Raw genomic sequence first — 72,089 nt, forward strand, 5'->3', positions numbered from 1 at the left:
ATTATCAACTCTTCACTTTCACTGACAAGCACAACATCAGCAATGCCAATATAATTTATTGCTTCCTCCTATCTAAATTCTACCATTGGGACTATCAAGAAGAACTGCCATGCCAAAATTATTTTTTGTCAGGGAGAAGAAAATATTCAAAGGCAGGAATAGTTTGGAGGATGAAGTGTATCAAATGAAAGAATTTTCCTAAAATTTCCTTATTCTTGTAATTGGCAGGTGCCAAATATTATTTTTTTAGGAATTGTTTAATGAACATGTGTTTAAACCTGAGACTGGCTGGAACCAAATCGCCAGACCCAAATTTCCACTCAGTAAAGTTCAGGATCTGAAGCCCAAGACAACCCAAATGTTCCATTTGGCTTCCTGTTTTAAAATGTGTTGAACCAAATAGCAGAGTCTCATCACCTCCATAGCACTAGAGATTAGAAATTCTGCCATTCTCGCCCATCTCTTTATTTTTCTGTTTAGCTTTAATGGAAATTGAAATTAAATGTTTTGTGGGTTTCAATCCATAGAGAAAATGAGATAATTCAACCTTGCTTTACCTCTCTCTTGGCTTAAGATCCATTTTTTTATAATTTTTGCTGTTCTGTTTGCTACAAGACTTTCTTATCATATTAGGTATGTTCCAGAAGCTGACAATTTGTACAAGAGGGCCCCGTTCCCTTGAGAGGGGTGAAAAGTGTCCATGCAAATTTCTGAAAATTATCTTCTGCAGAGCCCAGAGAAAACTCCTATGGTGGCTTGTTGCTGTCTTGTTTTTTGTACAATGATTTTCAGACCATAGGACATATATTACTTTCTGTTATGCTATGTTTAGCTTCCTTAGTAATTCTTTCATTGTTATTCATTCTTGACTGAAGGGATTTTGTTTTCTAATGAGGTGTCAGTTTGTAAGAGTTGCATTCAAATGCAGAACTACATTTCCACAAGACACTTGGAACGGCTTCTGAAACTTTAGCTTCCTTTCCTTTTCTTTTCGGCAAAATAAAAAATAACTTCTGTAGTTTTTTCAGGAGTTGTTATATAGCTTGTGCAATTAGCACTGCCACGGTAAAGACCTGCTGTTATCCTACCCTGTGACTAAGTAAATGGCTCAGATGATTCATTAGGAATAGGTCCATGTTCATTAACGTAAGTAAAGTACTTGAAATTTAAACAGAATCTTTATCCATAACATCCTGCTGCAGCAGGTACTGAACTAGCTTCTGACACAGAGTGATGAGTGTTGCACGATATGAGTGCAAGATAAGAAGCTGTAACAATAATATAAAAGGATCTTCAGAACAGCAATCCCTTAGCACCATGACAGCACTTAAGAGCCTTGACATTCCTGACTGGGAGATAAAGGGCCAAAACAAAACAAAAAAACACCATGCTTGGTAGATATTTCTTAGCAAACATTTTTCTTTTATTTTACCACAGACTGATTAGATTGTTGTGGTCTCTTCCAGTATTCTTTTCTCTTTTGGAAAAGAGATTACTATTTTAAGCTATGGACAGGACAAATCAAAAAAAGGAGCCACATAACTGTTACAGGACAATGCTTTTCAGCCTGTAGCAAGTATACCAAGCTTCACTTGCAGTCATCCTCCTTTCCTGTCACTTTATTTCCTAGGTGACATTCTCTACCTTAGACATTAGCATATCTCAGCATGGTCTACTGAGCAGAAAAAAACCTTTTGGTTTCTGTTTTCTAAAACACTGGATAATGTGAGGGTGGTTGTTTCTGGCTATCTTTTCTCCTGCCCCCCCCCCCCCACACACACACACACAAAGTATTGTCTATCATTAAAATTGGCTAGACTAGTGGATTTCATGGCATTCTGAAAAAACAGCCCTGCTGCAGGTTTTACTGGAGAAACGTAGGACACGACCCAGGGGTGCTGGTACGAGGAGTGCAGGGGATGTGACAGTGCTTTCTATCATATTCAGGGTTTACAGTTTTGTTGAATGGCTTTTCAGTACCCCCATTATACAAATTGTTCCAATGCCACTGACACGGCCTGTGGTTTGAACAACACAGTACTTGAATTAGGAGTGAAGCTTAGTCCCACACAATGTATTCCCCATGCAGTCCATGTGACAGTATGGAGTCGTTTTTGAATATTGAAACTTTTTCCTCACATTGACATTACCTGAAGAGGTCTTAATGTAGGTTAATGAAACCTAATAGTTATGTGTTCCTCAGCAATATGTTGGCTAGCATGAGACAAGAGGGGCTCATTACTTTTGATGACCAAGATCTATATTGCATCCCAAGAGCTTCTGAATAGCCTTCTATTTTATATGCTGGGATTCAGGACAACCAGCTAGAGATGATTCATACAGCCTTTTTGATAGATCTCTCTCACACACCCTCCCCCGCCCTCCGGAAGCTAGCCAGAAACATTGATGCAGGTAAATAAACTGAAATATATGGATATGTATGATTTTTAAAGTTATTTTGAAATTAGGTTTTCTCCACCGGATTCAGAATACCAGCTCAAGTGTTAATGACAATTATTGGAGTAAGAACTCTTATTTTCCATTGCTCAGTGCCCCTCCACTTTTATTATTCAAAAGCAGTTTAAGAACTGTTCAAAATCAAGGCTCCGGTCCTGCAATTCACTATTCACAGGTGTACTGCTGCCCCCAGCATTTCTCTACTGACATACGTTGAACTGAAGGATGAAGGCCCAGGGATATAGGATGGGTATACAGTAATTACCAGATATCTTTAATAAATGTCATCTCTTGTCCCAACCCTTACTCCAGTACTTTTAGCTTGGAGAGCTACACAGATTTCATTCTTTCTTATACAGAATTGTCAGATAAATGATTTTTTTATGGTGCCTTTCGGTGAGCAAGGAGGTTTTTCTTTTTAAAAGTCTATTTCTATAGCAAGTATTTATTTTGAAAATCTTCATTTTATATGTTTGTGGTCTGGTGAACTGTAAGTATTTTTTTATTTTATTTATTTTAGCAAGGCTGTTCCTATGCAAGGTATTTCTTTAAGCAGGTACTGTGCAAATATATGTGCATATTATCAGTCTAGACTAAAATTGCTCTTTGACTTATTCTTGAAACAGAACATCAAATTTTAACTCCTTTCTATTTTGTAACTTGGCAGTTTGGATACTAATAACTGGATATTTACTTCCCCCTACAGTTTTAGTTCTGGGTCAGATCTGAAAAATGGAACTATGTTTTGGTTTAAGGTAGCTGAAGTCTCGTGAGGAGAGCTCTTCTTGTGTGTGATGGGCTACCTATCCGTACAGGTATAGAAAGGGTTAACCATGCCCTACCCCAAAAGGAGCAATGGAGACGAGTCCTCTGAGCAGCCTAGAGAGGCTGCATGAAGCTTAGCCAATCAGGAAGGAGTTGCAGGGAGCAACCAATCCAAGCCGGGCAGGCTCAGATAAAAGAGAACTGCAGGGCAGAGTAGGGTCAGTCATTGCTGGGAGCTCAGGGAGTAAGGACTATATCACTGGAAGGCTGAGAGAACTGTAAGCACCTTAGATAAAGCAGCTGCTGGCAGGGTCTGGGGGATCAAGACAGAGCTACTGGCTGGCTGCTGTGTCTGAGCAGCTGAGGGCCCTGAGATGAGAGCAAAGAAAGTGCTGGGGCCATGAGGAAGCAGCTCAGGGAAATATAGCACTATTGAGAGAAATTAGAGACAACATGAAGCTGCTTTTACAGGGTCACTGGGTTGGGACTGGTAGTGCTGGGCAGGCCTGGGTCCATACCACTGGGGAAGAGGCTGGACAATAGGACTGTGATATGCACCTCTGCAAGGGGGAAACACAGATGGTGGCCTACCCAGAGGGCTGAATTGCAAAGAGAACACTGTGGTTATGGAAGTTGAGGAACCATAGGTGGAAGCTTCCAATCCCAATGACTCTTTTTTCCTTTATTCCCTGCCTCCTTAGTCTTCACTCTTGTCTTTATACTTCTCCCCACTTGTCTGTGCTTTCCATTCCTGATTCTCCTCTGTGCCCTTCTCTTCCTTGTTCCTTATGGTGTGCCTTCCAGCCTCCATTCTAACTGTGTCACTTTCCAGTCTTATTGTCCTCTTCTCTCCCATGCTCCCATGTTACATTTGTTCAAATGCAGAGAGCAAACCCCTACTTCCAGTCTTACTTATGTTAGATTTTTTTTGTTAGATTAAAAAAATAGCAAAACAAGGAAGAGCAAATTTCTGCATGTGTCTGCCCTCTAACACACTCAGTCAGCCTCATGAGTTGGCAGCAGATTGTAAACTCCTCAGACCAGGGCCAAAGTCCACTGTGTATTCATATAGAAATGAGGCCCCAATTCTGATCTGGCCCTCTGGAGACTTCCATCATGAAAATATTTAATTCCCATTCAAACAGCAGCCTCCTAAACCTTTAAAGTTGCAGCAGTACAGAGAAAACAAGATCATAAGTCTGCATAAACCATATTACCCTTTTTCTATCTACCCCATCAAGCTCCTTGCTGATGGCACTTTGAAAACAGCAACTTCTTTTTGCCCTGCTCCCATCTAGTGCCGTCTCCACTGCATGATGCCACAGACTATTGGGACTCCGATGTAGCTCTGCAGCAGAGAGCAGGAGTTCTATTCCCTACTGATCTGTGGCAAGATTTTAAATCCACAATCAACAACATTCAAATGAGATTTCATAATAGATTCCATTTTCCCCTTCCCCCTCATATTTCTAACCATTGGTAACATAGGGAGGGAAATTCACTTTTTAAAATATGATTCTTAATTAGACTGGTTCTTTAAATTCTGAAGATGTGCAGAATATTTTGGAATGTGAGATACAGTAGGGTACCAAAAGTATGATCTGATGTTGCTAAGCAACTCCCCCCTCCCCTTGTTTTAAACAAATCACACAGAGCTGGCAACAGCTGCCAGAACTCTTGGCTCTTAACAATAACTCAGAGCTGAAAAGAACCTAGAACAAAGGTCTTCCAAAACGAGCTGCATTAAATAATGGACGCTCAGAGTGCCAGTAAATGGAGTGCCTATTTGTTAAAATAATTGATTAAAATAATAAATGTAGCTGTCTGTTAGAATTCTGTCTCTAAAAATATTTTCAGTGACAATTATTCAATATTCTTTCAAATTAAAGATATAAAAACCTGTTTAATAAATTGCTGTTTTGAATTAATGCCATTTTTCCTTTTCTGCATGACAACAAATCTGTGAGAATGAACAAGGTCCATACCAGATGTCTGGAAAAATGCTTTAGTTTATCCAAAAAAGATCTTTATTTTTTTTCTTTTCAAGGGTGTGTGTTCTATAAACAACCTTTGCCCTGCTATTGATTGTGTCATCTTTTGGCATCTTACAATGAGAGAGGTGTTCTTCTTTTTCAGTGTCAGATTCAATAAAAGTAGGTCTGGCTCTAGCATATTAAAAACCTTCAGAGGTTAGCATATGCTCTAAATTACCAAGTTGACTGCATTTTTCACAACCTATTTCAAGTCTCTAGCTATAAGCCAGATAGAGATTTTTCTTTATTCTGGCCCTTTATTGGTCATAGCTTTTGTAAGCAATAGTTGTAGAATTATAATTCAGCAAAACCTGAGTGTTTCAGTGACATTTGCTGCCCTCTCGTAAGGGCCAAAGAGTTCTAGGTAATTCACTTATGTAACTTCAGTGTATCCACTTAGGGCAGCTTCTCACATATTGTTTATTTCTTGCTGTTTCAGAATTAGTTGTAAAGTGGTTAAGGTGCATGCCTGCTTGCGTGTCCCTGAGAGATGATGGAGTGGATCAAAGATATAAAAGGATCACAGAAAGGTGTTCTGTTTAGCGGAGAAACTACTATCACTGTTAAGACCCTCTCGGATTAGAGACTGAGGGTAAGAAAGTTCATTTATAAAAAAAACCACCATACATTTGTGTCAACTGTTTCACAGTTACTTGCTCAATTTCTATACTGCAGCATGAGTATAAATTACTTTTTAACACAGTGGTGTCAAACAAGATATACAAGGTGGCATTTTGGTCATTTTATAGAATATATATATATATAAAATAATTAGCCAGTCTCTATTTTCTATTTTATTCATTTGCCCCCATACACATAAAAAAGCAAATAGGTGATAATCCTATAAATGTGTAAAACATGGCTTTATTGCCTTGAGTGCACACACTAGTATACACGGTCACATTTAAAGTTCAAGGATGAATGATCATATCTTGCATTCCAAAAGATAAAATTCTGAACTCATATGCTCTACTAATAGGATGAATGATCAACTAGTGACCATACTTCATTACGTTCCACTGGAGAATTTCTAGATAGTTTTCCACAAAACTTTGAACACAGTATAACATTATATGGGGATTATTTACCCATCTAAATACCATTAAATCTATTGGTAACTGTGTGAGTAAATTAGCCTGCATCTCACTGAAAATGCAGGGGCTGTTAGATGTTAATGTATGGAATATTGAGATTTATGAGAAACTAGACAAAATATCTGGAGCATGTATCAATTCTTGTACATGAATAATATTGTTGGGCCTGGCCTTGCTGCCGTAATAGTGGGAAGAATCTTGTGGTGTTTACTGGGATGTATACTACTTAGACATGATAGGAGGACTTAGTTGTAAATTGATAAATCCTGTTCATAGCCATATAATAAATGGCCAAGGACAAAACTGGGACACAGCTCCTCTCTCAACATGACATGTGAAGCCAGATGCTGTCCTAGAAGCTGCTCTATAAACATTAATAATGCCCAGAACCAGCTGGATGTGATACACAGAGCAGTATATTACCACCATAACTGGATCATTTTTTTCCCTTCCTAATACTGTTATCCCTGAAGAACTTATTCCCTCAGAATGGTAGCTAATGCTGCAAAAGGAAATGCAAGAAATCATGAACTGAACTGTTCCGCTCTGCAGAAACGTGTATACAAAGGATAGCAGAGGCCAGGAAACACTGAAAGAGCAACCTTGTAGATTTTCCTTCAAATAGTCCCTCCTAAGGGCTACAGCAGAGAGATGAGGAAAGTTTCCTAACCCTGCAGCTTGTAGGAATCAGCAGAGAAGAGACCTTACTCTTCAAACCTCTGATAGCTCATTTGTTGACCTCCTTGGCAGCTCTTTCTTGGCTGTGGAAAATCCTCCTTCTAGTATTAATTTAGGGACTGACAGCAGCTGAAATACATTCTGCCATGAACAGGGAGTATGCTGCAAAGAGGGGGAGCTCCTCTTTGGACTCTTGGCCCTACCCATTAAACCCTCATGGCAATCCAGTGAGTGTTTTCTTTGGGTGTGTCCAGGGTGGGAGAATGATCTCCCCCCACAATCGCAAACAGGGCCCCACCTCTACTCAAGGAAATGAAAGCAATGACAGTGACCAGGGTGGAGGGAGGGAGTGCTAGATGGCCCTGATGACCGTCCTGTAGTGTGTCTATTGAAGAAATCATTAACTGTAGCTGATGCAAGTGCAGACTAGTAACACAGATAGCTCACCCAATTGTATATTCAAAGTCCTAGGTCTCTGACACTCTGAACACAAACTACTACTGCATTACTGAGGTCACCTTCAGAACAGAGAGATGGACTTAGGACCAACTATTAAAGGTATTTAGGTGCCTAAAGTTACAGTTAGGTGCCCACTGCAATTTTCAAAAGCACCTAGGTACCTAACTCCCCTGAATTCCCATTGCCTGGGTGATTCATTTGCAAAAAATTGAATGCTTAAGAATCATCTTGTATGCACATATACTAACTAGACCAACAAGGAATTCACTTGACACCATACAGCAGTCCTGAGTAATTAAAAAGTTCTTCATTTTAACTAGCTTGGGAGAAAGCCTCTGAAGTCACATGCAGGGCAGACCAAGAACAGCAGCAGGACAAAAACTTCTGCAGCTGTAAAAGTCTTTGCTCCTGGCACTGAGCTCACATATATTGATTTTATACCAGAATATAATTGGTTGACAAGCAGAGTTGCTCCTGATTTATACAGGTGTAACTGAGAGCAAACTCAAGCCCTTTATTTCTAGAGTCTTAACTCAAGCAGATTGTCATTGCCTGTTGCTGTGGTCTCCCAGCTTCTCCTAACTATCCCTCCTCTGTTTGTTTTCTGTCAGTTCAGGGAAACTCACCTTAACTTGAGTCTATCAGCCCTTCAATTCTAGGATTCACAGTCTCCTTCTGGTTCCTTTCTCAGAGGCAACCTGCTGTGAAGCTATCACCATTTGCTATCTCATACCTTTCTCTCCCTTTTATGTCAGATCTTGTTTTCTCTACTGGTCACAGCTGTGGGTGTCTATCTCCATGATAGGCAGGTCTGGCAGCTGTGTGGGGTTGTGAGGGAGCTGCTTGCCTGTAAGTAGGAAAGACTCTTTCCTTCTGTCTTTGCACAGTATGGAGTTTGTAAAGTCCATTACTCAGCCAAGTAGACATACACATCTTTTGTCTGTTCACAGGAAATGCTGCTTCTGGGCAATAGGGAGGGAGTGCAACTGAAGTATAGCCTCTTCACTTAGCAGAGGACAGAGCTGTACTCCTCAGAGCTTCAGCTCAGTGCTGGTATGTTTCATCATGGTGGACTGCCAATAAGTTCTCAGTTGAGGGCTGGAATAATTCTGGGGCCAGATATCAGTCTGGCTTTGAAGTGCCAGAATTTCACAAGGAAAATGAATTGATATGAATCATGCTCATCCAGATCTTAGCCTTTCTAAAAATCAGCCTCCTAAAAGCAAACTGTTAATGTCTCTGGAATATATCTTTCTTGGAATGAGGCATTATAAACATCTAGGAGGATATTAGTTACCCTTTCTGCCATATGTTTGTACAATTTTGGTCCTTATCTGTCCCAGAAGTTTTTCAGAGTAACTTTACTCATGATTTGAATGATTTTAGACGCTTAGAGGAATCTTGTATTCTAACTTATTCTAGAATGCAAGATAATTAATCTTATATTTTAAAAAATGTGTAATATGTCTTAAATAGTTTTTGTGTTAACCTTTAAAGCATTATTTTCCTGCTTTGTCTGTTTCCTTTTGTATTCCTGATATGGTTAATCCAAATGGTTCAGTTTGTTTACAAGATTCAGCATCTGAGATACTTACAGTGGTCACACATTTTGCATTAATGGCAGTTTGAGGGTGACATTACATGTAAAACCTGAATGATTTGCAATTCATAATATCTTATAACCCTTTCTATAAAGGTGATTTTGTTCCTACAAAATTCTGGCTTTCATTTCCTCTTCAAATGAGTTTGCTATAATTTGTACTTTGGCCAATGAGTAATTTATTTATTTTTTAATTTAGAAGTTGAAAAGAGAGGCTGAAAGGCCTCCTAAAAGGGCTTTATCAGTCTTCCAAAAGAGCAGCCTTCCTTGCTTCATATTAATAGAAAGAAATAGGTCACACTGAGTATTAAATATTTAGCAGATATTATATTGAAAAGATAAATATTAAGATGACAAATTGTATTTGATCATTTCCTTTCCAGTTGTCCAGTGGGTAAAAAGTAGTTATGAGACCAGCTAATTTGAATTATGATATCACATAGTTTTAATGTATTAATAAGCTAGATCATCTTCTGTGTTTAATTTAAATAGAGAGTCAAGACACACAATTTGTACCCAGATCGAGATGTTAATCCCTTCTCCCCTGAAATGTCAGGGCCATTCAGATCAAGAACTGTGCGAGTTTCAAAAATCAGATCTCAGTCCTAGTTTGAATTCTGACTGAATCCCACAGAAAAAAAAATCTTTCAGGGGTTGGAGGAGGGAATGGAGTTGGAGTTTCAGTTGGGCCTCACTCCCACCACAAATATTCAGTATTGCCAGCCCCGAGCAATCAAAAAAAGTCTAAGTCCCCACAAAATCATGAAATTGTCTTAAAAATGTTTTTTAAAATGGGGTCTTTATTTGTCTTGTGGGTTTTGAGTCTTTTAGGAAGATGGTTTTTAACCTTTTCTTTGCAACCATGAGTACTAGAAACATGATGTCTGGTTTTTTTTTTTTGTTTTTGTTTTTAATGAAAGCTGAGATTCTCATGTTATCGCAGGATTCCAGCAATGGGGGGTTTAAGCAAAACACCAAATAACCTGAAATGTGATAAAATTAGGAGAGTTGGCAATATGGTTTATATAAAATTGTTGTGTGAAAATGCACACAACCTACCTTGAAATGTCTAGGGAATACTAAGTGTCTGAGGAAAAGTCTAGGTACATATAGTATGTTTTAAATTTAACAATAAAACTGCTTGTAATTTTACTGTGTAAGTAGAGTTTCAAAGTCATTCTGCTGAAGGGCATGGAAAACAGCAGACTTGATTAAAGTACAGGTGCAGCACTGGCTTGGTGGTTATTATGCTTTCAAGACCTAGTGTATTTGTTCCATTAACTGAAAGCTTAATGTGTTCCTAATCTTTATTCACACATGTGGTAAAAGAATTTTCTCTGTTGCTAAAGAATGGAGTAGCCTCAGCTAAAACAGAAAGCTTCTTGGGTCATAAAAATAAGCTAAAAATGAAAACACCAGACTTTATTATAAACTGTATTGTCATATTCATTAATCACAAGCAACTGGGCTGTAAACCTACTGTACACTAGAAAACTGGCTCAGAAGAAAGGCTCTCTTTTTGGGGCCTTTTCAGAAAAGGAACATTCCTGACTAACACATCTGTAACTGATTCTGATTAATTCTCTAGACAGCTTTTGTCAGAGAACCTTCTGCCTCACCGTTTTTGCTCCATTATATTTATAACATTATCTGAAATATGTAATTCTGCACTTATTTCCTGAGATGAACCTATCAATTTCAAAAAGTATTACGAGTGATTACTCGACATAGACAGAAATTGCTAAGACTATTCAAATTTTAAAGTGAATTTAGTTCCTCATACTGACAGTTTTGGAGCACTAAATCCTCCATTTGTCTACATGCCAGTGACAGCATGGACTGTAGAAATGCTGATATTTATCCCACTAACATGCCACAAAATATGACTTAGGGTGACTATAATAGCAATCTTTTAGTTTCTCCAAGCATAAAGGCTGCTCAAGTCTAGTACTATGAATCACAGAATATCAGGGTTGGAAGGGACCTCAGGAGGTCATCTAGTCCAACCCCAGGTCACCTAGCCAATGCTAGAATTCACAGTAGGCCCATAGCCCCATCCTTACTTCCGAGCCAACAAGAAGAACTAATTCAGGTCATGAGAGTGACATTCAAGGTGGTGAATAGGCCAGGCCTACTCTATGCTCCTTGAGGCTTTTTACAGTACAATAAGTTCAGAAGCAGTCCATGGGGATGGTTTGTCTCTGAACCTACACCTAGCATGGCATTCATTGTACAGAGAGACTTCACCTAGATAGAAGTGATTGGTCTGGCTGTTGAACTCCATGCAGTTTGGGGATATTTGTGTCTGGATTTTAGTTCAACTGAAGACTAGCCACCAAATTCAGATCAATATTTAGTTTCTGGACACTTCCCTCATCCACCCATCATGTGATGTAGTATGCGGTGTTCTTATGGGAAGGGGAGGTTTAAAATCTGAAATTATAAATAGAGGAGAGCTTGGTAGACATTTGTTCACAGCTCAAAACCCCGGGGAGTATTCTACATATGGTGTTTCTGGTCAGGAGTGAAGGGCATTCTTAGAGCTATATAGGAACACTTGTATAGTTTGCCTCCACTCCTCAAGAGGCAGCATTGTCTACTGGATTGGGTATAGAGCTGGGAATCAGATGATCTGGGATCTATGCCTGTCATAGTAATGACTCACTGTGTTTTTTCTGATTATTTACTTTCTCTGTACCTCAGTTTCTCTTTCTGTATTAATTTTATTCCTGGCTCAAGATAGTCTCTTACTTTTGTGAGCACTAATACTTCTAGAAATTTAAACTTAAAGCCAGTCTTATAAACTTATATATCATTTTCAAATCAGCAAAAGCACACTTCTGATAAGTGATGCATATTGCTGAAAAATATTTCCTTACTGAACTTAGACTGCTGACCTAAGAGAGAATACCCATTCTTCTCTGATTTCAACTGTTCAAGTGCTCTTTTGATCTACAATCTCACATTTTGATACTTATACATTGAGGACTGCTGACTACAGAGAAAAATGTAACTTTTCTCAGGCCATCTAAAATTAATAAAAATTATATTAATTTCATAACAAGGTCTGTGTAAAGGGAATGTTCAGACTGTAAAATGAGGCACTCAGAAATCAGAAAAGAAAAATAAGGTTGCCAATTCAACCTTGTATAGCTATAACAGAATCGCCTTGTGTGTATGATAGCTTTTTAATTACATGATTACATACTCAGTATTGCCAACTTTGAGTTAAAAAATCATGAAATTTTGCATAATCATCATGAGTTTCTAAAATATAAAAAGTAGTTAATTTTGGTCTAATGCCTGACTTTAATGTTTAGGGAGAAGTACCCTCCCCAAATCTGTATGTGACTGTTAATAGCGAATAGACAAAGTTCACTCTTCAGTGCATACACAGATACAAGCTTCTTCCTCAGCTGCTTGGAGTGGGACTCGCTTCATGTCCTCTCTCAACTTCGGAGGTAAGGAAGCTGCTATTCCATCCCATTCCCCATTCCTCTCCTGCCATGTTCTCTATTCACCTAGCTCGTCCCTCTAAGTCTCCTGTCAGCTTCTCTCCTTTCCTGCCCTGCACGTTTTCCCTTCCTTCTTCTCAAGTCTTTTCCATACTGTCAAACTGCCAGTTGCTGAGAATGGGTGCAGCCAAACTGGTGCACACTGCAACTTCTCTGTAAGCACAGAAAAGGACAAACTGTACCCAAAAATAAGGTTAAAAACTTCCTATGTAAACAAGAATTATTTTCCTGCACTACACAATCTCCCTGCTTGGCCCACAATATTCCTCTGTCCCCTTTTTGCCCTCCAGTCTCTCTGTCTCATCACATTCTTTTCCCCATTCTCCCCACATTCAGTTTCCCTGCCTCACCCAATGTTCCTCTGTCCATATTTTCTCTCTCTCTGCTGCATCTAGGATTTCCTTGCCCCCCCTGCATTTTTTTGTCTCCATAGTCTCATCTCCTGGCCCTTCTATAATCACATAAGGTGACCAAAGGGCCACACTCTTTCCTGAGGGCAGACTGCTTCAGATCTATTGGAAACAGTGAGAGATGGCCACTGCAAGTGTTAGACAGCACAGTCTGAATTGGGTCAGCTTATTTTTTGTCAGCAGTGCTTTATCTGTTTATAATTTGCTGTGTGCCTATTTCCATGACAACTAAGGGAAGAAATAAAATCCTAACCAAAATTCAGTGGAAGCAAATGTCAGAACATACAAGACAAAACAACCTGTTTCACTTCATGCTGTGCTGATAAATGTGAGTTTGGAAAAGAGCTCGGGATCACAGAATTTTTTTCCAGCACTTCTAGGACTCCCTTTCATACAGTTAATTCTCTTATGAATATCCTCTTATCTCATGAGAGACAAAGTGGGTGAGGTAATATCTTTTTTTATTGGACCAACTTCTGTTGGTGAGAGAGAACATTCAAGTTACCCAGAGCGCTTCTTCAGGTCATAGTAACCGTAACCAGTAAACAAATGTTTTACAGAGTATTCATTTTCCACATAAATCTCAATTACCCTTATTTAAATTATTTACATTATTTTTATTTGGGGTACAATTAGCCTTCTAATTCCCTCCCCATGTTTATTTCCAAAAGGCTTTGTGTCTCAGCTGTAAGGATGAGAAATATAGTACAATCTTCTGTATACAGATATATATTACATAAAGAAAATGATAAAGCATTATGCACGTTTGCCTAGGACATGGGTAGTCAATTATTTTTTGTCAAAGTCCAAATTTCTTGGTCAAGTATAATCAAGGTCCACACTCCAGAGAAAATAATAATAAAAAAATAATAATGACAATAAGTAAAGATTTCAGAGTCCGTACAAAAGCATCTGGTGGTCTGGATTTGGCCTGCAGTCTGCCTATTGACTATCCTTGGACCAATAGAATCCTACACAGCTCAAAAAATATTAGACTGGCCATAAAGGATGGAGGTAAGATGACCAATATATTTATTAACTCATTCTTTGGAGAAAGAACTGAATGTCACATCTCCTGTTACCATAAATAAACTAAGGTGAGAGATCCCACAACTCTATTTCTAGGCCCAATGGATACTTTCTGTTTTCCTGAATCACAAGCTATCAATGCAAACTTGTCCTTGTAACATTTCATTTTGTATAGGTGCAGATAGAACATGGAAAATGAGAAATGCACTGGCACTAATCTTCCTTTACAATGTGCACAGGACTTGAGTCACAAACACTGCCTATTCCCACTTCTGGCTCAAAGCCACAAGAAAATTGCCAACTATTCTGTGCAACAGGATAGGAAATTATTCTGGTAGGAACTAGACAGGCTCTGATATATAGTACATCCACACAACACTTTTAGTTCTTGTTATGTCTACAACAGCAAATTTTCTTAACAGCCCATTGAAAGGGAAGAAGGGAGTGCCTGCCCCGGTACTATTCAGTCCTGTCATTTGCGTTCTCTGCATTCAACTTTGGCAGCATGCCATGTTTCAGATTTTTTTAATGAAATGTTTTCCAGTTATAAAGAGAGAAATAGCAGCTAAGGAAGTAACAGCAACATCCTACATCTCACATTAAATTTTGGTTAATCAATACCTAGTGTTATTCTCTTTGGTGATTTTTTTTTCTTTTTTTAATCATCATGTTTTAATTTGGGATTTATTTTGGTTCCTGATGCTTCCAATTAGTAACCTGAAAGAATGCGATGCAGACAGTGTACTCAGAGAGACACAATTACAGGGTGAAGCTTTTATTACCATTTGTTGCTGTAGTGAAATTATATTCTTGCCCTGAAATGTTCAGAAAATAAACATAGTGTGGGGATATGTTTGTGTATGTATTTTGCTTGAGAGTCAACAAATTGTAACCTAAGTAGAGGCCAATTTGTAGCTCATGTTTACATGGGATTAAAGGCCACATTAGCCAGAAGCACAAAACTGGCGGTGGGGGGGAAGGTTTGTGGAATGCTCCAGATGAATCGAACAATAGCAATCCAGGTGTTAGAGAAATCCAGACAAGATCAGAAGGCTATAAGGTTCTGATGATGATGTTGATGATGGAATGTCAGACTCATTCAATTAGAAAGAAAGAAGATAAATGGATGAAGATTGTAAGTCTCATACATATTTTTCTCTTGGTTTCCAGTCTCCTCAGATTACAAGGCCAAACCTCCAGTCTGCCATTATGTGAAACTGACACAAGATATAGATTCACTATTTCCTCTTTATGTGCAAAATACTTAGTTATTCCTTGGCCACAGGAATGTATTGAATTCTAGGGGGGAGGAGGGAGAGGTAACAGTATTATTTAAAACCGATTTGTTGTTATGGCAACTAAAAATATAGTTGCTATGGCAACTGGAATTTGAAAGCTCAGTAAAGATCTTTTTTAATCCTCTGGAAAAATTGATCAAAACAAATATTTTCATTTTCCTGTAGCTAATCATCTGTAATAGTCATGGTTATTGCTTTATGTAATGATTTTTAACTGTTCACTTATAAATTACTTAATCAAGAAGACACATGAGGACATGCTTTAGTGGACCATTAATTCATACCTCAGATATATTGCCAGGTTACAAGGTTAAAGGCTGAGGGACTACAACAATCTGATAAGGATTTAATGGCTACATAAACCATGGGTTTTTTAATGGATTTTGCTATTGTGTGTTTAGAAATCACACATTTTATAAGCATAAATACATGTTAAGTATTTCAACATTTTACCTTTTCATTCAGCATCTGTTCCGCCAACTTCCACATTTGGCCTTATTTTTTGTCGGCTCTCCAGATTACATCAAGCCTCTTTTCTGGCATCCTTAGTCCATTAAGCTCTGTTCTTCCACTTTAGGTCTGGTCTTCCTTAAATCTGTTTTATTCTAGTTCTTTAATTTCTCTCCTATGGCAACATTTAATTGGCCTCTCTAGGCCATTTCTTTATTTTCCTTTGTCCTGAGCCATGTATATAAAGTCAAAGCAATGTAAGTTGAAGAAACTCTCTCTCAGTGCCAAAATGATGATGATAAATGGCTCCACACCTTAGTTTCCACAGTGTCTTTGTTTCCATTTCTTAAATAACAAAAGCTAATTAAAATAGTTCAATTTTTACTTTTTGTTCAGTATTTTGCTTCAACCTTAAGCTGGGGCACACTTGGTGGGGCCACATAGATTCGATTGTATTGTCATCAATAACCAGTGACAAAACACCTTTTCAGATCTTGGCTGGGGCACTTGGCCTCTAGAAGGCCAGGGGCTAGTCAAGAAGATAATTCTGGTGGGTTCAAAAGGCATAGTAAGGCCAAATGAAGTCCTCTTCCACTCTGCTCCTTTGACTAACTGGATTACTCTGGAGGACTCCGTCTTTTTGGCATAAGGACTGGAAAGTGTTCTAAGTACATTTATATGTAACAAGATGCCAGGCTTTGGGATCTGAGATTAATATGGTCAGATGACTAGAGATCTGAGATCATAAGCTCAGCAGGATCCGGATGGCTGTTTTGTATTTTTTTTATGACCAGGCTGGTAGCAACATGATTGGAAGAATTATCTGTCCTAGGCAGTTAGATAAATTACAGTTTTGATTTATTATGTTGAACAAGTCTTCAGCGTTTGGTAGGATTATTATTATTCTTTATGCCCTGAAAGCTATACATAAGACTGTGAATTTGGAGACTCATCTTCTTTTCCCAGCTCTTCACCAGATTGCCTGTATAATTTTGGGTAAACCATCTTCTCCTTGATTTACTTTCATCATCTCTAAATTGGGAATAATACATGTAGTGCCTCAGAGGGAGTTAAGGCTAAATCCCTTCATATTCATAAAGCACTCGAGTAAAAATCCTCTGCTAGGGACCACAAATGAAGTGCAAACATTTGTTCTCTAATTTCAGTTTATTGGATACACTAGGATGGGATTTGCAAAACTGCTCAACGTTGGCCTAATGCTACTCCTATTGAAGTAAGTTTTTTTTTTTTACTATTGACATCACTGGAAACAGATCTAGTCAAATGTTGAACTCTTGAGAAATTCCCACCCTGCCCAGATAAGTGCTCTTAATGAAGACTATTTCATTGCTAGAATGTTGTTCCATGATAAATTTGAGCATGATAAAAATGACCAATAGATACCAAAATACTGTAATACTTGTGATACTGTATCCACACACAATAAGTGGTGGTCTAGCGCTGCAGCAAAATGGAAAATACAAATGAAACTCTTTAATTAGCTTTTATTACTTTTCTAGAAATGAAAATGTTATAGGAATTTAAGCTATGTTGGAGCACTTAATATTTTGTCATTGCGTGGGAGTTTCTTCAGCTTGTACTGGCTTGACTTAATGTGCATTAAAGTGGTTGTACACATAATTATCTTTGACCATTATACGTATACTGTAGATTGCTTGCTTGGTGACTAAGCAATTGCATACTTGCTGCCTTCCACAAGAGTTCTCAGTATACTCTTTATCTTTCTTTACCTGCAGAATGGATTATATTGGATTAGAATTAGAGAGGTGATACAATGATTACAACTAGAACACTTGCTGAAAGATCAGGTGGTAATACTTTATATTTAAGCTAACATCCATAATTACAATGCACCAAATCCTGATGACCTTGTTAAAAGCCGAGAAAGGATTTCAGGATTTGGCCTTTTGTTAATAAGTAGTAATTAATGCATGAAAATTGCTGTATATGACACATTTTTAATTGCATGTATTCCAAACTTTTAAGTGCTTTCTAACAGGTTGTTCTGATACCTGGTAAGTAAAATTAAAAAAGTGGGTACATGTTTATTATATATGTTATAGCTAGATCAGTGTGGAAGGACACTGAAGCTAAATTCCTTCAGATTTTGTGGAAGGGGCTCAGAATTGAATCATGTCCATAATCCATTCCTATGGTTTCATTTTGAGTTGGCTCCAAAAACAGAAGAGGCCTGCTTTTCAGTTCCAGTTTAGAAATGGCCAAAGTCTCACACAAACAGTTATTTCTGAAAGATTTTGAATAGATGGATACAAACTTGGAAAGTATAAAAGGGTTGAAATCCCAGTCCTGTTGAAGTCAATGATCGTTATGTCACTAAATTAAATGGGGCCAGAATATCATCCAAGGCTACTTGCAAGCTTGAACTGTAAAAACATTCACAGCATTTTATTAGAAGTGCAAAGTATTATTGGTATTGGCATTAACATACATCTGATCCTTCAACTGGATCTTCTATAACAGAGCCTTATACTGTCATGGAATCCCACGGAAAACAACAGATCCCATGGGTTTTAGGATCGTACTATTATTGGTATTAGTAGTATTTTATTAGTCATATTAGTGGTATTTTTATTAGTCATATATTAACTTTATTCTCTGTTTTGCTAAAGTTTTAAATGAGTTGCAGACTTTCCATTTTCCTATTAGTAAATATGGAGATAAGCACCATTTTGGGGGTATACATAATAAATAAAGTCCCTGATGACAAAGCACATTGAAATGTGTTTAACATTGTCTTTTTGAAACAAATCTTACAAGCTTATTTCAATCAGAAGATTCAAGTCTCAAATACTACAGTATGCTTTTTAAAAATACACTTAAATACATTTTCTGTGCCACAATTTGCATAATAGGTTAGCATTTCTTATTGCATTAAACAGTACACTTTATCTAAGGGTTTAATGTTCCATGTTCCGATTGTTGCACACAAAATAAAATGTTGATTATCTGAAAAGAAGATTAAATGGCTTTGTCTATTTTGGGCACTGCTGTGGATGCCATGGTAACAGAATACGGTAAAGGAATCTATGACTATGCACAACTTAACCTTCTCCTATCTCTGCATTTTCCAGTTTTTTATTTATATAGTACATTTTTAAAAGAATACCACACTGAAAATTTCCTGTATGGATCAGTGATCCAATCTGGTAAGTAGCATCTTCTGGGGACTTCAAAGTAGTTGCCCCTCCAATGTAAGGGACCAGGGCTTTGTAACTCCTCTGCTACTGTTGCATTTATGGCCAGATTGTATAAATAATATATGTCCTTGTGTTAGGGGCAGTGCAGAGCTGCAGAAGGAATTATCCCTTCCAGATCCCCATATGCAGAGATAATGCTTAAATACCCCTTGTCTTTTGGTGTAACTTTTGCCCTTGAGGTTCATGGCGAGAGTAGTTCTTGTGTTTTCCCATGTGTAGGGTCTGGCTCTTTTGTTGGAGTGTTAGAGAAGATGACTTTTTTTATGCTCATCTACCTAGAACCCAGAAAGAGGTATCTCTTGGATTTAGAGGGCCAGACCCTCAACTATTGTAAATCTGTAACTCAACTGGAATCCAGGGAGTTTTACAAATTTCCTCCACCTGCAGATCTTGTCCCAAAGATCTCTAAACATTATATTCACGAAAAACCCCAGGGTATATGAGAATCTCCATTTTTCCATTCCCACAAGATATATGACTTTATCATTGGGAGGGAAAACAGTTGCCTGTGAAGGGACATAATCAGGGCCTGATTGAGGTTCTCAGTGGTAAATCCAAATATCTGGTTGTTTTCTTTATCAAAACTAATATTCCAAAACTTCTGAGATTTCCTCTTAGGAAGCAGTTTGTAAACCTGAGTCTGAAAAGGTTGCACTAATTGTTAACACAACATATTGGTTACAGCTGTAAAAATTGTATGATCTTTTTGTTCTACCTAGACACAGCTGGCTTATTTTTTGACTACAGCTGATCAAAATAGGTCAAGATTTTTTATGAAAAACTTCACACATTTCTAACTCATTTTTATTCCACGTGTTTTGAAAAGGAGTGATTTTTTTCATTTATTTGAATTTTTTGGTTTTTTTATTGAAAATGTAAACTGTGGAAAAATTGAGGGTTTGAGTATTTTCCTCTTCTTTCTTCCCTTTTCTCTCCCTTTTTTCTGTATTTGTCTTTCCCCCTTTCCTTTTTTTCCCCCCAGTGGCAAACAAAGGCAGGAGAAAGAGAAAAAATATTGAAAACTTTGAAAACATGGATGATTTAAAGGTAACTTTTAAAATAGTGTGTGGGTGGGAGGGGGCAATTTTCAGAACACTTTTTTATTACTAGCACCAATACTGATTTGGAGAACCTTAACATAGGTCTTGGGGATAATCAAAAATTCTGGCCCCCACTGAAATTAATCACAAAACTCCCATTGACTACAATGGGGGTGGGATTTAACTTAAGGTTGATATTTAGGGCCTAATTCTCTTTTCATGTGCACTATTGCAAACCCATTGACTTCAAGATTTCCAGCTAGTGTAGTGGAATTTGCTCCTTAAACTTATTGTAGATGTAACCTATAGAAGTAAAACAAATTTTGAACTCCTAGTCTAAGCCTATCTACGTAAGGCTAGCATATTAATTCATTGTGTTGCAATAAACCTAGCCCACCAATTATTTTCTTTTAAAAAAAGCCAAAGAATTATTTAGTTCCATAGCTATAGATTTTTAACATCTTAGAAATTTATTTTTCCTATGCCCTTCCTAAAAGACCCTGACCCCAAACTGCATATACTAAGCAATATAGTAACATTTGAATGTAAATGCATCCGGATTTTTATTACTTTAGGCAGATTATAATGGAGAATGTGTTCTTTGTATTCTGTGTCTAGCAGTGGCGAAGAGCAGTACATATAATACTGACCTGGGGAAGAATGTGAGCATCATGATTAGTGCTAAAATGAAAATCCCAAGTGGTTTTAATGTTGGTAATAGTATGAAAAACTTTCCAATAGATGCTGGTGCTTGGAATAAATGACTTTATAAACAAATGTACAAATCATCTCTGGAAAAGGGTTGCTGGGACACTTCTTGGAAATAATTTCTGTGGAGCTTTTTTTTTTTAATAACTTAAATATTCCTAAGAACATTTTTTGTGTATGGGGGAATCTTGGAAATTTGTGGGAAAGTAGGTCAGGTACCACCACCCGTATAACGAGAAACTAGTAGGTTCCTCGGTTGCAGGAGAAAGGTATGATGTTATTGATACTTACTTTTAGAACCCAGACTGAGACTAAGGTTATGATTAGTTCCAAATGAATCAAATAATTACCATAATAGGAGAAAGTAATGATGGCACGTAAAACGGTGTGCAGCTATTTCCTATGAAACAAAAACAAAGACTAAAAATAAGTTTATCCTATATTAAATTTCTGACTGTATCTTTCATTACACTCCATTGTTTAGATGTTGGTGGTGCAACACGTAGGCATGTTGAGTAGTATTTTCCTCAGTGTGCAGTTTATGCTAACGCTATCCTGTCCATTTAGTTAACTTTCCTTTTCGTGCTTTTGCAATTCTCTTTCCAAGTTTAACCTGCACTTCCCTTTTTTTAAATTCCATGCACTTTTTGTTTTATTTAGTTACTTGTTCCCTCTTTTTAAATCCTGTTTTTAATTCTCTCATCCTCTGTCTGTTTATATATGGTTTCTTTTATTTCATTCCCTTACTTCTAGCTTTCATTTTTTCATTTAATTTTGTTTTTGTCTCCTATTCCCTACCTTCCCCTGCTTCACTGAGAGAAAAGCGGATACGGGATAACCACTTATTTTTTACTGGAGAAGCAGACACAGATCACTGTTCAGGTATGTGTATGACATAGCATGTTGGGTAGTGTGCTCAGTGATTGACAATAAAAAGCCATCATTTATTAGATTCAGAAAATACTTCAGTTTTACTAAGATATGTTCTTGTATTGTAGTTTCACTAGACTTTGTTGTTCATTTATATTTGTTCTTGTATAAGAATTTCTGGAAGCAAAATTCAAGTCCTATTCAGTGCTAATGTTTTTCCTCTCCTACTTCCATTCAAATTATTGGTGCTGTCAACTTGAATGTCCTCATGTATGGAATTGGCACCTCCTGAAGGAGGTATTCTTAGAGACCACCTGATGTAGGATATCAAATTAATATCAGTATCAATAGTAATATTTTAATTATTATTGAATAGTGCCCAAATATAAGCTAGCCTCCACTCAGAAGAGAGCAAAGACACAGTCCTTGCCCAACAAAGCTTAAACTCAAAATATTAGATATGGTCACTTCTCTGTATAGAGGCTATTAGCAGCCATAAACTATCATCAGCAGTGAGGCAAAAAGGGGACATCTTGTTCAACAACTTATTATTGCTGAAAAATAACCATAAACTTATGTTTTCATTATCTCTTAGCAATACCTCCTGTCAAGCTATGTCACTTGCGTTTGTCCCAATGTTACCTACATTCCTACACATTTGGTGTTCCTTTACTTATTATTTAAAATTATTTAGATCAGAAATAAAGAACCATGCCAGTGTAATAGAGTTATTTGCGTTAGAGGAATGATTCCCATGATTGAGTTTCCTGGATGACTAATTTTTTTGTTTCCTTGACTCTGGATTTTTGTCACATTGGGTTTTACATTGGAAGGTAGACACTGGGACATGATGGGGTGTATAGACCCCACATGGCAGAAAAGAGTTAGTGAAGAAAGCAATCACTCTCCAAATTGGAGCTAAATGGCAGGTTAACGACTACTGGGATAAAAAGCTACAACCCAGACAGAGCAGGGCAGCTGCTGGAGGGGCTGAGAGTCACTGTGGAAAAACTCCCCACCATCAGATGGAGGAAAGCCACCCAAACAGACCAACGCTCTAGGAGAAGGATCATGAGAAGAAGATGCCTGCAAAGGCCATAAGTGGGAAACAGTCTGGGGAAGTAGCAGGTGACCGAAGCAAACAGTCCTTGACTGCCTAACCGAGCATCCCTGGGCAGGGATTTAGAGGAGAGGGTGGGCTTGGATCCCTCTACAATCCTCCACAAGGAAAGGGGTGGAGTTGGGGCAGGGTCTGGGGCGGAGTGGGGGTCCAGAACCTTTGGGGAAATCACAAAATCGGTACCTCTGGTCAGTATCTGAAGATACGATAGAGTGCTCACCATTAAAAGTCAGCATTTGCCAAAGTTACCACACAGAAGTTTTACTTCTATTTTTGGAATGGGAAATTCAGTGGGAACTGTGAGACAAACAGCAGACCCTCGCCCAGTATCCGAGGATCCCTGGGCAGGGATTTAGAGGAGAGGGTGGGATTGGATCCCCCTACAATCCTCCACAAGGAAGGGTGGCAGAAACTGCTGAGACTTCAGACTTGTGGCAGTCCCCACACAACTTTTTGGACTTTATTTTTGTCCCTCATTCAACCTTCCTTGTTCCTTTCACACAAAGAAGAGAGAGGGAGATATCAGGGGCTAGTGACTGAAGGTCCATCACAGATCACTTAGGCCCCTGGGGACTAAGACTCCTACTACTCCAAGAGGGGACGGACTCAACTGACCCTGCCAGAGGGTTGAAGTTGTAACAGTGGCTGAACACTGCAGGCTCTATTTCTAAACTGATACAAAGGGGAGCTGAGGCAAGGCTGCTGTCACTAACTCTGACCACAAGGGGGGGTATTAAAAGGTGAGAAGCCCAACAGCAGGAAGAATGAGCTGTTTCATAGCTGGGCAAAAATGAAGACACCCCCCCCCCCCCCAAATCTCAAAATTGTAGTGATTCTAAGTCAGTTTTTGCAAGCAGTGAGCTTTACATTTAGAGGTGAATTCTCATAAAACTCATTTCCATATTTTATACATTTTATACTCCTAATTCTTCTGCATCTTGCCCAAAAATGTCAGGGTTTTGAGTTATTCTCCATTAAGCACTGTTAGTTATTTATTGTATATATCTTAGAATAGCTTTTTCCCCCATTAGTTAAGGTAGCCAGGAAAGTTGCATCCCTTGGCCTGGATGAATATTTTCCTAAACCAGTCCTTTACTGTTCAAGTGGTGGGGCTGGGGAAAGGAAATCAGATATTGAAAAAGGTGATCAGAATCTCTTTGCAGGGCTTTCTTTGTTCCTGTATGTTTGTGTTGTGTGCCCATCTGTCCTTTTTAACTGACAGCCAAGAAATTTGTTTAAAGTATCAGAGATGTGACATGTTATGTCAAGCAGTGCCAGGACACTATATATGCATGATATATGAACTGGTGATATATATTGTTTCACTGACTCAATCCAAGTAATGTTCCAGTGTGATATGTCATCCAGCACATTTCACAAAAAGAAATGTTAACGTTACAGTTTAGATAAAATAGCTTGGGAAGAATGTAGAAAAACCTTATGCCCAATTACGTGTTCGTTGGTCACTTCCATAGGAATTATTTGGCATATTCATCAAAAACAATTAATAGTTTTATTTGTAATAATACATAGGGATAAGGAGTTACTCAAAGTCTTGCCAGATTTTTAATTCAGAGTTTTTAATGAAGGTGCCAACCACTCTCTGTCATTTATTTAGGGGAATTACCAGCTCAAGCAAACAAAGGATGTACAATATATAGAGCATGTGACAAAAATAATAATAATGGGGAACTGACTTGTTTGTCCATAGTGGAGAATGGGGATGTCCTCAAAGCAGACTGCTTTTTAAAAAAAAAAAACACTGCCCCTCCTTTCCCCACCAAAAAAAGCCCTTCAGTGTTTGTGGTACAATTAGCTGTGGGTACAAATACTAGCATTAGGTATTTAATTATTGATTGCACTCTCAAATTAAGTAGTTAGATGTCAAACTACTAGTATTTTCACCTTTAATAGTAGATGCAAAATTGCAGGTCAAATTGAGGTCCCTTAAAAACAAATAAACAAAAACCTAGGCATTAATGTGTAGGCTACAATAATTGTGCTTAGCTATTGAGCATTATGGGAGATCAGTGTTAATACAAAAAGGAATAAGACTTATACATTTATCATTATAATACAAACATTACATGCCTCACAAGATTTCTGACCACTTGTAAACCAATTACAAGCACAGTTCTTGAGATTTTAGGATGCAGAAAATGAAGCTGGGATGATGTGAGCCTTATTTCGTGGGATACAGAATGAGATTTACAAACACCCCCCCACCCCCAAAACAAACCAGTGAAACAAGACATACTACCTCCAGAGCAGAGCAAAATTTTCCATAAAGTCCACTAAATATCTCATTTTTGCCAGTCTAATTACTAGGAGGCATCCAGATATAGGTAATCAATCAACCTCCACAGAAGAGCGTTCCCAATCCAACTGAAACTAAAAGTGAGAAGGAAGAAGAATCAGAGAGACATGAATCAAGGCTCAGAAAGGGGAAAAGGAAGAGAGTTTCCAAGTCACAACCCTACTATCCTGTTCAATGAGGGCCCTACAATAAAATATGACCATTTCTTTATGGTGTTAAAATGGCTTGAAGCTTCCCACCACACTGGAAAAGCAAGATACTGTTTCCTCTGAGAGGGTGTTTGTTGTTGTTATTATTTATTTTCCCCATTAACTACTGGATATAAAGTCAATTGAATTTAACAGAAAGACATCTGTTGGTTTCAAGGGGCTTGGAATCAGGCCCCAAGGGAGCAACTGCTATTGGACTTTCATTCTGACATTGGAGGACAATCCAGCTACTTCCAGTGTTCCAGTACAAAATTTGGTACAGGTAAGAGCTGTGTATATATCATGGAGATATCCTCATCAAGGGTGAGGAGGCAGAATTTCTCAGAAGGGATAATACTTCTGAGATGTAGGAGCAGATGCTTGTCCCCATATGGACAATCATGTGATTGGATCAAAGAAGGCATGTAAATGGCTGTATCTCCAACAGGTTACAATATACTGACATCTAATACAATCTCTTCATAATTTTATTTTGGATTAGATTTGGTTTAGAAATGGATCTGATACAATGCATCTTTATCTTCACGCAAGTGGTGCTCTGGGAGATTTCAAGTTGTTCATTACAATTTTTTGTGGATTGAAAAAAGAGGATGAACAACAGATGACATTTAGTCATTGTAACATTGGTCAACAAAGTATGGAAGTCTATCTGCTTTTTCTTCTACTCCTTGGGAATAGTTTGACTTTCTTAAACAATATGGCCAAATCAAATGTTCCTATCCATCCTCATTGTCCCTGGTACTTACGAGTGTGCACTGTGCATGAAAAAAGGAAGGGGAAGTGGAACTCCCTTTCCTTTGCTAAATGAAAAGGTAACATTGCCACTTTGTTCCCTCTTACTGGGGCTGGCTGGAAAGCCACTCCACTCTGCAGGCAGTCCCAGAAAATGGGTGGGCTGGGAGCAGATACTGCAGTGATGTGGCACCTACTCTTCAGGCGGCATCTCTCTCTCTCATTGGTCCCTGATGAATCTGAGCCACCATGGAGAATCAACCAGGAGGCAGACCAGGGCAGTGGTACAGTATAGAAGGTGGGAAGAGAGTCTGCTCTGAGTGCCTCCCAGCTCTATCACTCCCACAATGCAGCCCATCTCCCAGTGACCTCAGCAGTCCCTATGCGCCCACACAAACAACTTCAGCATTCCCTGAGTTGCTCAGCACCTTCCTGCCTCAAATACCCATTTACCTCACCATCCCGGGCACATGCCATAAACACTCCATCTACCTTCCCTGGAGTTAAGGTACCCTAGGTGTGTGTGGAGATGTAGGGGAATCCCAGGATGAAGTAGTAGAAGCAGGTCCATGGTGGGGGGGACGGGGAAACACAGGTGAACCACCAAAAGGAGTCTTAGTCCAAGTAGCAACCATGGGTGAGTGCAATCATAGAATCATAGAATATCAGGGTTGGAAGGGACCTCAGGAGGTCATCTAGTCCAACCCCCTGCTCAAAGCAGGACCAATCCCCAATTAAATCATCCCAGCCAGGGCTTTGTTAAGCCTGACCTTAAAAACTTCTAAGGAAGGAGATTCTACCACCTCCCTAGGTAACGCATTCCAGTGCTTCACCACCCTCCTAGTGAAAAAGTTTTTCCTAATATCCAACCTAAACCTCCCCCACTGCAACTTGAGACCATTACTCCTTGTCCTGTCCTCTTCTACCACTGAGAATAGTCTAGAACCATCCTCTCTGGAACCACCTCTCAGGTAGTTGAAAGCAGCTATCAAATCCCCCCTTATTCTTCTCTTCTGCAGACCAAGAAGTATCACCAAGAAGTATGTCACTGAAAGGGAAGTCTGTACTAGAAAGATACACTAATTGTTTGTTTCCTAATACATATTGTTTTTTTAACAAAAATGTAAAAGTGATTTATGGACTGTTTCAAAATCTTGGTTCATTTGTTTGCTTGCATTAAATCTCAAATTGTAGTTTACTAAGCAATGATGTGGCATTCTTTCTTTGAAGGTGTGTGAGAGCTACTTATGAACCTTAACTCCAGGGCCTAATACAATGACCCTGAGCTTGACTCTGTGAGATGCTTTCTGAAAAATCCTGGAGAGATAGAACTCTGGCCTGTACTTCAGGAATGGAAGGAAAAGGAGTATGCCTAATTTACTCTGCTATCCCGGTTACATAAGCACCTAGAGAAAATAAACAGTAAGTAATAAAGAGCATAGGTCTGAAAAATCAAATCATGCCAGACAAATGTGATCACTCTCTTAAAGCTAATTATAAAATTATTGGAGGAAGAGAATATGTTTTGCAGTAGATATGGACATCTTAGAAATGCCTGAGAAATTATTACTTGGAAAATTTATTCAGGTTCCTTTAGATATAAGCACTGTCACATAGACTGAAACCTGATCACAGATAAAAGATGATAATGACTTATGATTTATTGAGCTTGGGAGAGGTGTCTTGTGGGGTGGCATTGGGCCAAACAGCAATCTTATTTCACCTCTTTATTAATGATCTGAGGGTAAAAATAAATAAAAATCCCAGTTCAGTAAAGTGAGAGAGACTACTACCATGCTTAAAGTTAGGCATTGGCTTATATCTTGTTGAAACAGGACCTTAATTCTGAAATGCTAACTAAATTAGGAAGTGAAATCACAGTCAAATAATAAAACAGGAAGTGGATTAGTTAGAAGTGTGGGCAGAGCATTAAAAAGATATATAAATTAGTAAGACTCTGCAAATTGTTATCCACGTGTGGAGTTCCCCTGGCTTCAATAGGAATCACTTTGTGAGTAACTGTTTAGGGAAGAATGACCAGAAATCCTGATATTCAGTAGAGGGAGAAATTTGAAACTAACTATTCAAACACTTAAATAAAGTGAAAATCAGTAATAATGAAAAAGACTTAAGAGATATAGAGGACAGCAAATTATATATGAGTTTGCCATGTGATATGATGGGGAGGGAGGAAATGCAATTTTGGGCTCTATACACATGTACCATTGGAATAAAATTCCCCTGCTATATGGAATTGGTGAAACTAACTAGAAATGCACCTATAACTCTGTATCTCTCTACCACAAGGAGGTGGATAAATTGCATGAAATCAGGGAAAAGCAACCACATTGACTAACACTGCAGGGATAGAGCATGAAGGAAAGATTAAGAGATTAATATATTAGCTTGGCTGAACTATGGTTGATGATAAAGAGAATGACTTTTGATGGTTGATGATAAAGAGAAAGCTTCACACATACATTACTCAACTACTATGAATAACATTCAAAGTGAAATACAAGGAAATTAAAAGGTTTTGATTTACTTATAGGTACAAACATAAAGCTCTAATGATTTTGTTGTGTACAAAAATACCTTAGACTTGTTTTATACTGTTTACAGGAAGATGCATGATTGATAAACCCTGAAGTTCGTTCTTGAATGTTACTCTGTTCTTTCTCAGGCAAACACCATTGGCTTTAAAACTGAGAAGTGATCATAGGACTTGACCTGCTATAAATTTATGCATACTTTTCATGTAAATTAATTATAGTATATGAAATAATTATCTATAATGATACATTTGTAAAAATGAATACAGAAATCACAAAAATGTACTTTTTTCCAGCAAGGTACCGGTAATTGTTTGTGGAATCATCCTAATTTTCATAGTCGTTACCTAGTTGGGGTGTTAGTTTCAACTCATTAAAATTCCCAATAGCAAAGTAAATGGAAGCTGCTGTGAATTTGTGTCTGTGACAAATAGTTGCTTTTGCATCCCAGAGGGATGGGTTGCACTTGAGTGGTTAGACATTGGTTCTCTTGTGTTTTTGTAACAATGCTGTAACTTTTGGATGAAATTATTGCTTAGATGTAAACTTCATTTAATTGTTCACATTATCCACAACAATGGACATCTTAATTGAGGCAGCAAAAATCACTTCTCTTATCCAGCTGTCAGGAAAGGAGTCTGTCATACCCACATGCCGTTAATTCAGTCAGCACAAAAGAACTTTAACGTAAATCACTGAACTATAAGCATGTCATGTACGCAGGCGTTTTTCTATGCCTTAATAGTATGGCATTGCAAGTTCTGTCTGTTTGTTCATTTCATTTTTGGGGGGCCAGATTCTGCAAATTTCTTTTTAAAAAGATCCAATTCTTCAACACTTTTGTTTTGTAGTACTTAAGGATGTAGGACTGGAAGGCACTTCCTAGGACACTGAGCCTGGGTCCTATCACCAGTAGTATAGCCAAGGACTTAAGTCTGCTAATTCCCAATCAAGTGCCCCAGCCACTAGATCTATCTGCTTCTCAATGAGCTCAATGGGACTACTTTATATGAGTAAGTATTATTCAGTGTAAAAGCTGTAGTTGTGGGCTCTTTTTAAACAAGAAATCTGACCAATCTGATCTTAAAATAGCAGCAATATTAAACAGAACCTAGTGTTGTTCAGTGGAATTCATCCCTATTCAACAGGTGGTGTTTTAAAGTCTCCAGGACTGTCCAGTACATTTTAAATATAGACTATGCTTACTTTTAGGTATCTGAAAAGTACATTGCACATTTTTATATGTGACTATATATGTAGCTGTACTTTAGACCCGAACCAATGCTTGGGATCTAAGAAATCCCCAAAGTTTGGTCCCAGATGCAAACTCTGCTGGTTGGGGCCCATCTCTAATGTTGTAATTAGAGTTGGCAAATACGTTTTAACAAACAAACAATCAAACAAAAAATCCTGTAGATATTTGCATGATTTTTAAAAATTATTTCTCTTGTCATGATCATTCCAATTTGGTATCATTTTTCTAATGTAATTGACTTCTACAAGCGCACATGTTTGCATAAAAAAACATTTCAAAGACACTTGGGGTATTCACTGATATCAAATTCTGTATAGGCAGGCTCTAGTATTTTGTGATGGATAGCTTATGCGTTCATCTAGTCAGGGAACAGAATCAATACCCTGTGGCTTATATGGCTTGACACTGTTAAACAACACAGATGAAATAGCAAATTCTCACTCAGAACTCTTTGTGAATAATCCTTATTTTAATGCTTTTCCGTGTGAAAATAAATACAAACACTCTCAAACTTAATAGGGATGGTTTTAAAAAAAATTAATTTCAAATCTGGATCTGAATTTTGCAGCTATAGCCAGCTCTACTTCCGTTTTATTTTATTTCGCATTACACTATAATCAAAAGGAGAGCATTCTAAAAACTTGATTCCCTATCTGACTTGTTTATGTAGTAAAGATTTCATTCAGTCCTGACATCTGTTTAGCGTATTAACCTTTTGAGAATAAGTTATTAGAGTAGCTCTGACATATAATGTGTCATTTATGGAGTAATGGGAAAATACCACATGCTACTTTGCCATAACAATATGGTAACTTGAAAGCATTTGACATTCTTGCTACTGTGTAGTATCCTGTTCATGCAGTTAATGACAACTCATCCCCACTGTGCTTAATTTTCTGGAATTTTGTAAACGCTGCAAAGCTCATTAGAATTTTAATGTTTTATGCAGACTGAAACTTTTCATAGTGCTTAGTGGCTGCCAGCAGAAATGAATACTAGTGGTTGCCTGGGAACAATCCTAGGAATAAGAGAAATTCTTTGTATTTTGTTTTCCTCATTTCCATTGGTGACAACTTTTCTTCAAATATTTTCCCACCCTTTTTAAATGCAGGGTACTGACTCAAATCCTGGTCTGAAAGGTTGGAAGAATCTCCCAAATATCACATTGACTTCCAAATGTTGTACATCAGCATACTGATCAGAGTGCTGCAGATCTTGTCAAGCTTCAGCCAATGTCACCTATCTCTTGTGCAAATGATCTTTGCATTTCACCCATTTACTGAGTGTATTCCCTGTAATGATTTGAAATGGGTAAATAAAAAAGTGAGTAATAAAATTTCAAATCATTAGTGCATTTACAGTGTTTACTGGTCATTGTTTTATAATAGGACATAATGAAACAAAATCAGATCCCTTATACTTAAATAATCTGTAAAAGATCCATCAGATTTCTGACTGAAACATTAAGTCCAGACTCTTGACAGTGCAGTAAAAATATCTAGGAATTTTAACCCAAAAGAATGATACAGGACGTTAGTCAACCATTTCAGACTTGAACTGTGAGCTTCTTCTCCATGGTAAGCCTCTGCTCCAAAGCCCAGTGAACTCAATGGAAAGACACTATTGACTTTAATGGACTTTGCATTAGGGTTTACATGTAAATGTTACAAGTCATATGAACCAAAGGTTGGCCTCAGCTGGAGAAGAGAATCCTTTGTATTGTTGTACTAATCTAAGTTCCAATCCTGCATGGTTCTGAGTATTTGAGGGCCCTCTGTTCCTGTTTACTTCAGTGGGAATAAAAGGCATGCAACACCTGGCAAGATGAGATCTATGTGGAAAATCCTCAGCTGGTATAAATTGACATAGTTCCACTGAAGCTCCAATGTACGAACTAAGAATCTGCCCCATAGCATCAAACTGTAAAATAAAGACACCGTTATGGTAACATACAACTTTCTTTTGGCTAATTCATTATTACATTGGCATACAGAATTCAGTCTCTAATGTTTCAGGAAGATTAAGAGCCTAATATATTTATCACAAATTAATGCCAACAAATATCTACAGAGAGTGATCTATAAAGAGGTACAAGTATAATTTATATTTCCTACTGTATTAAATTTCACCCTCTGATTTGTTGTTACAAAGACAAGCTCAAATACACCTTGTGGTTATTAATTATATACTAATCCTCTCCACCTTCTATTCACTTATTTGCTTCCCAGTTACAAAATACTTTAATCAATATTTTGAAGTCATTTGGCAGGGATAGCCCTTCCCCCACTTTCCTGTAGAAAAATTCATGGACAGCTGCTTCAGAATGGTAGGGAAACTTGGCGAAGTTTCTATTTTGGAATTCTCCATAAATTATAACCTCAAAGGGGAAAGAGGGGGTTCCCCCTACTAAATGTACTAGGTTTTACCTTAAATCCCATAGAATCCCAAGACTCACATGGATCTTAGAGAATGTAGTGGTATCATGGGCTTACATGTAAAGAGGCCTTGTTTCTTTGTGCTTTTTCTCACCCTGCTTTTCAACCCACAGGCTCCATAGCACTCCTATTTCTGAATCTTCTTCAGGAAAGATTCTTCAGCAGTGGGGATCTCTGGGCAAAAGTTTCTGCAATTAACTTCCACTGATTTAAAAGTTTTAACCAGGGGTATTCATGCAGCCTTTCATAGTCAGCCTCCTATTCTGCCTGATCCAAACACAAGGTAATTGGATTCATGGAATTCCCAACAGAGGGTCCAGGACTGGGACAAGGACTTGGACGATAAGGTGGATAGAAAGCTGGCTAGATCGTCGGGCTCAACGGGTAGTGATCAATGGCTCCGTGTCTAGTTGGCAGTCGGTATCAAGCAGAGTGCCCCAAGGATCAGTCCTGGGGCTGGTTTGGTTCAATATCTTCATTAATGATCTGGAGGATCGCGTGGACTGCACCTCAGCAAGTTTGCAGATGACACTAAACTGGGAGGAGTGGTAGATACGCTGGAGGGTTGGCATAGGATACAGAGGGAACTAGACAAATTCGAGGATTGGGCCAAAAGAAATCTGATGAGTTTCAACAAAGACAAGTGCAGAGTCCTGCACTTAGGATGGAAGAATCCCATGCACTGCTACAGACTAGGGACCGAATGGCTCGGCAGCAGTTCTGCAGCAAAGGACCTAGGGGTTACAGTGGACGAGAAGCTGGATATGAGTCAACAGTGTGCCCTTGTTGCCAAGAAGGCTAGCAGCATTTTGGGCTGTATAAATAGGGGTATTACCAGCAGATGGAGGGACGTGATCGTTCCCCTCTATTCGGCATTTGGTGAGGCCTCATCTGGAGTACTGTGTCCAGTTTTGGGCCCCACACTACAAGAAGGATGTGGAAAAATTGGAAAGCGTCCAGCAGAGGGCAACAAAAATGATTAGGGTCTGGAACACATGACTTATGAGGAGAGGCTGAGGGAAGTGGGATTGTTTAGTCTGCGGAAGAGAAGAATGAGGGGGGATTTGATAGCTGCTTTCAACTACCTGAAAGGGGGTTCCAAAGATGATGGATCTAGATTGTTCTCAGTGGTAGCAGATGACAGAATAAGGAGTAATGGTCTCAAGTTGCAGTGGGAGAGGTTTAGGTTGGATATTAGGAAAAACTTTTTCACTAGGAGGGTGATGAAGCACTGGAATGCATTACCTAGGGAGGTGGTGGGATCTCCTTCCTTAGAGGTTTTTTAGGTCAGGCTTGACAAAGCCCTGGCTGGGATGATTTAGTTGGGGATTGGCCCTGCTTTGAACTGGGGCTTGGACTAGATGACCTCCTGAGGTCCCTTCCAACCCTGATGTTCTATGATTCTATGACAACAGTGTCACAAAAGTGGCATAACTCCCAACAATGCAGTCAAGGACAGGTCCTCATTCCACATTCTGGTGAGGTCTGATTGTCTTCACTAGAAGTTTACCTGAGTAAGGATTGAAGAAAAACTCAGTAAGGACTTCTGAATTTGGGTTTTTGTGATGCTGGAGCTAGTTTCTTCAGGCTTTCAGATCCTTGCCTTCCTCCAAGATGATGTCAGCTGAACATATTGGTTTCTGAAAACAAGTTCATTGTAATACATGATACAAAATGTGCATATTTCCAGCTAGTCTTAGCAGTTAAATACAAATGGATAATGATGGTCAGACTAAGAGATATAGTGAGACAAGTCAGAGTTATCATAGATAATCCAAGTTGCAGTGGGGAGGTTTAGGTTGGATATTAGGAAAACCTTTTTCACTAGGAGGGTGGTGAAACACTGGAATGCGTTACCTAGGGAGGTGGTAGAATCTCCTTCCTTAGAAGTTTTTAAGGTCAGGCTTGACAAAGCCCTGGCTGGGATGATTTAATTGGGGATTGGTCCTGCTTTGAGCAGGGGGTTGGACTAGATGACCTCCTGAGGTCCCTTTCAACCCTGATATTCTATGATTCTATGATCCAGGCTAACTATTAATCTTTACCTCCTGCCTTGGTATTGCAGGCTATAATAACCCACAGAGTACCTCATCACCAGGAGTATGGTGAGGGATTTTGGGTTGTATAATTAAGACAAGGCAATTGTTGACAATGGACTTCTTAAGGCTATTGTAAATCCTCTGCCCAAAGCTTGTGGGGATCAATGGTGGAATTGTGTCTAAGATGCTAATAAGAATACAATTTTTGCTTCAGCCTGATTTCTTATTTGAGACACAATGTCCTCAGTGCTTGGAGTTTTGCAATACTACATAATTTTACATCTTGCATGCATAGCAGTGTTAAAGGACAACAGGTGTGAGTGTCAGATCGTTAGTTCATAGTATCAACCTTAGCACTTAGGAGGCTATACATACTCAATGTCTGTGCATGTACATATATATGTCCCAGTTTACCATTCATTTGGCAAGCAGTCTGGAACATACAGCATTCTAAATGTTAGCTCTTGATGTTAGTTGTTTAATTCAGACCCTCGGTGATTTTTTGTGTGTGTGTGATTTCTTTCCCCCAAAACCATCATGGACAGCTGGAAAATGTATAGTATATTATATATACCAAAGACAAGAATTGTGGGTTTGGAGTCATTCCAACTTCTCTGCTAAATACATACAGTAATTTGGGCAACCTATTAAAGTATTATTTACCAGAGAGACTAAAATTTCTCCTCTCTGGAGTAAAAAGATCATTAGGTATAGTTTTGGAATGCATCTTATATGTTTGTGAAATCTGAATATCAGCTTCTTAGATAAATGATCATTTTAAAAGCAAACATATGTATCGCCTAGTAGCGTCAGCTGGTTAAGCTCATATGTGTGCTGCGTCTGTCAGTCATGTAGATGGATATAAGGAGTTAGATCTTCAAATATATCACAGGTAAGGAAGATTGGATGGCTGAGGCCTGATTTTTGGGATATGGAGCTTGTCACCTCTAAGTTACCTGTACAAATTAACTGATAAACATCACCTTAGAAACAGTAACTTCATCAAGTCCCTGGTTGTCCCCACCCTGCAGAGCTGTGGAGCACCACAGGTTTCCCATACCTTAGCCTTATATGTCTCATGCTGCTTATGGAGGTTAATATTGAACTGCAGGGTTCCCATTTTTCTCTTCATTCTGCACAAATTTTTGCTAAGCTGTGACTTTTCTTTTTAACTGTGCCATTGGTACTTAACTGAATATGAAGTTCAAATTTTAACATCAAGATGCCTTTTTTAACTAAAGAGGACCTGCAAAATGAGTGTGTATTTGTGGCGGTGGTGGGTACCCTTGCTTCTGATCTTTGCTGAGAGCAAGAGGTGCAGAAGCAGTGAACAGCAGAGAGGCTAACAGAGGGAGTTTGCCTGGGATCTGTCTGAGAGGAGGTATGCTAAGGGCTGAATTAGGGAGGCTGTGTTGGTGACAGGTTTCAGACAGCTTAGCAGCCATGTTAGTCTATATTCACAAAAAGAAAAGGAGGGCTTGTGGCACCTTAGAGACTAACAAATTTATTTGAGCATAAGCTTTCGTGAGCTACAGCTGAATGTCTGTTGTGGGGACAGTTTGACAGTTTGACCATGTGCTTGATTGGTTGTTTGTTTGAAAAGTGTGAATTGGGAGTGCTTTGTTCCAGATGAGCCTTGAGTGGGCCTGACTGTTATAAAAAGCCACTCAGCTGTGAACCAGCTGAGCAGCGAACAGCAGAGAGGCTAACAGAGGGAGTTTGCCTGGGGACAGCCCACTGAGGCTTACATCTTGCCGGCTTCTCTGAGTAGTTACTACAACTCCTGAGGAAGCTCGTAGAAGGAAGGTAATATGGATGGGGAGCGTTCAGCTGCTGTGACCTGCACTGGATGTGCCATGTTTGTCTTTCTTCCACAGGACAGAAGTGACCAGCCCTCTGTGAAGAAAGAAGTGGTTCGGGACTATTTAGAAAAGCTGGACGAGCACAAGTCCATGGGGCCGGATGCGTTGAATCCAAGAATGCTAAAGGAGTTGGCGAATGTGATTGCAGAGCCATTGGCCATTATCTTTGAAAACTCATGGCGATCGGGGGAGGTCCCGGACGACTGGAAAAAGGCTAATGTAGTGCCCATCTTTTTAAAAAAGGGAAGAAGGAGGATCCTGGGAACTACAGGCCAGTCAGCCTCACCTCAGTCCCTGGAAAAATCATGGAGCAGGTCCTCAAGGAATCAATTCTGAAGCACTTAGAGGAGAGGAAAGTGATCAGGAACAGTCAGCATGGCTTCACCAAGGGCAAGTCATGCCTGACTAATCTAATTGCCTTCTATGATGAGATAACTGGCTCTGTGGATGAGGGGAAAGCAGTGGACGTGTTGTTCCTTGACTTTAGCAAAGCTTTTGACATGGTCTCCCACAGTATTCTTGCCAGTAAGTTAAAGAAGTGGCTTTAAGGTCTTTAAAGGCATGACAAAGCCCTGGCTGGGATGATTTAGTTGGGGATTGGTCCTGCTTTGAGCAGGGGGTTGGACTAGATGACCTCCTGAGGTCCCTTCCAACCCTGATATTCTATGATTCTGTGGTATGCAAGTAAGAGCAGAAAATGTTAAGTGAACTTTCTGAACTCACCAAAATGTTTGATTCAGTTTCTTTGATCAGTAGCAGTACAACTGTCCTATTTAATCATTTCCTGCCTCTGGGCTTCCAACAGCTCTGTCTATTTTTGTACAGTGCCTAGCACAATGAAATGTTCTCAATAGCTCTTTTGTGCTACTATGACACAAATAAAATTTTTTCTGGGCCTTGAACAATGTACATATAGTTCTTATGCGCTGTGGCACACATTTCAGTCAGAGGCATATGAAGCACCAGAGTTCATGAGAAATGAATCAGAATGAATCCACAGCAGAAACTCATCTGGGCCCAGTAATGTAAGGAGAGTTGGAGATCTTGCAGGAAGGGAGGCCTGCTGGCAGGCTAGCTGAAGGGACAGAGAAGGTTAGTTATAGAGAAGAAATTTTTTAAAAAATGAATTTCTTCTGAAGTGAACGAATACTGAGCCTTCACAAATGACAATTAAACTCAGCAAAGAAACAAGGATTCTAGTTAAGTCCAAAGAGAGGAACGAGGCCAGAATAACTATTCATCCATGGTCATTGTAAGTTTTCAAAAAAAGTATGACAAACAGAACACATTTGATCTCTTGGGAAAATTTGACAAGCTGAACACACAGAAGCCAAAGAGTGTTTGTAATGGCAGAAATCACATCATTTATAACTTTCTTAAGCATTGAACACACACACCATCAACTCAAATAATAATCCCAAGAGAATAAATCTTTATATTGTTTCCTTTGACATAGAGCTGCAAGACTGTGCCAAGAATGTTATTCAAAAGACATGAAAATAATCTTCTGGGAGCTATAGAATGAACCATATTCAGAAGATAACTGCCTCAATCTCAAAATGGCAAAAATGTCAGGATAGAGCAATCCATTTTTCACCCTTAAAAATGACATGAAAGATATGATTGGAAATGCCATGCTTTGGGGGGAGGGTGAGCATTGTTCACATAATTATCCAACATACCTTGTTTTAAATATCTGTATTCCTGTGTGCTACTTTGGAAGACACACAAATTGAAAGCATGTGTTGAAAACGTGATGTTTTGACTATTTAGCCCAATGTGTCATCATATTTGTGATATTGACTTTCATTGTTACACATTTTTCTGAAACATTACTGAAAAAGCAACTACACAATGCAGAGTAGTCAAACTTATTCTAGTTCTCAAAATACTAAAAGCAGTCAGTAGACCATACAGTGATTTCCCCACTGAAGTCTTTGCAATTGTATTCTAAAAGTAATCACAGTACATAAGGTTAGAGAATGTCATGAATACTGTGGTGAAGTCATCAGACTAAAAGGCAAAAGTGTAATGCTTTTAATGACCATCACTCTATAATAGGCATGTATCTCCATAAATTACAAATCTGAAATCAAAGTATTTAGATAAAATCACACAATCTTCAGAAGTTATTCACTTTTTGGGGGTCTGAAAAATTTGAGAAAGCCTAAATCAAGAGTGCTCAAACTGATTCGGAGCCAGACAATGTATTTAGACTCATGTATTTAGTTACGCACATGCTTAAATAACTTGCTGAACCAGGGCCCAGATCAGCAACACACTTGGATCCTAAAAGCTATTTGAATAAATTAGATTGTATCAGTCCTCATTAATATGCAGCTCTCACCTATCCCAGCATACAAAATTCCATCTTGTTCTGACCCATTAAGCTTAAATATTTGAAGCAAGATTGAGGATAGCGTGCTAGGAACTGTATTCACTGCAAGCAGCGGCTCCATGTAAAAGATGAAGACAGCTGTCAAACTCATTGCAGAACTTCTTGGGCAGACTGAATGTAAACAGTGAAAAAGTATGTGTGTGTCTTCTTTTTCCAAAATGTTCTAATCTAAATTATGTTTTTGAGCAAAGGACTATGTATAGCCGGAATGATTGTAGCTGAATTCTAAAGTTCTTAAAGTAGTGATTTTTAAAAGGGAAATATTAAGGTTTATTATAGTTAGGTGAGATTGACTCAAGGTTAGAAAAAGAAAACCTTATACTGAAAGGTCACACTCACAGTGGTGAGGAGGCATGCATGAAAAAGACTTAACTACAATAAAAACCAATTTCATTTCTGATCTCCTTTAGACAAGAACACATTTACAAAAATAACTGTTTTTATTGTGCCAAGTGGAAATTATGCATCTAATAGGATGGGTGGATATGAAGGTCAGAATATGTATAGTGGTTGACACTACACATTTTTGCTTACCCATGGGTGAGTGAGGTGAAACACTCTTGTTCCTTTTCAATTTTGATTTCAGTTTTTAAAAGCTGTTCTTAGCTTTGTGGAAAGTGCATGAGGAGCAATTATTTCTTTCTTAGAGATGTGCACAACTTTAAATAGAGAATTCCATGCTGATGAGATCAATTCAAACCCCAACATAATTTAGAGTACCCACAGAGCTGCTCTTTAGTTCCTTTAGTTTCAATAGTTAATTCACAGTATGGCTGCTCTCACTTGAGCTAGGATAACTCAAGTTAACTATGCAGTGAAGACATAACCTGAGACTTACAAGTGATTTGCCAAAGGCCATATAATGAGCCAGTGACAGAGCTAGGCCTAGAATTTAGAAAGCTGCCAGCTACAAATCCAAGGTTCTATTCTATTTGGGTTCTGATGCCGCACTCATCACTGTGATATTGTACTACCTATCCAGTTTATCCACTGCGGGTAAGTTTGATCCTTATTCAGGGGGCTCATGTAAACCTTGTGTATCATTTAAGTCCCATGTATGCCCTCAAAGTTGGCCTTCTGCTCAGAGCTGCCTACTGCACACTTAGCAAATTTAAATAAAATCTTTTAGAACTTCTAATTGCTGCGGGATTTTTGTTCTGAGAACGTTATCAGGGTCTGCCAACCACTACTCAACACTTTCTCAAAGAGGGGAAGGGGATTCTTAGGGGCAAATGATGCAGAGAAACTGGCCCCTCTAAAGGAATAAAAAACACCTATCCAGGGATTAAGAACCAAGTCCTGAGAGGGACTCAGTGCCCTTCTCTCTTTGCAGTCGATTATATTTCAATTAATGAGGTTACAAGGATTTAAGGGCGCTCAACACCTTGCAATATCAGGCCCATGGTTTGGATTCAGCCACCAACCCATTCATTTGGTGTTATTATTATGTAACTAATTTAGACTTGATAACATGAGAGAAAAAGAGATGGGTTTGTTTTCAGAAAGCCATATTTTGCCCAAATTTACAACTCTTCAACCTTGTATGGAGTCGTGGAGATACACATATGAAAGTGAGGGCATTATTTGGCACAGAGTTAGTATTTTAAACAATTGAATTCCTTTTGGCAAGGTTGCAGTTCACAGTTGGAAAACTGTACCTTATGCCCTTTTAGCAGGGTACATATTTTGCCAGAATGTTAGGATCTTGCTAGCGCATTAATCACAGTTGGGCTTTTTGGGGGGCCTGGACTCCCTGCAAATCATTAAAATACCTGGCAAAACATGGACATGTCATCTGTTTATTGTTCTAATATAAATTTTGATAAGATTAGAAGAAGGATGAGCCAAATGAAATGTTTTCTCTTGCCAAAAATGTGGTTTTCAGGTACTTCTGACGGGAGTGCCTGGAATATGTATTTGAAAAGGAATGGTCTTTGTTAGCTTTCAAAAACAGTCATGCAATTCTGTTACAGGGTGGTGACAGGCTCCCAGTTAAAGTCAACATAGTCATTCCGTATATGAACAAATTGTTCAGATTCCTTTGTGCACAGCAGTATTTATCTAAAATGAGGATAATATGAGCCTGGGGTGAAATGTCAACAAGAAAATGGTCTTTCAGTTAAACTTTCTTCTTGGAGAATGACAAAAACTATTTCATGATTCTATGTTGGTTCTGGCAAGTTCAAACATTTAAACAAATTGGAATGTTTGAAACAGATATATTCCAATAAAGGTGCTCAGATTTAATAAGAATAAATAATTTGTTCAGTCCCTTATTGTGTTTCTTTGAAACCTTCATTAGCGCAGACCTGTCTGCTAAACATTACATCTAAAAGCTTTTCACTTCTGACAGATTAACACCCACATTCATTATATTGTGTTTCTGCAGAGTGCTGTGAGAACCTGCAGAAAACGGAGAGAGAGAAAATATTTAAATGTTTTCCAAAAACGTGCAAGCCATCTTTGCAAATATTTAATATACATTTTTCCTGAAGGTAAATTATGAATGTGTTGACTAAATGGAAGTCAGTGGATATTGTACATGACAATCTGATTATGGAGTTCAATCCGTTGTCAGTATCATAGTCACCGACTCTGTGGGTGCTCTGGGGTTACAGCACCATGCAAGAAAAATAGTGGGTGCTCAGCACCCACTGGCAGGCACTGCTGATCAGCTCCTCCCACTCCCCACAGTGACTCACACCTGCCGGCGAGCCCCACCAATCAGCTCCTCTCCCTCCCCCCCCCCCAGTACCTCCTGCCCACCCTTGATCAGCTGTTCATTGGTGTGCAGGAGATGGGGGTTGGGGGTGGGGGAGGAGCAGGGACAGGAAGAGGCAGTGGGAAGAGGAGGAGCTGGGGTGGGAAGAGGCAGTGCGGGGGTGTGGGCTTGGGGAAAGGGGTGGAGTTGGGGCAGGGTCTGGGGCGGAGAGGGGGTCCAGAACCTTCGGGGAAATCACAAAATCGGCACCTCTGGTCAGTATCTGAAGATATGATAGAGTGCTCACCATTAAAAGTCAGCATTTGCCAAAGTTACCACACAGAAGTTTTACTTCTATTTTTGGAATGGGAAATTCAGTGGGAACTGTGAGACAAACAGCAGACCCTCGCCCAGTAATACTGACTTTCTAGCATTTTTAATAAAGCTCTGTTTCTTACAATTTCTACTTGCTTTCCACATCACTTATTGCTAATGAAATACCTATAGTTGAAAAAGAACTGGAAAATAAATATAATTGAAATACTTATAGTAAAGAGAGGTGGGTATGGCAGGCCTTTCACTTTCCTAGTTTGCCATTTTAATGGCAACTCTGGCAGAAAATGAAAAATATAAAGGAATAAAAGTAGGGACTATCTTAAATGAAATTTCCCTCCATGTGGATACTATTTTTATTGTATGTACCTTTCACAACTAATCTCAAAGGTAGTTAAAACAATGAAGGAATATGGCTGATTTTCTGGCTATAAAATAAATTACATGAAAATTGATACTCTGATGCCAAGTTGGCAAACACCTAAAGATTTGAGCTGTGTGGAGAATAGATTTTTTGGTTCACTAGCCAATCTGGAAAATTGGGGAAAAATTGTTTGGGTCCTTCAGAAATGAATTTTTTCAGCAAACTGGGGAAAAAATCATTTAGGTTGATCAAAACATTTCATTCAACCCTAAATATTTGTTTCATTTTCAACTTTTTCTAACTATTTTTGATAAAATTGAAGTATTTTTATTTTAAAAGGTTTTGAATGAAAAAAAATCATTATTTTTTTTAAAGAAAATGTTGAAAGAAAAGGTTTTGACTTTTGGGGATTTGGGTTTTTTTTTTTTTTACCAAAACAATTTAGTTTAATCTGCATTTAACACACACAAATCTGCATTACTCTCTCTCTCTCTCTCAGATGTGAGCACCTCAAATAGGATCCTAGGCCTTCACTCCACAACCTCTACTCTGAACACTATCTTGTCTGTTGATTTGCATCACTCAGCGATGTTACCTCTAACTAAATTGCCTGACATGGTTATTTCCTACTTCTTATGTTCTCATCTTCCAGCATTACTTTATGATTTCTGCTAAGGGCTCCAGACAGACAATACACTTTCTCCAGGGGTAGGACATGAGTAATTCCACTGAAGATAATGAAAATTATCTGTACCCCGAGGGGAAAAATAGGGCCGAAGGAACTAAGAACTGCATTGCTGAAGTCAGTATAGGATTGGGAGAGGCTAGATTATGGAATATTGTTCTATATCTATTGACTGACTAGAGAATAGATTATTTTATATATGTATCACTTATTCTCTAATTCTTTTGCAGTTCTTCTCTAAACATTCATTAAGGGATAGTGTTAAATGCCACTTTAACTCCACCAGGATGGATTAGGGCCAATATTGTGTGGGTGGGTTTGAAATCATCCTAAATATCATCCTTATTTTTAATGGAAATAAATATTAAAGGGTTGAAAGACGGAAAGTAAGGCAGGAATAATTAAAGTAAAATTGAATAATAAATTTTAATGTACTGTAAGAGCAGTAAATTAAAGTATATAGCAATTATATAGAAATAATTCTGCCTGGGAATATGAAACTGGGGATATTAAAATATTAACCAGATGACTGTTTAAAATTCATGATTGTCATCAAAGTCAAAGGACTGACTTAAGGAAGAATATATAATTTCATTTTGACATAAGATGCTCTGTTTCCACACATCTGTTTTAATTAACTTCTGCACAGTAACAAAGCAGTTCAGAAGTTGAAGCAGAATATCTAGCCCCCTTTAAATACCCACTTTTGTTTATGTAGAAAACAATAAAGAAGAGTCTTTATCTGGGTTGTTGGCCAAAGTTATGTGAAGAATGTGTGACTTTGTGTTTTGACGTGTAGCATAATCACAGCAGGTTACATGTCACACTGCGTAATATGATGACATGACATAGTACATCAACACTTCTTAAGTATCACTGTGTCATGATACAGTACACTATGTTAATCATTTTTCACTGCAAAGCCAGTGCTTACAGGCAAGTAATAAGAACTGTAGTAGGGAGAATGGGATACACAACTGCATGCCTGCCAACACTACATGCTTCCCACTGAATTATCAGTTGGTTCAGTACTTCTCTATTTCATATGCTAGGGAAGTAGCTGGTACAGTGAGTGAAACATACATTTTTGGATTGTTTCCAACTCTAACAATATGCCTCTACTTTGCCAAGAACGGATGCATACCTTGCATTTTATCAAAATGTGGTCTTGGCAGACCCTGGAGGATAGCAGTCTCAGGGCTGTGCAAACATTGCATTTTTACCATCTGTATTCATTTGATCCATCTATTTCTTTATGTCAAAATAAACATAAGCAATTAAACTGACTAGATATAAGAATAATATAAAGGAGGGTTTCTTTATTAAGAGTTTTCATGATTGTTTTGCAAGTTCTTCTGCTAACCATGCTATCTTTCAAAACACCATTTAAAAAAAATCCTTTCTTGATTCTGTTTCTGTATTGACCACAATTAGAGCTGGCATGGGCTTATTCATAATTGTAGAAGAGCCATTTTAATATTAGACATTTCCTTTTTAAAACATTGAGGAATATTCTTTACTAATCAATCAAGTTTTTATGCCATGTTCAATCTTTCAAAAAAGGACTTAATTTCCCAATCCTCAGTTTCGCTCAAACAAACTTATGTTTCTGAAAGTGCCTGGTTTAGAAAGGCTACATTTCTGAGCGAGATTTCATGTGTAATATTTTTAATTTAAATAGTAACAATACTTAGTGCTTTGGGGTTCCACGGTGTTTTATCATGTGTATGTAATAAATCCCCACAAAAATCCTGTGTTGTAAGGTCAGTGAGTGGGATTTTGAAAAGTACCTAAGTGACTTAGAAGCACAAGTCCCGTTGAGCAATTTTCAAATCCCACTCGGCATCATCATCACTAATTTATAAGAGGGGAAATGGCATTTCTAAGGTTACACAGCAAATCATTGGTTCAGCTGGAACTAGAATTCTGAAGACTGATGAATTCATTGGCTTAAGTGTTTCCCACTTCAGAGAATTATTAATTATTTAAATTCTCCAGACACTTGAGGAAGTGCAGATCACTGGGGGACTCTCCTTTTTAAAAGTTAACATCCATGGCAGATGCTTAGCTTCTTAAGATACTATAGTGATGACAATTAATGTGATTTTATTTATATGGTGCCCCATTCTTAAATATTCCTGGAGGCCATACAAAATTCAGCTAAAAACAAATATCACACCAAATTCAGCGGTAGTGTAAGTGGCCACAACTCCACCGTCTTTGGGCTAAATTTGTCACTTTGCATTCTCAGACATCTGCAAAGCATTTCTTATGTATTTTCTCCCGTGACTATGGCCAAAATGTTCAAATGACTGGAGGCCTAAAATTTGGTGTCTCATATAACAGGCCTGATTTTCAGAAGTACTAAGCACTCCCAAATCCCACTGAGGTCTGAGAGTTGAGGGAGCTCAGCATCTTTAAATATCAGGCCACTATTTAAGTACCTAAGTATGGATTGAGGTGCTTAACTGTAGGCTCCCAGATTTGAAAATTTTGGCATCTCTGTATACAAACCCTTTATATTCCTTTTTCATTTTGGGAGCAGAGTTCACTATATTAGTGTGAAATGGCCGTATTTGAAATGTTCTCCTCTCTGCTTTTGTTTGGTTTCCAAGACCATTCAATTTGGGGATGGGAGGCGAGTGGTGAGTAAGCAATAAGGAGTGCAGAGTTGTAGTGACCAAAGCAAATGAAGGGCCTAGTGATAAAGGAAATAATTACAGTCCTTCACAGAGAGATAATTTTGCTTTTAAAATGCATAGTTGTAGATGAAATGTAAAAAATAACCAGTTAGTGATGGTTGTGGTTGGCTACTGAGCAAACAGAGAAGTAAAAGAGAGGGGAAATAGTCTTTTTGCTCTTTAGAATGTTCTTTAGAAAAGCTGAATAAAAATATGCTACTGTAAAAGGGAAGTGTCAAGAGAAATAGTATTCTCATAGCAATTTAGTGGAAAATTCCTTGAAGGAAAAACTATTCCTTCACAGAGCACACCTAATGGAAATGCCACAAGAATTCTTTTCTGTGGTGTTTCCAGTGAGGTAACTTTCTGAAATATTTCCTTTCTGTTATATTGCAGTCTATCCAAATACGGAGAAGGAAGGTTGTTTGGATTCGACTAAGAGCTCTGAAAGAATAATTGGAGGAGAAGAAGTAAGACAAATCAAAGAAGTAGGCAAACGTCATTAAAATGGAGAGTGGCACTGCTGAAAGTAGTTGATGCAGTTTGGTGAAGGGGAGAGAGAAATAGTCCATGGGGTGATTAGTGCTCTTTAAGCAGCCGGTGGAGAGAGGACTAGCCTGATTTTCATGGTATGGTCGGTATTGCACAGCAGAGAAATGCTGCTTTAAGAATAACAAGGGCATTTGCCATCCCCAAAATTACGGGGGAAATGGATTGTAGTATAACTAACGAGCTGTCTAACTTATTTTTAAATCAGCTTATTAAGAAAAGGCTGGAGCAAACCACGGCAATAAATCTTTGGGATAGATACATCCCACTTTGATTTGCATTCAAGGTCATGATGAAGTTCAGTAAAAATGCAGCTCTTGACAGAACAGCTCTGAACATGTCAGCAATTGCTCTCATTGAGGTGGCCCTAAAGCATCATGCTGCTGTTTATTAAATCCTTCTAAATGCAGGGAACTATATGTGCTTGCTCATGCCTATTTCTCCACAGGTGTCCTTCGTACGTCCACCTACAATGGTCTAGTGCTAGTAGGCATGATGCAGTTCTGAACCTTAATTTGTAAGTAACATATACAGAGAGCTATTATCAGGGTCACAGACTATGCACATTGTGTCTTTTTCTTGGTTGCTAACACAGTCTACCCACAAGGCTAAATTCAGAGTTGATTCTAAGATTATATAATTTTGCACCTTCATCCATTTTCCTCAGAGTGTAATTCCTCTTATTTAGACTCCCTTCGAGTCACTAATGAAATCTGGTGTGGATTTAAAAATTCACTGAACAAGAGTTGCTCCATTATTTACACCTCCCACTTCCTAAAATCTATTTTAATTATGCTTCCTTGAGTCCTTATGTCAGCTATGTATGTGTCTGAGAACTGGTCTGAATTACCCTTTGGAGCTTATCTGTCCTACCCCTTAATTGGCATATAAGGTCCCTGTTGAATAATATCAAGATACTGCCGCTTTCTTCCCATTTTATACCTATGTCAATCAGAGTCAACTACCTCTCCAAAGTTGTCAGCCATTACCTAACACAGGGTCAAGTCAGGGAATCAAACCCAGGTCTCTTAGGCAGGGAGTGGGGAGAGCATTTCAGAGAAGCTACTGTGGTATTCTTTGGAGATAGATTACAATTAAAGCACCACGCTCATATACTTTCAGGCAATTGGTGCATTACATTTCATCTCCCCCTTCCTCTACTCACTGATCCCCTTGTACATCTTTCTCTGTCACCTGCACCACTCATCCTCCGCTTCCCCTGCACATACTGCCCTGTCACTTGGCTCTTCACCTGGACATGTCACCTGTCCCTCTTCTCTCCTGGCTCCATTGAACAAACTGCATCACTCATTCATTCCCTACTCCCCTGTACGTCCTTCTCCCACTGGTGGTTGGCAACTCAGTCCCTGAGTGTGGCTCCTGTTCCCTCCCCCTTGTTCTTTTTTAAGTATTAGCAACTCTTAGTGGATTGATCTAGGTTCTAGGTCATTGCCTCCTGTTGTCATAGGCATCCAGCCTCTTCGGGAAGAGCGTGGATCCCTGTAGAAGCATCTGGAAACAAAGACAGATGCAGAGAGCTGCTCTTGTAGAGGTTATCTAAAACAAGAAACAGTGTAATATGTGTTTGGATGGAGACAAGAAGCAGGCCCATCTCTAATGTATTTTTATGTGCAGGACTGAAAATGCCTCAAAGACAGGCTGGGGACTACTCCAGTTTCTGAAGAAAATGTGGGTTATGGGAAAAATTTGAAAAAGTCCTGCCACATGACTAAGCTGACCAATCAAAATTGGCAGTACAAATAAATGTAAAAAACAAATAAAACCTGAAGCCAAAAGAACAGCATAACAAACATAAGGCTATTCTTTGTTCATTGTTGTTTTTCCCCGCTAACATATTTGAAAAAACAGAATTTTATAAAGCCTGAAATGTTTCATAAACAAATTCTCTTTTTCATTTTTTTAAAGCCAAATATTGCAGAAAAAAGTATTTGATTCAAAAATGCTGAGTGACTCCAATTAATTACTATTTTGAACTATGTAGCTGTAACAACCTAAACATTCAACATAAATCATAATGTGGCAACAACAATCATAGTGTGTGGGCAGAATTACAAAGTTGCATAGTAACAGTGAACAATGCCCTGCACAAGAGCAAATTCTAAGTAAGATCAGACCAAGTAATTTAGTTTCCCCCTTTTTATAACATACATGCTACTCATGAACTGAAGCCACAATGTATTTGGATGCTCTCCATCATCAATTCAATGTCAACTTTATTTTAAAAATAAAGATTGTAGGGCTGAGCAGATTGAATGTATATATTAGTAAACTAGGTATCTGGTTTCCCATCCATTCGTCATTGACTTCTGCTGTTATGTTAATTTCATGGCTAAAACCAACATATCTAGGGTCTGATTCAAAGTCCACTGTGACTAAGGTCGATAAGTCTCTCAGAGGGTTTTGCATCAAATAGTAAGACGCAATGCAGAAGCAATGTATAAAACTTAATTTCAGTTTGCAATTACAGGATTTCGTGATCAGAGTTTAAGAGCTAATGATCTTTGAAATAATATTTTATTATCATAAAACAAGCACATTAGACACTGTTTTTGGCATACTATAAGGATAGACACACACTATTTGGCATACTGTAAGCATAAGCTATAGATGGCAGCTGCTGTACACCCATACACAGTCAAACTGATACTTATCCTCCACAGGTTTCAACAGATTACCTTTTGTTTTCCTCTTACAAGTGAGGATAGTTTTTGTTTATTAATAAAAAATTATATGTCCTTTGCCTTAGAGGACATGGTTTTTTCCCAATATCTTATGGAAAATCAATGCAATATCAACAATGTGCAAATAAATCATAATAAATTGTCATTCCTATTTGAAGTTTTATTCCTACCTACAAACTACAGGTTCCCTTGATTGGTTTATTTTAAAAGATGGTATTTTGTTTTTGCTGCTGCAATAATAAATATTCTATAATTTTAGAATGGTGAATAGAATGAAATACACATAATATAAAGGGGGGAAATATACAGCAACAAGAAAACAGCCACCAAGTAATGTGATACTCTGCCTTTCAGACTCTCTGTCTGTTTGCCTAATCCAAACCCCATTGATGTAAATGGGAAGATCCCCATTAACTTCACTTGGGCTTTGGATCATGCCCCAGATACTGAAGCACAACACAATGTGATCCTGTGCTGAAGACAAGGGTTTCCCAACTGATGATGAACAAACTGAAACTAAATATATTCACACACACATACCCCTCTACCTCTATTAATTTTAAGGTTGCAAATTTAAATACTCAAAAGATAGGAAGATTCAAAGTTGCCTGTGCATTATGACACAGTTTTTAATTTAAAATGAACATATACTTTCACCCCCCACAGGACCCTTGCACCATAATGCATATGCACAAGGGGGACAAATTATGGTAACACCAACACCTTAATTCTGGCATTTCCTAATGTATGAAAACTTCACTTTGCAACTTTACTGTTTTAATGTAGTTTTTTGTGTGTAATTTCCTAGGTATTTAAAAAAGCAATCTGAACAACAAAAATTCATTATGTAAGACCATATTGACACTGACACAGGTCATTAGCAGGTGGGAACCTTTAGATCCACCACATGGACTCTGCTTCTTGAGTTAAAGGAGTAACTAAGAGCAGTAGTAGGTTGTCATCCTTTGTGTGGACTAGCACCAGAGGAGGATGAGACACTTTGCCAATGGATTTCACAATTTGCTGGCAGCAGAGGAATAATGAGACTCAGGAATGTGGCATCCAGTCAAGGCTCTGGAGGGGAGTGTGCTCAAGTGGGCTCAGACTCTTCTGCCTGTTCCCCCCCCCCCCACACACACACACACAAGCTTGTCCCCTGCTCTCCCATCCCCTGGCCCAGTCCTGTCTCTTACCAGACCCACTGTCCTCACCTAGCCAGTCTCAGTCTCCGGTTCTCAGGCTTTTCATCTTATCACAACCCTATGCTCTGGGCATCCCTAAACCTCTGATGGCCAGTACCTGGGACTGGAAGACAGGCATGGATCACTTGATAAATTGCCTTGTACTAGTCATTTCCTCGGAAGCATCTGGCACTGGACACTGTTGGAAGCCAGGATAGGCTAGATGGGCCATTGGTTTGACCTAGTGTGGCCATTCTTATGTTCCATTCCCCTTGCCTAGCTAGTTCTAGTGTCCTCGTCTGGGCTCTACATCCCAGTCCCAGTCTTTTCTTCTCCATTCCCAGTGCCATTTTTCTTGCCCAGCCACTCCAGTTCCCTCTTAATCCCCCTTGCTCCTTGTCCCCAGTTTTCTTGCTCATCCAGTCCCAGCTCCCTGCCTCCCTACTCTGTATCTGATGTGTCTTTGTCCCTCCCCTCTGTCAAGTCACTCCCCACTGGTTCTAATCCCAGCCTTCCTCCTTGGGCTTCGTGCCCAATAGCAATATCCCATCCCCTCATTGGCTTCTTGCCCAAGGTTCTTTGACTAGTCACTCACACTTCTCCATCTGCATCCTGATCCTCACTGTATCTGTTGTCCCCACTCCTCCTGCCCCACTGTTTCCCAGTTCCAGTATCCTTGTGTGGTCTTGGTCTCCCATGCACTGCATCTCTGTCTTGTCATTTCTCTCCCCAAATCCAAGTCTCCTCTGTCCCCCTATCTCCCAGTCTCCTTGCCCAATTAGTCTCAGATCTGCCCTCTTCCCCCCATCCGTCGAACTCCCAGTCTCCCTTCCCTCTTCTGGAAGGTCTTCAGTCCCAGTCTCCCACCCCACTCCAGACTCCTTGTCCCAATCTTCTCCCTTTCTTACCCTGCAGGTCTTGCTGTGGTGCTCTCTGTATTCAAATTAGCATCTTCCTCTAATACACTGCCTAGGCCCAGTAGGGAGGTCATTTAAAACAGAAGGAGACTCCGCTGGTTGGAAGGCATAAGATGCGATGTCCTGAGGTTGGGGGTTCCACGACCACCACTCCCAAGAGGAGAAGGTGGGTGGTGGTGGTCGGGGACTCTCTCCTTCGGGGGACTGAGTCATCTATCTGCCGCCCTGACCGGGAAAACCGAGAAGTCTGCTGCTTGCCAAGGGCTAAGATTCGCGATGTGACGGAGAGACTGCCGAGACTCATCAAGCCCTCGGATCGCTACCCTTTCCTGCTTCTCCACGTGGGCACCAATGATACTGCCAAGAATGACCTTGAGCGGATCACTGCGGACTACGTGGCTCTGGGAAGAAGGATAAAGGAGTCGGAGGTGCAAGTGGTGTTCTCGTCCATCCTTCCCGTGGAAGGAAAAGGCCTGGGTAGGGACCGTCGAATCGTCGAAGTCAACGAATGGCTACGCAGGTGGTGTCAGAGAGAAGGCTTTGGATTCTTTGACCACGGGATGGTGTTACATGAAGGAGTGCTGGGCAGAGACGGGCTCCATCTTATGAAGAGAGGGAAGAGCATCTTTGCCAGCAGGCTGGCTAACCTAGTGAGGAGGGCTTTAAACTAGGTTCACCAGGGGAAGGAGACCAAAGCCCTGAGGTAAGTGGGAAAGCGGGATACCGGGACGAAGCACAGGCAGGAATGTCTGTGAGGGGAGGGCTTCTGCCTCATACTGGGAATGAGGGGCGATCAACAGGTTATCTCAAGTGCTTATATACGAATGCACAAAGCCTTGGAAACAAGCAGGGAGAACTGGAGGTCCTGGTGATGTCAAGGAACTATGACGTGATTGGAATAACAGAGACTTGGTGGAATAACTCACATGACTGGAGTACTGTCATGGATGGTTATAAACTGTTCAGGAAGGACAGGCAGGGCAGAAAAGGTGGGGGAGTAGCACTGTATGTAAGGGAGCAGTATGACTGCTCAGAGCTCCGGTACGAAACTGTAGAAAAACCTGAGTGTCTCTGGATTAAGTTTAGAAGTGTGTGCAACAAGAGTGATGTAGTGGTGGGAGTCTGCTATAGACCACCGGACCAGGGGGATGAGGTAGATGAGGCTTTCTTCCGGCAGCTCACGGAAGCTACTAGATCGCATGCCCTGATTCTCATGGGTGACTTTAATTTTCCTGATATCTGCTGGGAGAGCAATACAGCAGTGCATAGACAATCCAGGAAGTTTTTGGAAAGCGTAGGGACAATTTCCTGGCGCAAGTGCTAGAGGAGCCAACTAGGGGGGGGCGCTTTTCTTGACCTGCTGCTCACAAACCAGGTAGAATTAGTGGGGGAAGCAAAAGTGGATGGGAATCTGGGAGGCAGTGACCATGAGTTGGTTGAGTTCAGGATCCTGACACAGGGAAGAAAGGTAAGCAGCAGGATACGGACCCTGGACTTCGGAAAGCAGACTTCGACTCCCTCAGGGAACGGATAGCCAGGATCCCCTGGGGGACTAACATGAAGGGGAAAGGAGTCCAGGAGAGCTGGCTGTATTTCAAGGAATCCCTGTTGAGGTTACAGGGACAAACCATCCCGATGAGTCGAAAGAATAGTAAATATGGCAGGCGACCAGCTTGGCTTAATGGTGAAATCCTAGTGGATCTTAAACATAAAAAAGAAGCTTACAAGAAGTTGAAGGTTGGACATATGACCAGGGAAGAGTATAAAAATATTGCTCAGGCATGTAGGAATGTTATCAGGAGGGCCAAATCGCACCTGGAGCTGCAGCTAGCAAGAGATGTCAAGAGTAACAAGAAGGGTTTCTTCAGGTATGTTGGCAACAAGAAGAAAGCCAAGGAAAGTGTGGGCCCCTTACTGAATGAGGGAGGCAACCTAGTGATAGAGGATGTGGAAAAAGCTAATGTACTCAATGCTTTTTTTGCCTCTGTCTTCACAAACAAGGTCAGCTCCCAGACTGCTGCGCTGGGCATCACAAAATGGGGAAGAGATGGCCAGCCCTCTGTGGAGATAGAGGTGGTTAGGGACTATTTAGAAAAGCTGGATGTGCACAAGTCCATGGGGCCGGACGAGTTGCATCCGAGAGTGCTGAAGGAATTGGCGGCTGTGATTGCAGAGCCATTGGCCATTATCTTTGAAAACTCGTGGCGAACGGGGGAAGTCCCGGATGACTGGAAAAAGGCTAATGTAGTGCCCATCTTTAAAAAAGGGAAGGAGGAGGATCCTGGGAACTACAGGCCAGTCAGCCTCACTGGAAAAATCATGGAGCAGGTCCTCAAAGAATCAATCCTGAAGCACTTGCATGAGAGGAAAGTGATCAGGAACAGCCAGCATGGATTCACCAAGGGAAGGTCATGCCTGACTAATCTAATCGCCTTTTATGATGAGATTACTGGTTCTGTGGATGAAGGGAAAGCAGTGGATGTATTGTTTCTTGACTTTAGCAAAGCTTTTGACACGGTATCCCACAGTATTCTTGTCAGCAAGTTAAGGAAGTATGGGCTGGATGAATGCACTATAAGGTGGGTAGAAAGCTGGCTAGATTGTCGGGCTCAACGGGTAGTGATCAATGGCTCCATGTCTAGTTGGCAGCCGGTGTCAAGTGGAGTGCCCCAGGGGTCGGTCCTGGGGCCGGTTTTGTTCAATATCTTCATAAATGATATGGAGGATGGTGTAGATTGCACTCTCAGCAAATTTGCGGATGATACTAAACTGGGAGGAGTGGTAGATACGCTGGAGGGGAGGGATAGGATACAGAAGGACCTAGACAAATTGGAGGATTGGGCCAAAAGAAATCTGATGAGGTTCAATAAGGATAAGTGCAGGGTCCTGCACTGAGGATGGAAGAATCCAGTGCACCGCTACAGACTAGGGACCGAATGGCTAGGCAGCAGTTCTGCGGAAAAGGACCTAGGGGTGACAGTGGACGAGAAGCTGGATATAAGTCAGCAGTGTGCCCTTGTTGCCAAGAAGGCCAATGGCATTTTGGGATGTATAAATAGCGAGCAGATCGAGGGATGTGATCGTTCCCCTCTATTCGACATTGGTGAGGCCTCATCTGGAGTACTGTGTCTAGTTTTGGGCCCCACACTACAAGAAGAATGTGGATAAATTGGAGAGAGTCCAGCGAAGGGCAACAAAAACGATTAGGGGTCTGGAACACATGACTTATGAGGAGAGGCTGAGGGAGCTGGGATTGTTTAGTCTGCAGAAGAGAAGAATGAGGGGGGATTTGATAGCTGCTTTCAACTACCTGAAAGGGGGTTCCAAAGAGGATGGCTCTAGACTGTTCTCAATGGTAGCAGATGACAGAACGAGGAGTAATGGTCTCAAGTTGCAGTGGGGGAGGTTTAGATTGGATATTAGGAAAAACTTTTTCACTATGAGGGTGGTGAAACACTGGAATGCGTTACCTAGGGAGGTGGTAGAATCTCCTTCCTTAGAGGTTTTTAAGGTCAGGCTTGACAAAGCCCTGGCTGGGATGATTTAACTGGGAATTGGTCCTGCTTCGAGCAGGGGGTTGGACTAGATGACCTTCTGGGGTCCCTTCCAATCCTGATATTCTATTATTCTATGATTTTCTATGAACACAGGAGAGAAAAGCTTCTTACTCTTGGTTCCAAGTTCTGGCCTTGTCCCATCTCTGACTCTGCCCTACAGCACCTCAAAACTGCAATTTCAGGTTATCTTGCCTATGGCTCTGCAGCCTTCAGGCTAGAGACCATGTTCAGTGTGGATGCTGTAAATCTCTAACAAGTCTCTACTGAGTAGGTGTGAACTGACTTGTAGTTATAAGTTTAAAGACTTATAACGTGGCCAAATTTTAAGAGGATTTTCACATAACAGCAAAAGGCCCATCCCTGATTCAAAAGCCACCCCTACCCCTCCCAAAATTCAAGTCCCTGCTCCAAAGCATGCAGGTGTTAGAGATTCTCAAAGAGAAGGTTGCCAAAATTTTAACATGATGAAAAATATGTCCTTTTTGTCTAGCCTCAGAAATGGCTTAACAAATTTGGCTGAGATTTTCTAGTGAATTTCAGCCTGTGGCAGACACCCAGCATGGAAAATTTCAACCCAAACAATTCAAGTTTTGCAAAGTTATAAGCAACTGAAAATGGGGGTCGTATAATGGGATATATCCAGCAACCTTAACAATAGGTGGTGCTACCTGCCCCACCTATAATAGAAAACCAGTGTCCTTCTTTGCTTTCCATGAGTGCAACACTGGTGCTTGCTATAGAAAGTGTGAAAATCTTTGCAAGAATGAGAATGCAAGGTTTCTACTTTTCTGATGTAAATGTTTATATTTGCAGTTTATTCACTGTTAGCATAAGGCTTTGCCTCCTTTATTTGTATGACAGGCAGCATCTGCAGATTGGACAGGGCATGTTCTCTGTTCTGAATTAGATAAAGATCCCCCCAACGGATAGAAAGGACTTACTGATACAGCTTCCCTCTGGAGCTGTGTTTTGGAGAAGTAAAGAAAAATTTGCTGCAGTCAGTTCTTCTGTCATATCTGTTGTATTCAGTGCCAGTGACCGCTCTGAAACCATTTTTAGAAACTATCATGTTGTTCGTGAATGTAAGACAGAGCATAAACTTTTGAGTTAAGCTGGCTACCGACAGAGATCGCCCATCAACGCAGCACAGACAATAAAAAGGTGTGCTAGACCATGACTCCTGGAGTGGTAATCAATATCGAAGTCACAAATAAAGCAAGCGTTGGAATTAAACAGTGAGATGGTAATTGCTGGCAATTATAAACAATGGGTTGGCTATGACAGGTGGTTTAAATAAAATAAAAAATGAGTCAATCCTGAAATGGTTTTCCTTTCTCTGCTTAAAGGCAAAAGAAAAGCCTTCTTTGAAAAACACATACCAATAAATAAATAAATAAATAAATAAAATGTAGGTCTCCAGCCCCAGCAGAGAGAAGGAAGGACAGGAACACAGTCTGTTTTTAAAGGGGGCTTGTCTAAGCCTTTGGTACTGTTGGACCTACTGATCGATGATCAGTTCATAGACAATGATGGGAGGTGACATTTTGTCTGGTGATAGGAATAAAGTCCAACTGGTTGGTGCATGATTCAGGCCCATGATGGGAGACAGTTCTGATGGGGAATCCTTTTGCTCCAGCCGAGGAGCCTGATTGGAAATACATAGTATTTCTGTTTGGCAAAGAGATAAAAGGGAGATATTTTTAGTTATTGAATATTAACAAATCAAAGATATTCCTAAAATTATGAATAATAATAATGTAACAATTATTTCCACCATAAAATGGAGATAATCCTGTGTAAAGCAGTTGAAATTTATGAGTGAAAAGTTCTATGTATTTTTATGATTGTTATTATTTCCTTAGAAAAAGAAACCTAAGGAAAGGCCCATTTGGAGTGGAGTCTGTTCACCTGAAAATTCTGTACAAATCTTAAGGGATTTCAGAGAGAATTATGTGGGGCTCCCAAACACTCTAGTGGATGTTGTACATGGATATATGAAGCTTGAATGTTACCTTAATTTATGAATCCTCATAACTTCCCTGTGATGTAGGTAAGTTTTATTACATCCATACATCAAACACTGAGAAGTTAAGTGATTTGCACAAAGTCACACTGTTGGTCAGTGGTAGAACTAGGAAAAGACCCCAAAAGTTCCAGCTTAAGATCCTCCAATCTATCACTGAGGTATACTTTTGGCAAAGATTCAAAAGTCAAGACTGTTTGAAATATCCAATATGTATACATTAACAGCTCAGTTTCATTAGAAATTGGACTGATTGTAGATACTCATCATATATGCTCTCCTATAGGTACTTCACACTGAAAAGAGCATCCTGGTTTCTGTTGGATTCATAATTAGAAGATTCTCTTATGAAATTCAGTAATTCTGGGGATCATATTGCATTAGCAGCCAGTCAGGTCAACTGTAATATTATTTTTGAGGTGTGGGGGTAATTTCCAAGAATGAGCGTCCAAGATAGCAGCACTCAGTATTTTAAAATGAGGCTGATGAGACAATTTTGATAAGCAAAGGTATTATCTCTGTATTAAACATCAAAAGTAGATACATAATAAAAGGTTCTATTAGTAACCACTAGATTATATTACAGTAGAATCTCAGAGTTATGGACATCTTGGGAATGGAGGTTGTTCATAACTCTGAAATCAGGTTACATCCCTGACCATTTTGGCAAATAGTTATTGATAGGCCTATTCTCCATGAACTTATCTAGCTCTGTTTTGAACCCGCTTATACTTTTGGCCTTCACAACATCTCATGGCAACAAGTTCCAACAGGTTGACTGTGTGTTGTGTGAAGAAGTACTTCCTTTTGTTTGTTTTAAACTTGCTGCCTAATAATTCCATTGGTGACCCCTAGTTCTTTTGTTATGTGTCATATGGAAGATGATCCATCCCCTAATAATTTTCTTTGCCCTTCTTTGTACTTTTTTCAATTCTAGTGTATCTTTTTTTAGATGAGGCAACCGGAACTGCACTCAGTATTAAAGGTGTAGGCATACCATAGATTTGGAATAGTGGCATTTTGATAGTTTCTGTCTTATTATCTACCCATTTCCTGATGGCTCTAACATTCTGTTAGCTTCTTTGACAGCTGCTGAACATTGAACAGATGTTTTCAGACAACTGTCATTAATGACTCCAAGTTCTCTTCCTTGAATGGTAACAGCTAATTTAGACTGCATTATTTGGTATGTATAGTTGGGATTGTGTTTTTCAGGGTGTGTTACTTTGCACTTCTCAACATAGAATCTCATCTGCCATTTTGTTGCCCAGTCACCCAGTTTTGTGAGCTCTCTTTGCAGTGAGCTTTGAACTTAACTATCTTGAGGAGTTTTGTATAGTCTGCAAATTTTGCAATCTGACTGTTCACCCTATTTTCCAGATCATTTATCAATAAGTTGAACAGCACAGGTGTCAGTATAGATTTTTGGGAAAAGCTGCCGTTTACTCTCTGAAATGCAAATACTGGTCATTTATTCCTGCTCTGTTTCCTATTTTTTAACCAGCTACTGATCCATGAGAGGACCTTCACTTTTATCCCATGATGTCTTATTTTGCTTAAGAGCCTTTGGTGAGGGACATTATCAAAGACTTTCTGAAAGTCCAAGTACCTAGATACACTGGATCACCCTTGTCCACATGCTTGTTGACTCCCTCAAAGAATTCTAATATATCTGTGAGACATGATTTCCCTTTACAAAAGCTATGTTGACTCTTCTCCAAAATATAGTGTGTCTGCTAATTCTGTTCTTTACTATAGTTTCAACCAATTTGCTTGGTATTGAAGTTAGGCCTGTAATTGCTAGGATCACCACTAGAGCCTTTTGTTTGAAAAACATCAGCGTTACATTATCTGTCCACCAGACATCTGGTACAGAGGCTGATTTAAGTAAGAGGTTACATACCACAGTTAGTATTTCTGTTCCTGGTGACTTATTACTGTTTAATTTATCAACTTGTTCCAAAATCTCCTCTACTGACACCTCAGTTTGGGACATTTTCTCAGATTTGTCACCTAAGAAGAATGGCCCAGGTGTGGGAATCTCTCTTATATCCTCTGCAGTGAAGACCAATGCAAAAAATTCATTTAGCTTCTCTGCAACAGCCTTGTCTTCCTTGAGTGCTCCTTTAGCACCTCAGTCATCCAATGGCCCCACTGACTGTTTGGCAGGCTTTCTGCTTCTGATGTATATGTGTTAGGCTCAGTTTAAGCAACACATACAACATACATGTGCCCTATTACAGGGAGACTAATATTACTAATACCTGGTGCATATACATCATTAAGACCAAGAAACATGAATAGACTGTGTAAGATTGATGTGTAGTTTGTTATTCATTCTGAGGACATATAACTAGACATATATATATTTTTAATTTGGACACCAGAAAAGCCTCCAGATCACTAAATGCAAGAAAGCTGGAGACATTTCAATGCATACAGTATTTCTGTCATTTGCCCAGTGTCTATAACCTCAGCTGGAAATGTGGATTAGTTTGCTGTTGCAGAATTCTTCAGCACATTAATAACATTCCACAAATCATCAGGTGAACACAGTATTTCAACTGCCAGGAAGTACAAAATGTCTCCCACTAGGCAAAAATTTTCACTGCGTAACCACCTATGCTGCCTGTAATGAAAAGAAAAATAATTTGTGAAGCGCAGTAGGCAAAAGAAATTTACAGCATTTTAGGCTCCAATCCTAGACAAAGAGAGTTGCTACAGAATAACCATGAACATTGATATGTAGCTGAATACATATCTAATAACAATTTTTCATGATACATTATTTCACATTTTATGTCCACACGTTTTAGCCTTTGGTTCATATTACTATTATTTTTAACATTTGTATTGTATCACTGTCCAGCAGCCCTAAAAAGGACTGGGGCCATATTGTGCTAGGATCTTTGCAAACACTCCTGCTCGGAGGATTTTACAGTCTCAGGTTTAATCTTCAAAGAGTTAAGTGCATCAGTCTGGCTTTTACACATGTGAGTCGTGTCCTTGGGACTACTTGTCTATAAAATTACTCACATGCATGAGTGTTTGCAGGATCAGGGTCCAAGAAGACAAATGACATTTAAATTGTGGAGACGAGTGGGAAATAGGCACTGAACTGCCAAATTGAACATTCAAAAATCATGAGCCAGACCCCAAAATAGCATAATATTAAAAAAAAAATAATTCTGGTTTCTTTTTATTTGCCCTTTGAATTTTGAGCCTTAGGGCTTGTGTGGTCAAGCTTTTCTCCACAACCATGAGTGACAGAAACTTGATTATTTATTTATTGTAAAAACCCGGAGAGACTCATGTAACCCCAGGACTCTAGGAGCTGGGGCTTTAAGAAAAACTACAAATACACAAGACTTACAATATAATCATGAGAGTTGTCAACACTGGATACAAATATATATAAGGCATGTGCATTTGGCTGTATGCTACCATTCCGGGTATTCCCCTGATCTTGGGGCCAGCTGGAAGCCAATTTCCTCCTAGTATAACTCAGAGCAGCTTCAGAATAACTCTAAATTGTGGTGACTGGTACCAGCCCCAAGGATCCACTCTGCCAGCTGGAAAATACAGGTGCAGAAGTACTCCATTCAGTTCCCTCCACCACACACCTTACCCTAGCAAGGCTGTCTGAGGCCATGATCCTGCGAACACCCACGCATGTGAGTAACTTGTGCAGTTTGTTTTGTGGTTTTTGAAATTTAGAAATATAGACAGCTTTCATGTGTCCTTTTCAAGCTTTCATCCTGAGCATAATAGATGAAAGACAATGCACATGCAAAACCTCTCTAGGAGGTCTGAAGAGGTATGTTTTCATGACTACGAGTCTGAGCATGCTTGATTGAATTAAAGCCCAAAGGATCTTTGTACAGGTTGGTTTTGTCTGTTTGGGTGTGTATGTGTATTTTTCTTCAAATTATCTTTGTGTAGTCTTATTTCTTCAGTGGAAGATCTTACGATAATAAAATGTTGCAAGTGTTGCCATGGCAACAAGAATGTCAGAGTATTAGGATCACATTAAATTCTGCTAAGGTTATTACTCTTGCCGTTTCGTCATCAAAAAGACTATCTGCTGCTCAGTGCATTTTCATGCATCCTGCTAGAAATGTTAAATGGATATGTGGTCATACTATAGTTATATTTGATAGTAAAATAATCTTTTTACTCCCATGCCAGTAGTCCCATTAACTTAAATAGGCATATTCAGACCAGCAAGGGAATGAGCAAGGGTTCTGAGATTGCACCTGAACAGAGAAGAAATATCTCACTAATAGTCTGAACCAAGACATAGGGCCTGATTCTGTTCTAATTTATGCCAGTTTAAAGCAGAAGTAACTCCACTACAGCCAAGTGAGTTATATAGGTCTGAAGGCACTGTAAGTGAAAGGAGAATATGGGCCAAAAGATCTAATCCCAGGATACTAGCTGTTAACATAATACATATTTCGTACATATGGAAATCTTATAATATTTAATCCGAGAGAGACAAATTTACTCATTCTGGCAAATAGGAAGTTTTGGATGTATCTGCAACAACAAAATCACTCAGAATTTCATCCCCTTTTTCCTTCTTTCCAGGGAGTTGAGTTCATACTTGAAGGAATCACATGGCCTCATTATATATATATATATATATATATATATATATATATATATATATATATATATTGCTCTGTATTATGACTAATAGTTTGCAGAGTAAAAGATGAATGCTCTTGGCATGCTTAATTAATTTAAAGGTATGTCTTCAGAGTTTGGTCAAGCTTTCAAAAATAGAGACTGTGTCTATGTCCTCCTTACAACAAATAGACAGGGAAAAATTAAAAGTACCAGTTTTCTGTTAAGCCAATAAAAACAGTGTTATTCTGGGTTGTTTTCATAAAGCTATTTCCTGACTCAACCTCTCTGAGTCTCAGTTTTCCCATGTAAAAAGTGGATAATGATACTGGCCTCTTTTGTAAAGTGTTTTGAGATTTACTGATCAAAAGTGCTATATAAGAACTAGGTACTATTGTTTTATTATTCTCTATTGCTGGACCTGGATTTTGAATCTAGTGGATCAAATTGTGTATCAAATGCTGCCTTTAGAATATTAGTGCCCCTATGAGAATCACACACTCCCAGTCTGGTTTTAATTTTAGAACTGTATTTTTAAAAGTCTGTAAATCAGAGGAATGGGATTCACTAGTTATTATACTCTTACAATGACCAAATAAGGCTTCATAGGCCTTTGTGTGACCCTTCACAACAGCTGTCACTCTTGAAAAGGATCAGCAGCTTGAAATGAAGGAAATACTGTGATTCTATCTTATGCCCATTTTCATGTTTTCTTACTGTCCTCAAATGTTTTCACATATGTCCAGAAGCCTTTTAGAATATCTCTTTATCTCTCATGGCTCTGTGGATTCTGCATATCCTAGTTACCTAACTCTCTCTTTCTCCTTGCAAACCATACCCTCTTTACTGTATCAGCAGTGGTAGAGTAAGTATATTATTTGTGTATTTGCGGACTGGTCCAAAGTACAATGATGTCCATAAGAGTCTTTCCATTGACTTCAGTGAGGTTTAGATCAGGTCCCTACTGAACTACATACAGCTGTTCACTTTGAGCAGCAGCTTTCTAGCAGTGTAGCCAAAGGTATATGTGAATGTTTGCTGTGTTTCTCTACTCCTAGATCAGTTTGTTCCTGTCCCAGATTCATCAAGTGTATTTAAAGCTCAGTAATAGGAAGTCAGTGGTTTTCACATATGTTAATGAGTCCAACAAGGTGGGTGACTTTTATCTTTTATTTGACCCACTTCTATTGGCGAGAAAGACAAACTTTCAAGCTTACACAGAGCTCTTCTTTGGGTCTGGAAAAAGTACTCAGAGGGCACATCTACACAGCAATTAAATTCCCACAGCTGGCCCAGGTCAGTTGACTCAGGCTTGCGGGGCTCAGACTGCAAGGCTGTAAAATTATTGTGTGGATGTTCAGGGCTGGGCTGGAGCCTGAGTTCTGGGACCCCAGGAGGGAGGATTTGCCAATATTGATTTCATGGAACTTTCACAAAAATGTAGCATTTAAAAAAAGTCAGCAAAAGTGTCACTGAAATTGGGCATATCCCCATTGCTTTTCTCTGGCAACTGTCTGGTCAGAGTCAGTTTTCCGGAGTGCATTTTTGAGGTGCAAGCTTGACTAGCTGATTTTTATTATATGATTGCAGCCACGTGGTATTTCTTTTGGATCCCTGATGGACTGAGCCTACCACATGTACTCGTGACAGTCAGGGAAAGGCATTTTGTCTTATATTCTTAGACATGGTATGTTGGAAGAGAAACAATCCCCACAATATACCAAGGGGGAATATGGCTTGGGTTCCATCAAAGAACATTTCCCCCCAGGGAAATTACACTAGGAAGGGAGATACACGGTTGTTGGTAGGAAGGATCTGTCTCTAGACCTTACTGGAGGGTGAGCTCTGTGAGAATAGAAGGCTGTAAGACTTGGTGGGGATCTCTGTAGGTTTGCATTGTTCAGATAAGTATTCAGAGCCAGATTTTGATCTCAGTAATACCACTGTAATTCTACTGAAGTCATTCTGGATCTCCATTCTGTGACCTACTGCCAAGGATTGGGGGTGATCATTGAGACAGAGAAATAGTGCCACCACATGGATAGTCCAGGCATCCTTCAGATTCCCTGGGATATGTCAGGTTTCCCGCGGGGAGGCAAACCCCACCCATCTCTTCTGACATGATGGCGGAGGAACTCCATGCGGGGATCCTCTTGGAGACTGCCTGCCCCCAGGAGGCTTAGTATGGGAGACAAACAACTCTATGTTACTTCATTTCATTTGTTTAATGTGTGTGTGTGGGGGGGGATTAAAACAGTATGACCAGGCAAACAGTGTCCCACTTAAAATTTATTAAACTGTCACCTTACTTACTTACTCACTCTTAATCCTTAGAGGGAAGCCAGTGCTCTGCTTCTGAAAAGAACAAAGGATTCCAATTTTACAAAGATGATATCTAAACAGCACTTGTGAGAATGGTACTGCTAAGGGGAGTAGTATGTTCCCTTGATACACCATCCATTTGTCATGAATTTAAATAAAAGAGTTCTTGGCTTCATAGGGCAAAGAAATAATATGCATTTTCTTAGGCGTTCAGAGCATGCCTAAGTGCGTGCCAGGGGCTTTAATATTCAGTATATGACACCCTGAAGATCTCTCTAAGCATTGCAATTCTATATATATAACCCTGAAGACTGAGCCCTTAAACAGCCATAATGTTCTCCAGTATCTTTCTCCATTATCCAAGAATCTTTCCCATTGAAACAATTTTTTTCATTGACCAGTGCACATAATTTTATGTACAGAAGGAGTGAATAATTAGGCTAGCACCAAAAAGACTGCAAACAGGGAGTAGCTATGGTGCTCCAGGGTTTTTTGATAACTCTGTTCCCAGTCACTGCACTTCATTTCAGGAAAAAATAGCAAATTTTAAATAAGCTCCTATAGAAAAGATAGCATATGTGTATTTTTGTACTGATGAAAGAGCTAAATAATTTCCCTAGAAAAATCTAAAACTAATTCCTGCACATTTAAGAGATGTATTTAGAAAGTAGGTTAAAATTAGGTTGCTAGGAAACAGAAGTGGATCCTAGCAACTGCTACTGAAAATGAAAATCCTGTGTGTGTAATTTTAAGGACACAGTTCCAACCCACTGGAAGAATATAAGAATTCAGCTGGTTAAAATTAGTTTCTTAAAGATGCATTAATTTAATTTTCAATATCTTTGCTATTATATTTGCCAAACAATATTCTTTATTTCTGCCTTTGTTCTTTGAAATGGTAAATCAAATTCTGGTCCTGTATTTCAGAAACTCACAACATAGCTGTGTCACACTTGACATTAAACTGGAACTGAATCTTAACCCTTGCACATCCCCTATTGTACATCCCACTCACTTGTTACAGTGTGTATGGTAACACCCATTGTTTCATGTTCTCTATGTATATAAATCTCCCCACTGTATTTTCCACTGAATGCATTCACTTAAGTGAGCTGTATCTCACAAAAGCTTATGCTCAAATAAATTTGTTAGTCTCTAAGGTGCCACAAGTACTCCTTTTCTATTTATATCCAGGTTCCCACCTTTAAAAGGGACATCAATTAACCTATGGCAACCGGGTAGCCAATACTTCCATAGGGTAATTTGCTTCGCTGGATTTTTATTGTTAATTCCTATGACATTTAGGTAGATTAAACTGGATTGTAATATTCAGTCATTATCCCAGTCCTTCTTTCACACAAAGAAAAGAGGTAAAATATTCAATTTTTTTTTTTTTAGGTAGATTTCTCTTCTTCGTGTTCTGCTTCTATTTCTCCTTGTTTCTTTCTTTCTTTTTTTAAATCTTCTCTTCCCTTTTATTGTCATTTCCCTCGTGTCTCTTCTCATTACTTTATTAACCCCCCTTTTCCCCTCAGCCTTTTCCTTTCTTCCCCTTCCACCATTTTTCCTTACTGGATTGCTCCTCACCCACTGTTACCATGGCTGTGGGCTAAGCCTGAAAAGAAGGGAAGAGGAGTTGTGTGGGAGCATGTTTAAACAGTTTGGTTATAAGTAAAACAACAGAAGAAATGTATGAATAACTGATGAGCTGAATGAAGTTCTTCTTAGCTGTGATAATATTTTAGAGTTTTCCCCAGTGTAGAAGAACTTCTCCTTTTCTTAAACCTATTACTTCCGTTGTGTGACAGCAAAACTTGATGTGGTCATGTAACCCAATTTTAACATGAAAGTGTGCACCTGGTTATCGAATGGAGAATAGAATTTTTTATGACCAATGCCCTCTATTCCCTACACCTCTGTAAATTGTGGTAATTTTTTAAAACCAATTTCCTTTACCTCTAGGCTACTGAAATTTTCATTGAGGATCCTGCACAAACTAGGTGCCTGTTTCTCATTGGCTGAAATGACCTGTAGTATTTCCTGCTTAGGTGGAAATGATGAAGTAAGAACTTTATTAGTTATTTGTGCATGCCTGTTCAGCCCTAGGGGTGATGGTAAGGACCTTCAGATTACTCATTTCCTTGTAGACAGTGGCATCTATTTGATATTACAGTTGCCTGCAGATTTCCAAAGATAGAAGTGTGGGAAGGTGTGATTTCACGTTCCATAAATCTCACAGGTTAACTTGGGGCCCGTAAACAAGGTGTTTGGTTTGTGCAAGTATTATGTAGTATTATACATTCAACTCAGTATTTTTTTCTATACACTATAGAATTCTGTGTGTCTGGCTGCACATTGAGAAGTTATGCCAGCTGAGTGCTGATTGCTGAGCCTGCTTAGGTGCCCACTAGGCACATATCTGCAACTTTAGGCATCTAAATACCTTTGAAAATCTGGCCCATAATCCCAAATCCTGCAAATACTTACAACCGCAAGTAACTTTGTGTACATGAGATCAATGATCATGAGATCAAAAAGTTAGTTACTAACGCATGTGTGTTTGCAGCATTGTAGTGTAATTTATGAGCTGGGATTGTTTTTAGAAAAAAACAACACAGGAACATTAAATTATGGGCAAAAATAGTCGGTTTGTATAATAAAGATCAGTTCATTTTCATAAAACCCAAATAAATGAGCTTTAAATATGTGAAGTATGTGTGTGGAAGGGACTGGAGAGGGGATATCTATCAACCTGAACCCAAGCTCATGGCGTAGAACTGCACTTTAGTCTCCCCCACTGTGGCTGCACCTTTAGAAGCAGCCACACCCCTTCAACGCTACTTATACAGGGTGATATGATTGTAGAATCTACATAATACCAGCTATTATGGCACCTTCCCACACTTCCCTCCTAGGGTGACCAGTTGTCCCAATTTTATAGGGACAGTCCCAATATTTGAGGCTTTTTCTTATATAAAAGCCTATTACCCCCCCATCCCCTGTCCCGATTTTTCACACTTCCTGTCTGGTCATCCTACTCCCTCCACTATGGTGTCTATGAGGACTATGCAGTCTCTCTTCACAATATATACAAGCTGCTTGAGGTACTTTGTGTACCTGCTCTGCCAACAGCCAGCCGTGAGCAGCCTTACAGTATAGAGTGCTTTGCATAGGCCTCTGCATCTGGTTAAATTTCACCCAAAAATAATTACTTACTGTGCTTGGTAAATTAACGTAGGAAGAAAATCTGTAGTGTTCCTTTAAGAGAATAAAGACTTGTGTCACAATAAGTGATGTCTTACAGAGTATGTTATGGAAATACAAATATTACTGCAGAAAGAGAAACATAATATTGTATTAGTATTCTTAATTCAGTGATAATCAAATACAGTATTCTAGTAAATATTTATGTACAATTTGGAAACAATAAAGAGCAAGCATTTGGAATATTATTGCATGTGTTTTTAAATTTTTCACCTTCACATATTATCCTCTGCAATGAATAATGTAGTAATCAAGAGGTTTGCCTGTGACCATACTGATGTGTAGATAGGTACACTTAACTTTTGGAGACCTAGACTCAAATGGGGCATAAATTTCAAGTGAAAAAATAGATTGATTTTATCCTAGTCCACAAAGGCCATTATTTCACATCACCAAACTGCTGCACAATTTGTTGCCACTTGGTATGTTCAGGCCTGTACTCTGGAGAGGCCCAAGATGCAGTTCAGCAGTGTATTGTAGTCAGGATGAGGTGGAATGACTGTGTTTTGTACAGAATAAATCTGAGCTATGTACAGCCCAATAACTAATTCTAGTTATCTTGCACTTTCCTAAGGACAAGAACTGACCCGACATGGTATTTCTTTCTTTTTATAAAGTTCCAATTGCTTTTGTGTGTTTGTGTGGGCAGGGACAAAACACAACAACCTATGAATATTTTGAGAGTGCTGGAATGTGAGTAGCACAGAGAACCTGTATCCTTTTCCACCTCATTTCGAGTGTCTTCCCATTTTTCTACATTTTTGATTGTTTCCTGCACTGTAGTTATTTAGCATAACTTCTCAAGTCAGTGTCCTATATTTTGTACATGCAAAGGCAGGTGTGTGTGCGTGCAAGTCGTTTGACTGAAAATTGACTGAGTCATAATCAATTACTTTATAAAAGTTACACAGAATTGCCTAGGTCTCAAAGCACAGCTGAGCAGATGACATATTATACATTTCATCAAAATTTTCATAGAGCCAAAAATGTAGCTGACATGAATAAACTTTTATGATTAAAATTAAGGGATTGTTTCCAGTCCCAAACCCTGAATTAACTACAGCAAAAACAATCCAAATGGCTCCAACACTCTAGCAGGATTAAAGTAAATGTGTGCTAAAGCTGACAGTGATCATGGATCAAAACCTCAATCTTTTTAACCCTAAGGTAACTGAGTCAGATTTCATCAATGTAATCCTTAAAGTATAAAATAGAACTTGAACTTGCATGGCGATGCAAGCTGGCTTTGAAATTAGGAGGCTTTGGCTCACAAAATATAAAAAGTTGGCATACCTAATGGAAATGGTGTTCAAAGAAGTTCACAGTAGGAATGGGAAAAGCAGGTTGTACAGATCTGGAAGAATAAACAAGCAGTTCTCTTTTTGCAGCACTCGTATCCCACACATTAATGGATATTTGAAAAACAATAAATGTCTAAAATAGAACAAAATCCTTTTGAAGTTTCAGAATGTTCAGAAATGTCCATTATAAAACTTGCATGTGCAGACTCTCAAAGCATTTCCTTTAAATAAATAAATAGAAAATAAAAACCTATGAAATGTTCAGTTTCAGCTTTGCAGGAAAAGGCCTTATTAGCTGGCTGATGATGTGTAAGTTCTTGCAATAAAATTCCTCCCAGATAACCCAACACTTAAAGTAAGTCTTTGAGTGAAAAGCAGAAATAGATCAGTACCTTTTGATCTTAAATATTTTCACTGGAAACTTTTATGGCCATAAGGTTCTTCATTACTTAAGTCAAACTGCTTTAAACACATTAGAACATTAGAACACAAGGAGAAAGGGAGCCTAGTTTGCTCTTGCTACAAAAGACATAGTTGGTGCAACCCTTGTTAATGCTAATAGAAGTTACAGTATGGGCGAGATCTTGTACCTCTTACTTAGGTGAGTAGTTTTATGAATATCAGTGAGACATCCAGCATTTGAAATGCATGTCAGGAATGAGGAGTACGAGCTGAGTTGGAGGAGGAATCTACACAGAATAAGTCTGAGCTATGCTCAGCTCATGGCAATTCTAGCTGTTTTCACTTTGCTAAACACAACTGAAATAAAGCTTTAGTGGGATGACTCCCAGGAATAAGGGAAATAGATATTATGTTCCACCAAAACATTATACATACTATATGTTTTTTTCCATATGTGACACAATAAATGTTTCCATTGAATCTACCTCCAGTTTTATTTCCCTCTGTCACCCTTATTTAATACTTAAATATACTTCATATCCTCCTTCATCAAAGACATTTAATTATAGAAAGAGAATAAAATGTCAAAGCCAAAGTTTCCTCTGAGCCACGGGCTCATCGGTTAAAGGCACATCAATTTTCATGGCCAGCAGTACACAAGGGAGTAATGTAGCCAGTACCATGTCCAACCACTTTGGAGGTCGTGTTCCAGTGGGAGAATGAGTGAGATTCGAAGTAACAAGCTTCAGGATTGTAACTGAGAGCCCAAACAACCCAGCCAGTGCCGTTCCCCTCCAGGAATAAAATGTAAATAATTTGTATAGTTATGTATTGGTTCTTTTGCTTCATATTACATTCTTTTCTAAATACTTCATTTGCAATGGCATCATATTATAGGACCAAATCCTGTAGTCCTTGGGTGGCCAGTAAAGACCCAAAACATAGAAACAACATTGCTGGCATGCAGGATCACTCTGTTTAAGACACAGCCAAGCTCTACAACAGCTGTCTCTGGCATGCAGGATCATTCTGTGCACTATACAGCTAAAATCTACAGCAGGACTCTCGAGAAGAGAAGCAAGAGTGTGGCACCACTCTACATAAGGATTGTCACCATGGGCTATGAGGCACTATAGGATCAGTCCTGCTCCCATTTAGTTCGGTGGCATAATGTCCATTGATTGCAATGGTGCAGGATTGTGCTGTAAATAGCTGATGGGAAGAACACTCAGTAGGTAGTGAGAAGTAGTGGCTCCAGTCAGATTGCACAGATTGCAGTTCTGTATTCCTTTCAGGGCTCACATAGAGTAGGTTCCCCCAACAAAACCCTTTACTCTGACACTGAGTTTCACTTTAAATGAGTTCTTCACAATTGTGATGTTTTGCAGTTGCTCTCATGTTTTACTACTCGTCACTTTTTTTAAATGTGCGAGTTGGGTAGGCAAAGGGTTACTCTTGTTCTTTATTAATTATTATTCTGTTTCTATTGACACTTTTGGCACCAGAGTGATCACCTCCTTTTCATATCTCCGAATACCACCTCTCATTCAGGGAAGTTGATACATCAGCAGCATAGTACCATTCCCTGGGGCTGCCGGAAGTCAACAGGCTGATACTTTTGGATGAAAAGCCTGAATAGATCAGTGTGAGTGTATGGAAGCAAAGAATCTGGCAAAAGACAGGTGAGAGAATAGATAGACACCCCCTTTCCTCCCAGTGGTAAATCAAAGGCCCACAGGAAAGGGCTCACAGGCAAGCTATGGGAGGACATTTACAGTAATCTTCCTGCTCAGTTTCCTCACAGTGCCCTCATTTACCTCCAGCCCAGTCATCTTTAAGGAGGGTTCCTCCAGGCTGCCCCACATTCTGTTAGGGAGGGAGGCAAAACAGCTATCTTTGTCCACTGTTGGCTCTCTTGGAGGTGGGGTGTGTTCTCCTGAGGTTTCCCATAAGCTGCTTCAGACCCTCTGTGGGGAATGTGTTCTTCCCTCTTCCTCATTTTATACGAAGCAGTGTCAGTAAGTGGAACCACACTATTTAAATAAAAAGCAAAGCTTCCATTATCATTTCAAGTTATGTGGCTCAGTGTATGTGATGTTTTTCTTATGTGATATTTATCAACAGCATGTAAATGTACACACCAGTATATAAGGACACTGAGTGGAACATCCTGAGCTTAACAAGGTGTTCAATAGTTGTGGCAGTGTGAGTTGGTTTAATAGATGGCTGAACTGGTACAGGTAATGGACCTGTGGGACATTCTCACTGGTGGACAAGAAGGGAGTTAGACAGACTGCTGCCAAAGTTTCTGAATGAAAGAGTATTTTACTCTTTATTTGTGTATACATATATTCTATGTTTTCCCATATCTATGACTGTATTCTCTTTCCCCTAATAAAGATTTCCTTGTTTGTACAGAGTGCTGCAAGTTGGGAAGTTCTGCTTGCTAGGGCAGCCAGGAAGTGTGTGTTTAGTTTTCCTAGGCTACTGGGTGGAGCTCAAGCTGGTTTAGTTAGTTGTCAAGGGGGATCTTAAATATATTGAACCCAGCCCTTTTTGCTGCCATCAGCCACCAGGGTTACATTCGCTTCACCTGAAGTGGCAGAAGCAGTATATATAGTAGTTCACTAAATTGGCCAAGCACTTTCAGCTGTTGCTTCAGGATTTCTAAGTAAAGTCCTTGTTAACTTTTTCCAATTCAATGCCAATCATCTGAAAATCATTACCAGCACTCTTTCACTGGACAGAAAAAATATTTTATCAGAATATTTCAAAATAGACTTCTGGGAGATATTAGCATATTTCATATCTGTGTAAAAAAATAAACTTATTATCCTTTGATACTCTGCTCTTATAGCAATGTTACTGTTCAAACCACTAGATCATATGGTGAATCATTCTGAAGTGTTGCATTCAGTTTTATTGCACCTTTCCAAATAAAATGAAAGGACTTTACTTCTTAAAGAAATTAAAAGGCCAAATTGCTCTTCTCATTTAGTTTCAGTGGAAGAATGAATAGCTCTATACCATAAATCAAGAAGGTACAGAGCATAAAGTATCACAGGAAGATATGTGAAAAATATTCAGTTCTAAATTATAAACAGATAAATCTTCTGGAGAAAGCTCAAAAGATGCATAAATCCTCTGCAGAAGAAGTTAAAATTATATCTTAGCTTTCCTCACAGATCTGTTTCTATTTCTCCCTTGCCTTCTGTATCATCAATATAAATATATTCCATTTACACTGGTATTCTTGTTAATATTATGGGTCACCACTAGGGTGACCAGAAGTCCCAATTTTATAGAGACAGCCCCGATTTTGGGGTCTTTTTCTTATATAGGCTCCTATTACTCCCCATCCCGTCCCAATTTTTCACATTTGCTGACTGGTCACCCTAGTCACCACTCAGGGACATTATAACCAACCAGAGTCACATCTCTAGAAAAATGCTTTTCCATCATTCAAAGAAATTACTGAAATATGCCAATAAGTATATTGATCAGAAAAATGAACATGCTGCCTGCTGACATGCTGTCTGAAACCCTAATCTAACAAAAGTACTTAGGCCTCCATTCAGGAAATCATCCTTTTTCAGAAAAAGCACATCAGCAAGTGCATCCAACAATGCTAAAGCAAGCTCTGGAACCAGGCTCTGCCCAGACCCTCCCTGTACCTACCCTCTCTTCTTCTCTTCACTGTTATGTATGGACTGCCTTGGGGGATGCATAAGCATGAAGTGAATGTTGAGCTGTCTTTATGCAAAATTGTCTCTTTGATCAGAAAGTAATAAACAATGGGCCTGCTTTAGGGGACCCACCATGATTGCAGTTACTCATCCCTGTGTCAGATTGTACCTGCATCAACATCCCTCAATTCATTTGAAGAACATTGGGAATGAGTGGTCACTTTAATG

The 72,089-nt window shown here is 39.2% G+C and overlaps 1 long non-coding RNA gene across 2 annotated transcripts; it reads left to right on the forward strand.

Annotated features, from left to right (window-relative positions):
- The first annotated feature begins 17,545 nt into the window (after nucleotides 1–17,545).
- Nucleotides 17,546–40,791, forward strand: LOC125635836 (uncharacterized). 2 transcript variants are annotated; one of them, XR_012668111.1, is made up of 8 exons: nucleotides 17,546–17,617; nucleotides 18,902–18,976; nucleotides 20,010–20,074; nucleotides 21,600–21,657; nucleotides 25,082–26,321; nucleotides 27,254–27,445; nucleotides 29,427–29,588; nucleotides 30,942–31,148. It is a non-coding gene; the product is annotated as an uncharacterized LOC125635836 (long non-coding RNA). The 2 variants fall into 2 exon arrangements; XR_007356392.2 differs by lacking the exons at nucleotides 29,427–29,588; nucleotides 30,942–31,148 and adding an exon at nucleotides 36,182–40,791 and having other exon boundaries at nucleotides 25,449–26,321.
- The last annotated feature ends 31,298 nt before the right edge of the window (nucleotides 40,792–72,089 follow it).

This window comes from Caretta caretta, chromosome 4, assembly GCF_965140235.1.
Source record: "Caretta caretta isolate rCarCar2 chromosome 4, rCarCar1.hap1, whole genome shotgun sequence".
Lineage (NCBI taxonomy): Eukaryota > Metazoa > Chordata > Testudines > Cheloniidae > Caretta > Caretta caretta.